The sequence below is a fragment of the Talpa europaea genome (assembly GCF_964194135.1).
Source record: "Talpa europaea genome assembly, chromosome: 16".
NCBI classification, from domain to species: Eukaryota; Metazoa; Chordata; class Mammalia; order Eulipotyphla; family Talpidae; genus Talpa; species Talpa europaea.
Genome location: NC_140084.1, coordinates 33,502,327 through 33,574,415, shown reverse-complemented (window position 1 = coordinate 33,574,415; position 72,089 = coordinate 33,502,327).

Here is a 72,089-nt window from a genome sequence, read left to right as displayed (position 1 = left end):
AACAGAATTATATATATATATAAAATTTGATATATATACAACTGAAGACTATATATATAGTATATACATATAACTGAATACATAAGAATGGACTGAAAAACTAAAGATTACGTAAGAATGGACAATAGAAATGCTAATATGCAAAGTTATTTTAAATCCTAAAACAGCTTTTGAAAAGGTAATGCTAAAAATCTTGAACACTTTCCTAGGCTTGCCTATAGGGAATTCTTAATGGGTAGGACTGGCCCCAATATATAGGATAATCCTTGGATAATATTATATCCTATATGGTTCATCCAGTGCTACTTACTACTTCTAAGATCACAATGATTTCTTGGTGAATGTTCAAGTTCAAGTCATAGAATAAATAAAGAATAATATTCTCAGTACAGCCTAAATGTTTTCTTTAAATTTTATTGGTAAAATACATCATGCATGATAGGGTTTTCAAAAGCACTATATCATTTAGATTCAGCTTTTAAACAGTGTATACTTTGATGTATCATAGAATCTAATAAAAATGCTAAACCAGGCCGTTAAATATTTATGTGCCGTTTGTATATTGTGTTGGAAAGGGACTTTAATTAGTTTCCTGCACAAGAGAGAATCTGCATTTCCATAAGGAAAAGAAATGTTAAGATGGATGTTCTAGCCATCCCTTCCTACAAATGCTTTTGGGCCCAACCTGGAAACTATTCAAGAGTATTACAAAAAATAACAAACAAGATGAAATAGAGCAAAAAATATATACAATAAATACTATCAATAATAACATGTTATGTTCTAATTAAGGCTGATTTGATGAAATGTACATTGCAGATAATAAGAGTATTCCATGCCCTGATGACATTTCTGTTTAACTGAGGGTACACATCAAAAACCTGTTTTATTGCCTTACAATTATTGGGGGGCATTCTTAAGATTTTAGTTAATCCTTTATCTTGCAGTGCTTCAGAAGGGATGTGTGGGGAAATGGAAAGGATTTTAGAGTAAGAGAGGGATGGGTTCTAACATGCCTGGGTTGCATAAAATTGGGTTGTTTCATTTCTATGTCATTTTTTTTTTGTGGGACCCTTGCTGGCAGTCAGGGGCAGCCCCGCAGCCCAGGGCTCAACTGCTGCGCCACCAGGGGAGACCTTATGTCATATTGTTTTTGACTAATCGATTAGCAATACTAATAGTTTTCACATAGTTTTTGTGATAAGGGTAAATAAGAGAAGTTATGATTCAATTTATAATGAGAGTTCTTGGCTCAGAATAGATGTTCACTCAATTGTATTCTTTTCACTCTTGTCTCAAAGTCATTCCCATGTACCTATTTTCATCCCTTTATTTATGCTTTTCAATTAGTACATTTCTCCAAGTCTTCATGTCTGTCATGACTATGATTTTTTCACAATCCTCAAGTACATTTATATCAGAATCAACTTCCAAACTCAATTTTATTCTTTCAACATATATTACAGAATCAACTTTCTAAAGGAAAACTTTCAACTCATGTGGTTGTATTAATTGAACTACATTAATTCCAAATAAAATATTAATAATTTACCTGTTTTTCAATATCCTAATCTGCACAATTCTAAACTTATATTTCACTATTCCCAACATGAAGATTTTGCTCTAGATGGTGGAGATTAACTATGTAAATATGATACACACTAAGAACATAATCTACACAAGTATATGTCATCATTTTGCTTCCAAGTAAAATAACTCATCTCATTCTCTATGAGTCACTTTATCTCTCTCTGATTCAATATGCTCATATATAAAATGTATATACCAAAATTATCCAGCATATTAAGTGATGTCCAGTAAGTAGCTAATGTCATTGTTAGAGCAGTTACTAAATTCTGCATATCTTAGGACACCAAGTTCCCCAGGAATTTTTCTATGACTATGTTATTTCATAGTATTCTCACTCCTTTGATCTCTTTAACATTTGATGCTAATCATAGTACGCTGTTTAATTCACTTGACTTTTGTTTAATCCTTGACCTCAGAGAAAAATAATATATTAGTTAAGGGTATGATCTATGGATTGTAATTGTTTTGGTTCTCCAGGAGAATTATGGGTATAATGAGAATGAATAAAAGTTAGTTTTTTATAGGGACCTCACAATAAAATTGTGTATGTAACAATCATTGTTGTGTTTTTTTTTTTGTTTTTGCAATTAATTTTACAATAGTTTGTTCTATTCTGCTGGCTTTTGTTAACACTAAAATAATATCTTACTTCAGTTTCCTGATATTTTCTAAAGGAATTCTTTTATTTTCCATCTTCTCTACAAAGTATTTATTGAAAGATATTTTCCTTCTTGTTTTGGCTTATTTCCAATCTTACTTTTCTACAAAGCTTTCAATGATTTTATTCATCCATCTTCCACTTATACTGTTCACTGAGCTCAGAAGCCAATAACTTATCACCTATTAATAAAATGTAAATTAATGGTAACAAATAAGAGAAACATAGCTGAAATTATAAAGTTAAGGGGACAGATATCCTACATGGAACTTGGTGTTAAAAATTTCAGTGTTTTAAGTTATTTAAAGTATAATATTAAACCAAAGGTAAAAAGTTAATCAGTAAAAAGCTTGGGCTTCATATCAAATGGTAATATTTCTACAAACTAAGTAAAAAATAAATGGTGAAGAAACTCACACTGAATAAATAGTAGGAAAAAAATAGAATACTAGCTTTGGAGAACTCTCATATGTGAAAAAGAAAAAATGCTAGGAGATATGCTAAGAAATTCTACATTAAAATGAGATGCATATTCCAAGAAAATAATTTTATATTCCCTATGAAATCATCTATCCCTGTCTGAGGGCTTATCCTATTTGGCTTAGTGAAAAGGAAACTAAATTAATTATTTAGGACATGAAGAAGAAAACAACAGTTATGAAAAATTACTGTTGTTGTAAAGTATTTCCAAACTGTAAATCTATGACAATAGTATCATCTGACTATAGTAGATGCTGAGTAAAATTTATTATTTCTTCTAATGCCTAATATTTTTCTACTATATTTGCTTATATTTAGTAAGATTGCAACAAAAGTCAAATGCCATTAAGGTAAATGTGTTCCAACTAGTACTTTTAACCAGTGGCAGTAACTCATTACTGTTATATTTTATAAGGTTTCAAATACTAAATAACTGGAATATAATAGTATGTTTGAATGGAGAGACACAATTTTCCAAGCTCTTTATTTTCTTTATTTCACAATGTAGGTTTAATATTTCCCAGAGTACTTGACTATGGACTACTTATTCAGATTAGATGGCAGGCAATTATCCTTAAGTGTTGACATCACTGTTTTACTTTGTTTAAAAAAAAAAAAAAGTGGAGGGTAGTAGATGAAAGCGTACAAAGAGGAGAATTATTTGCATTCATATGGTCATATCAGATAACATATGATGTGCCAGGAACAAATAACTGCTAATCTGAGGACTAAACATGAAAGGCAGTGGACTATGAAACTATATGAGCAGGATGCAACATATGCACATATATCTTTAGTGAAACATGAATTAGATTGAACATCTTTTGTTTTTCCAGAAAATGTCAATAACAACCACAGAATTGGAGCAAAGTCAACTATATCATGGAGGGAAATTCTAACCTATTTTAAAATTATGATGTTGTTTCTATCCACAACCATGGTTTATACCAGCTTTCTGGGCATTGCCAAATTATTGACTTTTATTGCCTGAAGAAAAGGAGGCATTTTATTAAACGGATCTGAAGATGGACTTTGGAGTCCACCAGAAGATGGACTATAACTCTGATTTGCTGTCAGATTTTGGGGTAAATTACTTAACTTCTCTAAGTCATTTAACTCAGTTTTTTTTAGTAACAGCAATTAAAAAAAAAAAAAACACCATCATAGGACCAAGGAATGACATTTATAAAATATTAAGTCCTCCTTTACTTCTCACAGTATCTTGCTTTATTTAATCTACCACCCATGAAGTATAATGATCATTGATTTCCTTATCTTTCTTTATCTGGGCTCCTCTCTTTTAAGAACTAAATTGCCTTTGTCCCCCTTAGTGCCTAAAGCAATGCCAGGCACACAGTAGATAGTCAATATGTGTCCACAAAGAAATAGAAACAGTATGGTGCTGTTGGTTATCTGAGAAAAATTTCCTCAAATTATCTATGCATATATTTACTTAATTTTCTCTAGTCATATATTTCATTATAATTGTCCCATACAGCTTTCACATACCTAAATCTGAGTCATTTTGCTAAAGATATAAAAGGAACAGGAGGTGCTAAACAAGGAGTAAACATATGGAGGATAGAGTTCTCTATGGGTGCCAACTCTTGTAGTTTGCTGCAACTTCAGACTGAACAGCTCACCTTCCTCAGCAGGTGTGACCTTCTCCACTCTGCTCGATTTCTACCAATTACCATGCCTCATATTTACTTTCAATCAACCTATGTCCTTCTTTAGACTACATAATTATCCCTTCACCACACCATCCAGGCAGTTTTAGCCAATAGAAAAATGAGTAGCAGATCTTACCTTAGAGAAGAGAGATGTTGCTATTATCAATAATATCCCTGGGTCCTGCATGAGTTTTGTGGTTCTGCGGTGATTCTCTATCAAATGTCACAGCTCACATTAGGTGGATCTCTCTACCAGATGCCACTCCAGTTTCCCTTAAATTCCATTCTCTTTATCCCTTTACATAAGTGAGTGGCAAAAACTCCCTACTCATTACCATGGAACCTTACTAGGCCATAATGATTTCCGAAATTTATTCAGAATTTATAGAGAACATTTTCATTGAACTCTCTTCAAATTACCCAGTTTTATTGTGAATCTGTTGTATAACCTTAGACAACTAACTCCCTCTAAACGTTGCTGTCTTCATGTTTATAATACTGTCTTTGGTGTGGTTGATATAAATGGATTTACAAAAAAATAAAAATTATTAGTTGTGGATTTATGCAATATACCCATCACAAGAATGTAATGTGGAACAAATGAGTTAAAGATATATTACTCAGCAATCAAAAAAATTAAACTCATGCAATTTGCAGCAACATGGATGGAGCTGGAAGGGATCATGCTCAGCGAAATAAGCCAGAAAGAGAAAGAAAAATACCAGATGGTCTTACTCACAGCAGGAATTTAGAAAACCTAAATAAGGGACTAGGAAAAAGACTAATTATAATAAAGTAAAAATCAAAATCAACAAGCAACTATAAACCAGAGACACACTACAGGGAGAGGGAGGAGAATGGAGTAGGATCAAACAAGGGTGGTGGGAATTGTATGGGGACTATAACCAAGTTGAAAATGCATACATTGTGTAAAAATGAAAAATGATGTAAAAATATATAAAATAAAATAAAAAAGATATATAAAATTTTAAGACATATAGTAGAAGTTCAATAAAGGTTAAACTGTATTGTTACACTTGCTCTATTACAAATATTACTTTCTCCCTTGGTACTGAGTAGTTTTATTTATCTTGCATCTCATGTATTATAAATTATCTCCTCAAAGTGTATCTACCTGAACAGTTGGCAAGTTCTTTGAAGAAAGGGTTCATGCTTCATTCATGATTCTATTACTACTGTTTATCATAGGATAGAGCATGCAAGACCCACACAAAATTTGTAGAAAATCACATGAGTTCATAATTCACAATTTCTTTGTTAAAAAAGATGAAAATGTAGTTACTACACTTAATACACGATCAAAGATCAGTTCCTTTAATTTATCATCTGTATTTCTACAGAAATAAGATACATCTTTTAAGAACATGACTATGGTTATAGTCAAGCATCTGGAATCTTACTGAGAAATGAAATGATTAGGGTGATTATATCCCTAACAGACTTAAACAACATCTGCTAAAGTGATATTGATCTGTGAAGTAGGTAAAACTTCACACAATATTCCATTATCTATAACAAGATATAATTTAAGTTTAAATATTTATAGCTTTTTTTTCCTAGCTAAATTTGCTTGTAAAATTGTATTTTAAACTGATTACTTTAATAGGCCTTGCCTGTCTCAATTTAATAATATGAGAAATCTTCAAAATTTATTGTGAAGTTTAAATAGAATCAAACCATAAATTATAATGCATTTATCAAGGTGTCTATAGTATACACAGAGAGTTCCTAAGAGCTTAAAATTTTAAGAAAATTCCTTTTTTTTTTTTCCTAAAGTCACTTTTCAGTCATCAGACTATGGTATTTTCGGAATTCCAGCTGCTCTGAGTTTGGCTGATAGGTCATATTGAAACTATATAGGTCACAGCTTCAATAGCTTCATAGCTTATTAGATGGGACAAATGCAACAAATTCAATATTGTTGTGAGGAATCAATTAGTAAACAGAATAATTCAACATAAATTCCTATCATAAGGACGAAACTTAATAAGTATTATTAACCTTATTTATCCCCTTTCCTTGTTTTGAGTTTACTAAAATTTATAAATAAAGAATATGCCTAAGTAAAGGCAAAAATAGAAAAATAAACCAATAAATGAAAACAAAGGAAAAAGACTAGATTATAGACATTTGGGATTATACAAATCAAAATTTATTTGCTTACATCCATAGTATCTTTTGCTTTGCCTTATAAAAAGGATGCCATCCAGCTATCTATGAGGGGTAAAAAGTGAAAAAGTCGAACTCACTATAACTTTCAGATTCTTCATTTACACAATATAAACCTGGAGTTTAGAACTCCACAAAAGTATATGAATCTCTTCAATTTGAGTGCCTTCCATGACCTAAAAATGTATTTATTTATTTATTTATTTAACTAGATTTTAAAAATTTTTCATCAAACACACCCATGGCCATGTTGGATAAGGAACTGACTAGGATTCAAAAACCTTGGTTTTGGTAATTGCTATCAATTTCCTTTATGCCTTAGGACTTTTGCTATATTCCTGTGAATTTAAATTTTCTTATCTTAGGGCCTCCCCTGGTGGCGCAGGTAGTTGAGCGCCAGGCTGTGAAGCTGTCCACAGCTTCTGCAGCACCGTTTCGATCCCTGCCAGCCAGCGAGGGTCTCATATAGCTTGGCAGACCTCTCCTGTCACGACCCTGCTCCCCTCAGCAGTGTATTTCATCACTCTGCCTGTTCTGTTCCCCACTGTCTCTGGTGAATCCTCTCACTCTCCCATGCATCTGGCCTGTACCCCAGTTCTTGCATAAATAAATAAATCTTTAAAAAATAAATTTTCTTATTACGATAAGAGATGCAAAAAGGAAAGTATATGAAAACCAAGACTTCTGATCCTTACCCACTACTTTTATTTTTCTAAAACAAACAATATCATTCTAAAATATAGGATTTTCTCAGTTCAAAGTATATTGCTTATGGTATAAAAAAAAAAAATCAAAGATTTCCCTTAACTTTTTCATCACAATCTGTGATGTTAAAAAACACATGTTTTAAATTCATATGTGAGGTCAATTATACATGTTAAAATCACATTGTCAATAAATAAAAGTCTGTGGGTTATGACCTTTAGCTACCTCAATACTTTCTTTCAAAACTCATTTCAATTTTTGCCTCAGAGACACAGGGTAAGAGAAAGCTTGATTATCTAGAAAAGTTTATAATAGACTCAATAACTCACAGAGGTCATTTCTGAGTAAATGTGGTATTTTTTTCTCTTCTTTTCTCCAGCCACAACCCAAAATATAATGGAATACCCACAATAACAATGTAAAGACATTTATAGTATATGCAGAGACTCAATTTTGAATATTTACTGCAAAACTACAGACCGAGTCTGAAGTAAATTACTTTAACTTGTCAGATGACCAAAGTAAAAGGAGACATCATCTGTTATGTAGTAGAGAAGATTAAAGACGTTTCCTTCCTAGAAATTGAAGCCTAACAGATAAAATGCCGATTAAAATTCCCATGGAGTTATAAAAATGATATATATTTGTTCCACGTAGGCAATAATAGAGCTACTGAACTAATGTGTTCTTAATTATCACATATGGTCGTGAAGAGAATTTTCTATTATTTTGGAATAAAACTCATTTTTTAATTTCTTTTTTTATAGTCTGAGATGCATACAATTGTCTTTTAATGCCATATATGCAACACTAGGCTGAATGCTAACCTGATATGAAGTATTAGTGGAGGAGCTAATCAGAAAGAGTTGTGGGGACCAAGTAGATATCACTTCATATCAATAATAAGTCAAAAGATAGTAAGTCAAAAGTCCAAAGATAACTAAACATTGGGCCTCCCTGGTGGTGCAGGTGGTTGAGCATAGCGCTGTGAGGCAGCTCTGCAGTGCAGGTTCAGTCCCTGCGGCCAGGAGCAATCCACATCGTTAGGCAGACCTCACCTGTCTCTCCCACTGCTTCCCTCAACATTGTATTTTAGTCATTCTGCCTGTTCTGTTCCCCGCTCTGTCTCTGGTGAATCCTCTCAATCTCCCACACATCTGTCCTGTACCCCGGTTCTTGTATAAATAAACAAATCTTAAAAAAAATAACTAAACATTATTGATTTCTATCTCTATATCATAGAGAATTGTATAGAACCCAAAACATTAGGCAAATCTAGGAGTCAGGTTTGGGGGAAGGTAGGACAATTTGACAATGAAGGGAACTTTACTTTGACCCCAATTGGTATGAGTTTCCTAGATCTCCTTATTATTATCAATTTTTAAAGTATGTTTGGTTTCATGAATATGACAAGTGGACTTGGTAATCTAACTGCTGGGGAACACAAATGCATCAAAATATTTCATGCTTAATGATACCTGCAAAGGAAGGAAACAATGACGAAGCTTTAATAGGCCCTGTGCTGAGTCAGTAGTGCCTAACCTAACACTTCTATATTAAATGTGGAAGTCAGCTAGAACAAAGTTTAAAATATCTTTTTCAAAAAGAATAACACAGAATAAAAGTAATGAACTAATGTTGACTCTTTCCTAGCATGGTTCTTCATAATGTTTGTGCAAGAAATTTATGAGACAGACTCTCTTGCCAGTAAAATTTACTGATTGGTATTTTCTTCGACAAAAGAAGTGAACAGAACAACTTTGCAATTGCCTGAAAATAATGCTGGATTTACCACATGGTCAAATATATGAGAGATTTAATCATCCAGAACAGATGGAAGTGATAGAGCCATTTAACCTACTTCCCCTATACAAACAGACCAGTGAAAACTATGCTACTAAAGAGACATCACAGTGACAAATGGCGGAGACTTGAAGACAAGGAAGGAGAGATAAAGTAGAAGTCACCTGGAAGATGAGAACCTGACAGAGAACGGAAAGAATGTGGATAGTGAGATTAACCTTCTACATAGTCAATACCTGTTTGCCCAAAAAGCAACTTCAAAGATAAACTAAAGTTAGAGATTACACAACTACACAACACCCCTCCAGATAGCCATATGTTAAAAGCTTAACCCCTAGCACCTCGGATTATGATCTAATTTAATATATCAGGATGGTCCCTAACTCAGTGTGACTGGTGTCATTATAAATATAGTAAAGATGTACATGGAGACATACACTAAGGGGAAATGCCACCTCAAGATGAAGACAGAGATTGGAGTGGTGCTTCTAGGCTAAAAATTACCAGCAAATGATCAGAAACTAGGAAAAAGTCAGAATCAATCCTCTCTCACAGCCCTGCAAATAAAGAAAACTGGCCAACCCAGAGATCTTGAATTTCTAAAATCCAGAACTGTGAGAAAATCATTTCTTTTGTTCAAGTCACCCAGTGTGTGGTACCTTTTAAGGAAAAACCTAGCAAAATAATACTCCCATCCTGAATAACTGCAAAAGGAAGATACCAATAAAAACCCCTAAAATACCCAAATTCTCATTCTGTTTTAAGGTGGGTAAGTCTAAGTCTAATCCTATTAAAAACTATTTTATTCCTGGATCATATGGAAACTCCATCTTTAGTAGGTTGAGGAATCTACACACAGCTTTCCATAGTGGTTGGTCCAGTTTGCAATTCCACTCCTAGGTATTTACCCAAAGGACACAGAATCATTAATTCAAAAGGGCACCTGCACCCCTATGTTTACAGCAGCACTATTTACAATAGCTAAGCTTTGGAAACAACCCAAATGCCCAAAAATAGCTGACTGGGTCAAGAAGATGTGGTACATATACACCATGGAATATTACTCAGCAATCAAAAAAGATAAACTCATGTCATTTGCAGCAACGGGACCAGGAAAAAGACTAATTGCAATAAAGTAAAAATGAAAATCAACAAGCAGCTATAAACCAGAGACACACTATGGTGGGAGCGGGGAGAGGGATTAGGGTCAAAATAAGGGGGGTGGGAATTGTATGGGGAGTATAACCAAGATGAAAATGCATACATTGTGCAAAAATGAAAAATGATGTAAAATATATAAAATTAAATTAAATTAAAAAATAAAAATAGGGCCTTCCTTGTGGTGCAGTGGTTGAGCGCTGGGCTACAAAGCTGCCCACAGCCTCTGCAGCACTGGTTAGATCCCTAGCCACCGACTAGGGTCCCACATGGCATGCAGACCTCCCCTGCTGTGCCTGCTGCTCCCCTCAGCAGTGTACTTCATCAGCCTGCCTGTTCTGCTCTCCACTCTGGATCTGGTGAATTCTCTCACCCTCCCACACTTCTGACTGTATCCATGCTTGTATAAATAAAATAAATAAATAAAATAAAAAATAAAAATATATAAAAACTACTTTATTCCACTGCATTCTGAGGATACTGATATATAATCCACACTGAACTCTATGGCTCCTGATTTTAAGTATCATAATTGTCTTAGAGTTGGTTCTTTATTTTGATCTCCGTGAATACATGTTAGTTTCTTGAAAATAATACTTTTCCCTTCTAGCAACTAAGAAAGAGTCAATTATGCAAATGCACTTCATTAAACACACACACACACACAAAGTAGTTTGATGTGGTAATATGGTAAATTTCAGAGTCAAGCAGTTCTAAATATAAAATCTGGCTCTATTACTATTTTATTCATTGATTTTTTTAATTGAGATAGCAATGGTTTACAACACTGTATATTATTCAGAGGAATAGGATCATACCTTTTCATATGTAAGTGACCACCACACACACCATCAAGAAACCAAAATCTTCCACTATGGTCCACTGTATCCCAACCCAGTTTGATCCTCTGACTGTCACATTTAACACACACCTTTAGAACACTAGATGATTATAATGATTGTCTATAATAGGTAAAAAATTTACTATAGTGTGAGCATACAGAAGAGAATCAAGAAATAATAATTATTGGTAAATGGCAAAGTGAAGGAGAAAAATTATATATGGAATGTGTACACAAAGACAAGTATTAATCCTGAATTTTCTGACCAAGAAAAGAAGCTTCACTACCTTGAACTTTGATTTCCGTATTTGGATCAGTAGGATGATAAAGGATATCTTGGTATTAAATTAACTAGACCTTTGTCTAGTAAGGTAAATGAACTCAGCAAGTCATATTAAATCATCAAATATTAGCTATCTCTTCTTTAACACAAAGGATTAAAAATTGCAGTTTACACACACACACACACACACACACACACACACACACGGACAAGCTGCATACTATTCCCTTTCACTAGATGGTGTTTTCACAAGCATTCTTGGCTCATTGCTTTCCTGAATTGTGCCCTTTATGGGAGTCCTAGTTTCTTATTTCTAAACATAGATTTTTAGACACATATGCCATAAAATTAAATTCCAGATCCAGAATTAGGTAAACAAATGTCACTTGAATCAGTGTTCTTTTTCAATGATACAATTCTGATTCTAGATAGATCTTACAATATGGCAAGTTCAATTTTAACTCCAATTGGTGAAACTGATAAAAAGATCCATTCTAGTATTTTACTGTCTTTCTCTTATATACTAGGTAGACTATCTTCTGCAATGAGCAAGTTTTTAAGGTAACGAATTGTGTACAATCTGTTGTAAGAATCCAGGACATTTGTGTCATAAAGTAAACCAGAATCAGGTATTTCAAGCCCATGAGGAACCCCTCTCCAATGGCTCTTATTACTTCCTGCATGTCTGTTTTATTCTTTTTTGTCCAGAGTGACATTCCTTGTTTCTTTTGTTTGATATTCCACAAGTCAAAACCATACAGAGTCAGTCCTTAGTTAACATGTTAAATATCCAGCCACTAGAAGAGAGAAAGTAAACTCAACAGTTCCAAATGCCAAATTACTGGCACTGACTGTGCCAGCTTGGATTATGTTCCCAAGTCTAGTCCAAATCACCAAGGACTTGAGAATGAAATTCTGTTTTATAAAAAACTTTCAGTGTTTCACTGACTGAATTATATGAATGGAAGATAGCAGTGGTAAAGATTTCCCAAAATTAAAAGGGTATCAAATATTTCTAGTCCCTTTCTAAGTCAGAGATCCTATTATTAACCTTAAAAGAACTGGAAAAAATTCTGTACCAATTCCACATCAGGACTTAAAGGACACATTGTCTAACTTTCTGGTCATTCTTTTTTTTTTTTTTTAAAGACTTATTTATTTATACAAGCACTGGGTACAGTCAGAAGCGCAGGTGGATGAAAGAATTCACCAGAGCCAGAGCGGGCAGACTGACGAAATACACTGCTGAGGGGAGCAGTGGGTGTGGCAGGAGAGGTCTGCGGGCCATGTGGGACCCTCACTGGCAGCCGGGAATCGAACCACGGGTGCTGCAGAGGCTGTGGGCAGCTTTGCAGCCTAACACTCAACTGCTGTGCCACCGGGGAGGCCCCTTTCTGGTCATTCTTGAACTCTCTGGTTTATGCAGATCTCTAGAGCTAAGATTGTTTCCTGCTTGATTTCTGGGTGACCAAAGGACACTTGAATTGACTACAGGAATGCATTTCCCTCCTAAAATCAGCTTCTCAGTTTGATGTTTGAAAGTTTTTGTTAAAACTTTTGGAATAGCAAGAAATTCTTGAAATCCCCTGATCAACTTATATAAATGTATTAATTTTCCTCTCAGTATTATCTTTCTCTAATATTTTATGTCTTTTCTACTAACCACAGTAAGTCTCATACTATAGTCGGACTTTATAAAGACAGTAGAAAATATTTCACATTTTGACAGCACTCTTCTCCAAGCTGCCTTCAGAAACACTTTTGTCTTCTGTGACACAATCTGTTGACATGCAAGAGTAGATGATTGTCTTCTCTCCTGGAATAGCAACATGCTGAAATGCCCTTCTCATTTGATGAACCTTATGGCAGAGACCGAACTAAACACTAACTGACCCGCATGACCATTAACCTGTCGACTCAACTCCCATGACAGAAGGAAAGACACAGGACATCACTGGGGAGTAAATACTTCATATAGTTTGGACTAAAAGTAGTTACGTCTGTGATGATTTACATTTATATTTAACATAAATAAAATAAAAATATGCATGTCTACATAATTAACTAGCAGACTACACTGTACAGTTTCAAAGTCCTTAAAATGACTGCTAGGAAAGTCCTACTGATAACAGGAAGTTTAGATTCACAGTGAGAATATAAATACTTCTTACACAAATGCGGGAAAGTATAAATGATATAGCCACTTGAGGAAACTCCTCTTTTTTGTTATCAACTATTTGGTCATCATAAGACAAGGCAGAAGAAAGGCTGAGAGGACATTAATCTTTCATACTGTATCAACTTGGAATTATGGAAAGGATATACATATGCTATGGTTCCTTATGACAAAAAGTATTTTGTAAAAAAATGTATTGAAAAATATAGGTTTCTGAATGGATAATGATCTCTAGAAAATACCAGCCTTAGTGATATTTACCCAATCTAGGGGAAATGTGCAAATTAAAGTGCTAGTCCAAGAAGTACATGATAATTTAATTATATAATAAATGCTATCTAGCAGTAGAAATTTAGCATTCAAATGATATAGTTTATTCTTCTATCCCAGTAAGCAGGGCAGATAAACCAAGAAGTGAAGCCTGCATTTTGAAATTACAGAGTTAAGACATGACTTAATGAAAACTAAAACTTAAGTATTATGCCTCTTATTAGAATAATCAAATTTTCACCACTCACCCTGAAAAAAAATCATTCAAAATGCCTAGTACACTTCCTACCACTGAAGTGGTACTCAATAAATATTTGTGGAATAGATTTATGAATCACTGAATATTTATTTCCATCAACAGAAAAGTCAAGGTTTAAAGAGGTTGAAGGCAGAGTCTCAGTAATCAGTTTATAATTCAGTGGGAAAAATAGAAACCAATATATTTACAGCTCTTAGTTTAAGTCAGTTATTCCAGACACAGTGTCATTTTTGACAAAGTGTTCCCTACAAAGTACTTTAGTCTTGCCACTTGAATGAACATCCACTGTCTGCCTCTGTTGTCACAATCACAAGGATTCAGTTTGCTATTGTGGTTTGCCCATTATGTTGCTGAAAGCATCAAAATAGTTTAATTCTGCTATTGCACACACCACCATTTCATTCCCTTATCTAGAGAAAGTATGTTTTCTTAGAAAATGTCTATTTATATCCATTGTGTGTAGTCAAGGAGAGACAAGAGAAGACAATATGCTAAAAGCACATGGCAACTAAAAATAGCACAATTAAGCAACAAAAAAAAACAAACACAACAAAGGAATTGATGACCATATGGTTGGTCATTCTTTCAGTTTTGATTGTCCTATTCAGTCAGTCCGATCTTAGTTACTGTTCAGAATCCCCAGTAGCTGCTTTACTTACTTTCTAAGATTTTTCAGTAATCAATGAACAAGATAAGCTGGATTTAATTGAAACTGGAACCTTCCTGCACCAATAGTTAAGAAACTCAGAGCTCAATGGGCCATAATGAATTACATGAAGGAAATAAGGGCTGTCGAGAGAAGAAAACTTTATTTTCAGCATACTGGGAAAAGATAATCTATATTCCTGATTAAAGATCCAGAGTTTCATTTCTGGGACAAAATGAAATATCATTTCCTTATAGATGACATTTGAAACTCCCCAGATAATTAATAGCATGCACTAAATGGGAGGAAAAAAGGATAGGAAGAGAAAGAGATTGAGAGAGTGAAAGAGAATTATTTATGCAAGGTTAAAAGAGAGAGTTAGGGGCCTCCCCGGTGGCACAGCGATTGAGCGCTGGGTTGCGAAGCTGCCCACAGCCTCTGCAGTGCCGGTTCGATCCCCAGCTGCTCCCCGGCCACCGGAGGAGGGTCCCACATGGCGCACAGACCTCTCCTGCCGCCTGCTGCTCCCCTCAGCAGTGCACTTCGGTCCTTCTGCCTGCTCTGCTCCCTGCTCTGGCTCTCGCGAATTCTCTCACCCTCCCACGCTTCTGACTGTACCCAGGGCTTGAATAAATAAATAAATAAATCTTTAAAAAAAAGAGAGAGAGAGAGAGTCAAAAATATTTTCCAAATCACCTATTTTCATTTTTCGTGGTATATTATGTCTTCTGTTATATTATTTTTGTACATACAGATCTATAGATACAGACGTAGAGACATAAATATATAAAGATATATTTAAAAATTACAACCATAATATAGCAAACATTGAAAAGCTGATTTAGGTCATTAACCAAGGGGTACCAAGAACATATCATAATATAAAAAATAAAGAGTTGGTGAAAGAAATTTTGCATGTATGCCTAAATTAAAATTCATAATCAACAGCTTCAGAGGTTTATTTTAAGCAAGCATTGCCTCAATATAAACTGGGTAATGTGAGATGGTGAGCAGCACGTATCCTAGGTAAATGAAGATAAAGAAGTTTTGGTGCCAGTCTATTAAGGGTGGCAGTTATTGTCATGTTCACTAAACATGCATGCCCTCATGTCCCATTACTCCCTCCTCAGGAGCTGTTAGAGGGATGTTAACCCTTTGCACTCCGCTGTCCCCTCTCAGGGGACATCGGAATTCTAGCATATCACTCGGATGTCCCCTCTCAGGGTACATTGCAATTTATTAGTCATTATGGGGAATTGAGTTATTTCAATGCAACTTTTTGAGACATGCATGTTTCCCTGAAGTTTTATCTTGAAATGGCACAAGAAATTAAATCAAAATATCGTAAAATTACTAAGATATATACAAGAAATGTCAGCGGGTTTTGTGTCGGAAGAGAACGTGAGATGCGTGCTCATGACGGTCCGAGCACTGCGCGACGCCACTTGAAAAGAGCGATAAGGGGAGTTTGTAGAAGAAAGGTCAGTTTTTGAACATAGCGCGCACTGTATAGTGAGATATATAATTACAAATAAACAAGTCTACATCTGGAGGAAAAGATTTTCAAAGCTGAGCTCATTTTGGTTTGAAGCTTCGAGCAGTGCACATAGATCTAACGAGGAGAAAATCGGAAAAGTGATTCTTTTCTTAGTGAATAAATTGTTTGGTGAAAGCTATTTTGGTAAATATCATCTTGTCAGTTAGTGATAACAATTAGAAATTTTCAACCCATGCATTTATTCATATTTTTTATTAGAACAATGGCAAAGCGTCCAACCACGAATGAGTCTCATGACACAAGTAGTAGTGAAGATGAGCTCCAGACAGACCTCTATACAGACATGTCAAACATGCACTAATCAGCCTGCAGTGCATATTGGGGAGTGTTACAAAACTTATCATACTGTACAAAATTATAAACAATAAAATATTGTTTTTTTTTGCAAATACACATTCCTCGATGTCATCCAATTCATATAAGTCCAATATCATTATAATGCATTACTTGGTTCCAAAATTATACTAAATAACACAAGGGTCTGTAAATGCACATTTCCGCTGCAAAGTAGTGTCAAGTACCTGGTAGCCAATGTCCAGAATGGTTCGGAGTGCAAAGGGTTAATCAAAGATAACTGTAGACATCTGAATTCTATATACAAAGGATGAATGCAGTAAAAACAGGCCATTGCACTGATTAAAGCAAGACATGTTTTCATTACCATTCCAGACAGACCGTTCTGAGAAGAGTGGGCAGATCAATTCAACTGAAAATGTCAATACTGAAAGAATAGGTAGTTAGGATGCATGCCAATAGTCTCAAATAGAAGAAGGACTCTGATGCAATTTCTATGATTATGAAAGGTGGACAAAGTGAATAGGTTATGGCTCTTTATTGTGCACAAGGGCCAGTACTGTCATAAAGAAGATGGGTTTTAGGATGAATTTCAGACTTCCAGTTTGTAAAACTAGTAGATGTTGACATATGAGAGGGGACCAACATCTTACCAAAATAAAGTTAACAAATGGAAAAGCCAAAAATTTAAGAAAAAGAGTCTTTTTTTAAATTTATTTACAAAAAGGAAGGGGAGAAGACTGTGATTTTATTTCCATGAATTACAAAATATCTGTAAGTCTTAAATTTATGATATCCAGTAGGTAGTAGAACTGTAGGGCACGCTCTCCTACCACTGAATCTGGGAGGTCAATGCTAGATCATAAATTTATAATTATAAGAGTCCCATTAAAGACAAGTTACAATATTGGCTTTGAGAAAAAGGGAAGTTCTAATTCCAAATAGTGGTGGCAGCAGGAGTTTTCACTAACCAGTCATCTTTAAGGGACCAAGTTTGGATTACATGCTAGAAAAAGGCAGATAGTGATGGGTACCACGAGTCCTACTGTGGTGTTGCTGAGTACAATAAATTTTCTAATTTTGTTCATACTGTACAAAACATATGTATCTCCTCAAAATAAGCAATTTAAATACTTTGGAGTTATTTCTAGTGAACTATTGTCAAATTATCTTTGCATCTGTAACTAAGGAAGCAAGTAGAATGATTTCCTCATTTTTTTTTTCTTTTCAGAGACACTGTTCTCAAAATTTGGGGAGTTTTTAAAGAAAGAAAGAAAATTATGGGAAAAAATCTGTATTTAAATTTTAGGTGACATCTACTTTCAACAACTTTAATGATATTTTCGATCATTTACTCATAAAACTCTGATTTTGAGCTGTTATTTGGGCAAATCAGAAATACCATTAAGATTTAAACCATGGAAAGCACACTAAATTACTTACACCAAAATTGATGCAGCTGCTCAATTATTTTTGAATTCAATATTACATGTAAACTAAGTCTACTCAAATCTAATATGGATTTGAAGCAAAGTAAATTTTCATCACTAAATTAGGATTCTGCTTTTCCATTTTGGAACTAAAGATTGGATGAAGAACAGAAAATTATCTACAGATACTTATTCCTTACAAACTTCTGTTAAAAGAATGAACAATAAGACTTTCTTTAATACCTGAACTAAATCCTATGTATAAATGTCAAGCCAATTACTGCTGCTGGAGGATTTCTGTCAACACAACTGTTTAGTAGGAAGCAGTGTGACGATTTACACTATACACTGGGGGGAACAAGGAGTAATTTAAGACACAGCATTGTTTTATTATCTCAGAAGCCCACAACTTTGAACTACTTGGATTGAAGCAATAAAAGGAGATGAAGGATGATTAATACCATCAGCTAGGGCTTGAAAAAGCTGGATAATAAGAAATCATTTTTGCAAGGAAAAAATTCAATTGATTACCTTTTAATCAGAAAGAAATAACTATGGTATTTCATACATGTTGATTAATATTTTTCCTCTTTATCGGAAATTCAAAGTTACTACATACATATGTTTATCAATAATGTGTAATGATGTACAATACTGATATCATGCCTACCAAATAGGATACGTACAAAGGAGCCATCAGCACATTACAGAATTATGAAATAAACACACACACACACCCTCCTGGAATACAAGGGGGAAATCACACTAGTGTTCAAAAGGGTTGGATTTGAATTACAAATCTGCTATAGAACATGAATAATACCTTAACTTTCTAGAGTTAGTTTACTTATTTTATAAAGGAACGTGATAGCCCCTCTCATAAGCTGTTGATGTGGTGCTATAATAAAGTAATATTTTAAGTACTCACTAGAATGCCCAGTACACAGCAGCAATAAAGAATGATTACTTTTACGGCCACTATTTTGTTATCCTGATCATTGTTATCCAAGAAAAACATTCATGAATGTTGATACCTCTTTATTGAATACTACACACGAGAACTTAAAAGATATGACAGTATGGATCCCAACTGGTTAAATCCAGGGAAAGGCATATATTTAATATCTCAGCTTACATACTGATGTAACATAGACTTATACTGTAAGGAGGGCACAGCGGGGGCAGTGATAAGTAGGATTATTAAGCAAATTATTGAATGTTTTCATCTGGCACTGGACAAGATCAATGAAACAAGTGAACACTGTGTCTACCCTCATATAGTTCTACCCAAATGAAAAATAAGGGTTAGAATAGGCAGCCTCATAGAAAGCTATGCAAATGACTGACATGTTGAAGATACCATTTCAGATGTCAGACAGAGATTTTTATGGTGAGTTGGAGAAGAAGAAATGAGTTTGCAGAAGCATGACACACACTTCTATATCACTGTGCGTATGCCACTTGGCTCACATGGACCAAAGGAGAAATTCTGGTTAATAATTCATCTGATCCTTACGAATCTTAGAGTGAATTCCCACTAACTAAAATGTGAAACAGACCAGTCCTAAAATACTGAGTATGTAGAGGAAAAAATGGGGGGAAGCTACAGAGGATATATATTTCTGACTCCATGCTGACACTTTCTCAGATATGGATTATTTTTAACAGAGTAAGAGGAGGTGGCATATCACTGCTTTGAGTGAACTGATTTCTAAAGTACTTGAAACATTTCATGTGCTACACTTGTGCCATATCTTCATCTATGTGCCTCATCCATCTTGGCACATCCAATTAGAGATGAAAATTTACTACAGTACAATGGTAATGAGGAAGATGTAAGTGGACAGGTGGTTATACATTGCATTTGATGATGTCAATGTGATTGCGGGAATGGCAGAGAAAGAAAAGGTCACAGAAGGAGAATACGTTAGAAATTCTTTATTATCTCATAATTATATTCCATTCTATTCTATCTGGTGGTGCTTTTATCAAGGGACAAATTTTAGATGACTTTTAAATTTATCCAGCAATACATCAGACTCCACATCCTCAAGGAATCACTCTAGATGTAAGATTGTGAGACATTTGAAATATACTGAGTCAATGAAAAGAAGTCCTGTTTAGTTAAATGCCTAAGACTAGTATTCTAGTAGTATCTAGGCAAATACTAGTGGGGATGAAAAAAGGGATATCCAAGCTCCATCTATTGGTAACATGGCTGAGAAAAGCATAACCTCATTTAAATATTTCAAGAGAAAAAGTAAGCTAAAAATAAGTTTCTAAGACAAAATATGAAAAAAATAGAGAAAAAAATTAAATATTGTAAAACATAAACAAACAATTTGACTTTTATTTTATTTTAAGATTTATTTTTATTTATTTATACAAGCACTGGGTACAGTCAGAAGCGCGGGAGGGTGAGAGAATTCACCAGAGCCAGAGCAGGGAGCAGAGCAGGGAGCAGAGCAGGCAGAAGGACAGAAGTACACTGCTGAGGGGAGCAGTGGGCGGTAGGAGAGGTCTGCGCGCCATGCGGAACCCTCCTCCAGTGGCCGAGGAGCAGCCGGGGATCGAGCCGGCGCTGCAGAGGCTGCGGGCAGCTTCGCAACCCAGCGCTCAACCGCTGCGCCACTGGGGAGGCCGTAATTTAACTTTTAAATGTCTACTATATGCTCTGAAAACTTTCATAAACGCTTTATTAATATGATTATTTCGTGCATGTGCTCCACTAAAAGTTAAAGAAGGATATAAATATGGAATGAGATAAATATGTCTCATTAGTATGGGCAAATAATCTGAAGATAGTAAAATTCTGCTAGTAACATATGTTTATTAGCATCACAGGTGAAAAAGAGAAAAATGCCAGGACACACATTTGTATATGGAAATAGTACTCTAATATGAGCATAATAACTCACTCCTATACAACATACACAATCATTATATATGTGCATGCACAGATGAATTAAAATGGCAATATGGGGTTTTCAAAATTCACTATTATTTCTTCTGATTAGTTGGATCCTAGAGATTATTGTTTCCTTTTTCATGCCATTTTTCATTTGCTTAATTCCTCTCAATCAGCATGTACTACTTTCATAATTTAAAAAAAAATTAAAATTTATAGGTAGCGTCATGAGAAAATGACAGCCACAAGAAAACTTTAAATCTGTAAAAGACTTTGAAATGAAGCCTAATGCTCAGAAAGAAGTGTCTAATTATAGAATTATATCCTCACAATGTGCTTCTTTAAGGTAAGGGTGAACTCATTTATCTTTTTAGTCCCATCAAACAAGCTTGACAAATACATGATGATTAAAATACATAGGTAACCAGCTATGAATGTTCAAGAAAAGCTCATGTCTATATCCGTTGCTTAATTGGACATAGAAATTTGTAACACAGTCTATCAAAATTTACATTAAAAATACCTTCTTTTACAAAAAGGAAATTGATACCACTACAGATTCATTTACTTGCTCAAATGTTCACAGTAATGTAGTGGGAAAGATGGGATAGATTATTCCAACTTCAAATCCAATGGTCTACCATTTTCCTTAAAATACTTAATAAGCATTTTCTGAGAATTGGCTGTATACAAAATTATATTATATATTATATTATATTATATTATATTATATTATATCATATTATATTATATTATATATTATGTTTATTATACTAATTGTATCATGTTATATCATATTATATCATATTACATACAGATGGACAAGAAAGTGCTCCAGACTTGAGAACTTCCCACTATGCAAATTCATATATCGAAGCTGGCCAGAGACTTAGTGCTTTAGAAACAATACAAGAAGGGAACTGGAATTAAAGTTGGGAAGTGTGTGCCTGGGCATGTGTGTGAGTAGGTGGGGTGAGTAGGAAAAATAAAGTTGGGAAGAGAGCAAAACCAAGTATTTCCCAAGCTCTTTCAAAGGTTCTCCTATAGGTAAATCTGCTAAAGTTCTTGGATTAGCATCAGCATCATCAATGAGATTCTTACAAGCATAAGGGTAGCTGTTGCATTTTTTTTTGGGGGGGGGGTAATGTCCTACCTAGTTTCTAAAAGTGTAAGCCATTCTTGATGTATGTGAAGTAAACCATTCACTTTTATTCATATAGCTCCACTGATGAGAGATAACAAAATAGGATTCCATTCAAGAAGCACCCGATTTGAGAAAAGCAAATGGCTAAGAGTATCTGAGTTGAACTGACCTCAAATTTCATGTAGTCATGTGAAAATTCACCTCTGCCAAAGATAAACACCTAAGAAAAACACAAACCATGCCAATTCCAAAATGATTTTCTCAAAGGACATGTGAAAACAAGAGGATTCTAAAAATTATTCAAAGTATTCTTTGCTGGAGAGAACTGATTTAATTACCTGTAACCTGTCCTCTGGGGACAATAAAAATTTGACAGCACTCTGCACATACTTATTTGTGGGAAAGGAAATGATACTTTTCTCTAAAAATCCAAACACAAACAATGCAAACTTTTATAGTCCCTCAATTCATTTTCACATAGTATGAACAAAAGTAGATTGATTACTTTGTTCTTACTTGTTTGTTTAATAAATCTCTCTCTTTTTTTTTTTTCAACTCACCAATGCTACCAGGAATCCAAATGATTCAATGGCAAGAAATATTTCATAGCTAAGAATAAGAAGAAGCCATAAAAAATTGAGCTTAATTGTCTTCACAAATCTAATCTGACTGTTCTCATAATGCTTTCTTCCCTGGGTGCCTCTGCTTCAGACCTTTTGTGTCAAACGCAGAACAATTACATAGAAGTAAGATGCAGGTTATGTTCTGGAAATTATATTTTCACATTCTTGCAGGAGTTTCAGGAAGGGAAAAAAACTATATATTGATAGTGATTTCAACAATAACCAGGTATTATCACCTGAGATTAATTCATCTGAAGGCGGATGATTTTCTCTTGGGGTTTGATCACTAAAAATCTTTGCCACAATCATGAACAGGGTGGGGGGAGGGATATAGAGAAAGGAAGCCATCTCTTTTCTATTTGACTAACAGAAATGGCACAAGTGAATGTTTTGATTTGATTGAACGAAGCACCTGACAGTACCTGTGTGAAAGAAAACTGGAAAGATTTTCTCCATGGACTTAGAAACTAGCATTTACAAAAAGTATATTTTTCAGAATACTCAGTGTTTGAAATGCTAAATTGAAACTAAAAAGATTCTATGACCAGGGCTATCTACAGCCTCTGCAGCATGAGTTTAATGATCGCTAAAGAGCTACCCACATGGCACAGCAGACCTCTCCTGTCTTGCCTGCTGCTCCCCTCAGCAGTATATTTCAGTCAATCTGCCTGTTCTGCTCCCCACTCTGTCTCTGGTGAATCCTCTCATCCCCCACACCTGTGGCCTGTACCCTAGTTCTTGTATGCATAAATAAATCTTTAAAGAAAAATATTCTATGATCAACTATTTTGAGAAAATATGCATTTAAATAAAATAAAAATCTCACTTTGTTTTTCTTTTTTTTTTAGTCAAATGGCATTATCAATTTCCAAAAAAGAGTAAAATGAGCAATTTTCTAAATAATTGGTTTCATAACCATCTTTTTTTTTTTTTTTGCAAATCATTTTATGGAGAAGTTTTCTTCATTGTTGATTCTGAATATTTATGTTAGAGTCCTGATGTCTCCCACACCTTGTGATTCACTCTTGATTTATATATAATATGGATTTCGGGGTGAGAAAGATATAAGGCAAGTGATTTGGAATGTTGGCTTCTCAGGATTTTTGCAGTATTAAGGCATCTGTCTAACAGAAAAAAAGGTAGTTTTTGTACATTTCCATTGTATCAGGCATTGTGGGAAGCACCCCTCAAAATGAAATCAGAGTTCACTATATCTATACAATTGAGAAAAATGGATATCAGGTAGTTAATTTGTGCAGCTTATTGGGAATTAAACCTAATTTTGATGTGTCTGCCCTTCCCATTACAGATACTACATTTTAGATTGTTAATGAAAGTGAATGAGTAAGTCTTATTATATAAAATGTGGCTATTTTATTGTCCACAATAGTTGTATTTGTCTGAGTAACCATTTTTGTATTGCTGTTTTATGCATCAACAAGCATAATGGGGTTATACTCTGGATACAAAATGTCAAATTTCTGTACATTTAAATAGAAAGGAATATTCTAAATTAGCAGTTCTCCACAATCCAGAATTTTTGGATGACAAATAAGGCAAGTTTTAAGTCAAAAAAATAATAAAACTTCAAAAAAAAAGTAAAACTAGTTTCTGAATCCCAAAGGTCCAGGTCCAAAGTAAGTACTTAACACATATAAGCTTTCCAATTGTAAGAATATCAGTTTTTTTTTTTTATTTATCCAGTAAACTTATACTTGTGTTTTGATTGTCATCTTATTCTACTGCCCCCTTTCTCCCCAGTCCTTTCTTTTTTATCTGATCAAACAAAAGAAATAGAAACTGAAAGTCACTGGAGAAAAGTAAAATGCTTTTGAATAGACCCAAGAGGAGCCCTGGTTTAGGGATAAACTACTCCTTTTCAGTTCACGTCATACTGACAGCTCTCATTCGGTGTCTTGCAGCGAGACAGATAATATCACAGCATGCCAGGTAGACAAAGAACGTGAAGGGGCCAAAACAGCCCTCAGAAAGAAGTTGAGTTATTGATTTTTGCTTTTTTAAATCACATTTCACTGAAAATGGAGAACTTGGGTTCCTAAGAGACAGATACTTTTAACTTTATACCTCCTTGATTTCTAAAAACTGAGAAGGAGGTAGGGAATGTGGTGTTTCAAAAAATCTCTATGAGATAGGCACACACATATCCTAGGAATGGCAATGGGACTAGCACTATCTTTTTCTGATTCCAAAGCTAATATATGACTTTGAGCCACTGAGTAGACAATCTCTAGAAGTTGTAAAGGGTTCCCTTGAGGTTTTCAAATGATCACAGTCCTGTTGACATGTGTTTTATATGTCATTTCCATGTATAATAATATTATGTTTCATGTTAAGCACCTAAATTTGTGGTAATTTAGTAAGTTTACAATAGGAAGCTAATATGTGGAGTTCTTTATCACAATTATTAAAGTCGTTTTAGCATGAAAATTATCTCTGTGTACTCAGTAGTTGAGATATCTCAGAGATGCCTAAAGATTGACTAGAAGTATGATATTAAATAGATTTACATAAACTCATTTTTTATTTGAAAAGTTAAAAAATCAAAGCTGATGAAATTGGTGATTTCCAAACTAGCAATAACTTAGAGAGAAAACTTTAAATACTCAGAATAACGATAAACTTCCTGAATAATTTAATTCCTATTATTTGGGGCTTTCAAGTAATTTGCAGAAAAAAAGTAATTTTTTTTCTAAAATACAATCTTGAAAGCCTTTACTAATTCCTTTTGATTTTATCTGTTTGCTATTTATCTGGCTTAAACCAACAATGAACTTGTTGTCTAATCATTCACATATTTCTTAGAAAATTATCCTTACTTATATGAACTCATTTTATAAGCATTGCTTTCCATGTTTTCATATGCATTTCAGACCTTCCAAAAAAAAATAACTGCAGAATGTATTCAATATATTCTAGGTATAGCTGTCATGGCATGGCTTCTGAACAAGTATTTTCTGAGGTGCCCTACTCAAAACACAAAAAGATGTAAATTCTGGAACTCCTCAGAAGCAGGAATAAGCTTTATCCCTATTGTTATCCCCAGCATCTATCAAAATGCCCACTCCAGAGAGAAGCTAAGTGTATGCTGGCTTGATTGATTCCCTTGATGGCTCTTTGTATATATGGATGTTTGATTACCTACTGGTTGGTAAAACAGCTGGTTATAATCCACACACCTTAGTGTTCTTGTTCTAGTCTGCACTTTAAGTAAGGTTTACTAACTTTGTTAACCTCTGCTTGCTTCAACTGACTTCCAGTCACCCCAGGATAGAACACGTGCCATATTTATCTTTGCCTTTCAATGTTATGGCAAAATCCATGACAAAAAAATAGATCCACAGAACATTCAGAAAGAGCAGTATAGGGCCTCCCCTGGTGGCGCAGGTGGTTGAATGCCACATTGTGAAGCTGTTCCCAGCCTCTGCAGTGCCAGTTTGATACCAGCTGGCAGGCGAGGGTCCCACATGGCGAGCGGACCTCTCCTGTCTCACCCGCTGCTCCCCTCAGCAGTGTATTTTCTCAGTCTGCCTGTTCTGTTCCCCGCTCTGTCTCTGGTGAATCCTCTCACCCTCCTGCGCATCTGGCCTGTACCCCGGTTCTTATATAAAATTAAAAAAAAAAATCTTAAAAAAAAAAGAGCAGTGTACTTAGAGAAGTGAATGTATGAATGGACATAGATGTGTATATCATCATTATTCTCCTCAAAGTACAGTTACTCTTCATGGACACCAAACAGACTAAAGATTTCTTATAAAGCAAAGATTAAGTAAAATTTAATTTTGGGGATTCATTTCAGCATTGTTTAAAAATGAATTATGCTGACCTTCTTTGAGCTATAGGAAAGCATGAACGAATGAACACTGATTTCTCCAAATCAGCATAGTATTTTTGACAAGTATCTAAAATAACATTATTTTACTGGATTAATGAAGACTGGGGTTATGATTATCATTGAGAAAATAAGTCTTAAAAGTAATCCAAACTCCAACTTTCCATAGCATAAAGAATATACCAGGAAAAAAAAATCATGCTTTCCCTAATGATCTTTTTCATTGACTCTAAAACATTTAAATAAACTCTAGCACCTCAATACAAGATAGATTTATTAACCTAACTTGTTATGTTTTAGGGAAGAGATAATGAAATCTATGTATACACACACACACATAGTATATACATACACACAGGCATGCAGTCACTGAAGACCAAGAGGCCTTCTATCTACATATACACCATATAATATGTATTAGTATGATATATACATTGGTTATATAGCACCAACATATGTTTTTAGCAATATATTATAACAATGTACCAACAGAATCTACAATTGAATTATATTCCCACTTTGCATTTCATCCTATATAAATGGGAGATTGCTCCAAATAAGGCATTATTATTTTGGAGGGAAAGTTTACAATATGAAATAAATATTTTTTTACATTTGATTTTGTTTTCTTTGAGAATTGTTCATTAGCAGAACTTCCTTCCATAAGTAATTCTACAGAAAGTCCAGGTAAGTGTGTTTATTTAATCTTGTAAAAATATTTTTTTCCTATAAACATAGGGGTGCAGGTGCCCTTTGGAATTACTGTTTCTGTGTCATTTGGGTATACGGAAGCAACCCAAATGCCCAAAAATAAATGATTGGATCAAGAAGATGTGGTACATATACACAATGGAATATTACTCAGCAATCAAAAAGATAAACACATGCAGTTTGCAGCAACATGGATGGAGCTAGAAGGGATCATGCTCAGCGAAATAAGTCAGAAAGAAAAAGAAAAATACCATAGTGGGAATTTAGAAAACCTAAATAAGAGACCAGGAAAAAGACTAATCAATACAAAGTAAAAATCAAAATCAACAAGCAACTATAAACCAGAGACACACTACGGGGTGTTGGGGGGAAGGGAGAGGCAGGGAAAGGAAGGACTAGAGTCAGAATAAGGGGGGGTGCAATTGTATGGGGGATATAACCAAAATGAAAATGCAGGGCCTCCCAGGTGGCGCAGGTTGAGCACTGGGTTGCGAAGCTGCCCGCAGCCTCTGCAGCACTGGTTCGATCCCCGGCTGCTCCCCGGCCAAAGAAGGAGGGTCCCACATGGCACGCAGATCTCTCCTGCCGCCCGCTGCTCCCCTCAGCAGTGTGCTTCGGTCCTTCTGCCTGCTTTGCACCCAGCTCTGGCTCTGGTGAATTCTTTCACCCACGTGCACTTCTGACTGTACCCAGTGCTTGTATAAATAAATAAAATAAATCTTAAAAAAAATGCATACATTGTGCAAAGATTAAAAAAAAAGATGTAAGAATTATATAAAATAAAATATTAAAATAAAAATATATTTTTCCTATATTCTTTTCTTATTCTTATCAGCTAAAGCTTTTCTTTCTGCAATGAACATTTTTATTTTCATCTTCTAATTACATTTTTTAAAATGTGATTATTTTTGTTACATGAGTCAAAAATATAAGGGGCACCTGATAGCCAGCTCACTGACTGGCACCTGTGCCAACTCCTCGGCCAGTGACACACATGCAGGAAGTGAGCTGGGTAAACATACATGATTATGAAAGGAAGGTATGTGCTGTGTAGCATGTAAGAGGAATCAAAGTAATACAAAAATGTATAATATGTAAGTTCAGCACGAACAAAAGTATCTGGAGTTATGAAACAAACAGAAAAATAAATTTATGCCAGTATCTTCATGCTTTCTCAGCATTCAAATGTGTTGTTATTTCTCTACTCAGAACCTTCCAAAGTGTCTCATTTCATTCAGTGGCTCAAAATACAGTCAATCCTTACAATTTACAGATTCTGAATTTCTGAATGTACTTATTTATTAACATTTACTTGTAACCTCCAAATCAATATTTGTGCTCTCACTCATTCACAGTCATTCACATGGGCAGCAGCCAAAAATTTGAGTAGAGGCTGAGTAAGATGGCACATTTCTTATTTCATCTCTCATGCTGTAAACAAGTGTCTTTTCATTGACCTGTTTAATGCCACATTTCAGCATTTCTGTGCTTTTTGTCTGTGTTTCACTGCTTAAAATGGCCCCTAAGCACAGTACTGAAAAACTGACTAGTGTTCCTAAGAAGGCTGTGAGATGCCTTACAGAGAAAACACATGTTAGTTTCTTCAAGGTATGAGTTACAGTGCTATTGGCCATGAATTTAAAGTTCATGAATCAACAATATGTTACATCCAGGAATGGGAAATTTGCCAGTATGCATGTGAGGCCACTCCAGAAAGTGCTAAAGTTACATCTAGAGAGTATACTGAAGCTATGAAAAAACAGACAAATGTTAAAACTTGTAGATTCATAAGCTGTCTGGTAAATAATGTGTAGTGGATGGCACTGTTGTGACGTTGAAAGCCAGAAATATTTAAAACCACCGAGGATCAAAAAAGCGTTGAGTCCCACTCAGCTAGTGCCAGCTGACTACTCATTTCAAAAGACAATATGGTGTACAAAAATATTTAGCAGGTGAGGCCAGTTCTTCAGATCTAGAAGGTGGGGAAGAACTTATCTTTTTTTTTTTTTTAATTTGATAACTATTACACAGGAAAAGGGTTTTGCAGAACATGTTTTCAATGTTCTACATTGAGTATCTGATAATACTGGTTGGTTTGCAAGAATGTTGGCAAATGAACTTCTACAGTGCAAATGGTATTTTGGTTCACAAAAACACTGTAACCTAGTCTTAAAGGAAATTTACTCCGTAAGAGAAATAGTTCTATATTCTCTAATTTAGTGCTTATAACTTTACTGAACATAACAATTATGAATAATCAGAATCAACATTATTTCCCATACTCCAGTCCTGTCAAAATCTGTCCCTTTTTATCTCTCAACACATGCCAAACATTCTTCCCTCATTGATCTCTTCCTACTTTCTCTGGTCTCCAACCAAATCCCTCAACACATCAGATATATTAATCAGACTGACACAAAATTAACCATCACAACAGATAAATTACCAGCTTTCATTTCCCTGATTAGGAAGCTCATTACATCTATATGTTTATAGCTCTCGGTTTCTAATACAATACTGACTATTTAATATTGTTCGTTGTTCATTGTCTTACTCATAACCAAAGATTCGGTGTTAACCTGAGTGTTTAAATTGAGAAAATTTTGGTGGAACAGAAAAAAATGATGATTTAAGTACAGACTTGACCCCTGTTTGTGCCAACAAGTAATAATATGGACTAATTACTCAATCTCTAGGATTCTCTTAAGAATGAGAATACAATTATTTTCTTACACAGCTGTGATGAGTGATAATAATGAGAGCTGAATTTTCAGAGCTGGTGTATTTCAGGAATTTGAAATCATGCTCCTACTCATTTTAACCTGCAATCCATTTATTTCATCACCTGTACTTTCCTCTGCCATTTCCTAGACTTACTTCCTCCTGTTAATTTCATTTCAGTCTAGGTAATGTGCAACTTCTCATGTACAAAAAGGAAAATAAAAAATAATTCAATATCAGTTACATCATTCAAGGCCTCAATGAAGTTGATTTTATTTTACTTATATTTCTGATGAATTTTTGGTTCTACATTATAGGTGAACATTCAAACTTACTAAACTAATGGTACACAGTACTGGCTCCACTTCCATCATCATCATCATCATCACCACCACCAACAACAACACAAGCATGAATGACAGATCTAGGAATAGATACCAGATCAATAATAGTCCATTGCTCTTACATCAATTTTCTTTAATATTTTCTTCAATGGGAAGTAGAGGCCTGATCATGAAATACCTTTACACAGGACACAGCAGAAGTAACCTGACAAGGAAAAAAGGAAAAAAAAAAAATTCCCATGGATGTGCACAGGTTTTTTGATTGACTGTTGGGAAAGGGACTTGCTAACAGAATGACAGAATATTATTCCAGACAAGTGCTGTGGAAATTGGACTACATTAAACTAAAATGATCCTGTGGAGTGAAAGAAACTTATTAAAACAAAAGGACACCCTTTTGAATGGAAGAAAATGTTTGTGAATCATACATCTCAAAGGAGGCTGATTGATATCTAAGATCTACGAAGAACACAAATATTTCAAAAAGAAGAAAATGCAATTAAAAATAATTTGCCGATAATCTAAATAGACATTGTTCCAAAGAAAATATAAATGGGAAACAGTCACATTAAAAACTGTTCAACATCACCTAATTATTATCAGGGTAATCCAAATCAAAACCATAGATACCAACACACACTTGTGAGGCCAATTCATATCAAATGGCCAAAAATAATAAGTGTTAGTGAGAATATGGAGAAAAAGAAACACTCCCTCACTATTGGTTGGAATGTAGATTGGTCTAGTCCCTGTGGAAAACAGTATGGAGGTTCTCAAAATATTAAAAATCAATTACAACATGATCCAACAAATTTACTCCTAGGTAACTATGCAAAGAATTTTAAAAAAAATGGTTTAAAGAGATGTATGCACTCCTACGATCATCACAGCATTACTTACAATAGCCAATAATGAAAACCACATGAGTCCAACAAAGATGAATGAGTAAAGAAAATGTGGTACATGTACACAATGGAATACCACTCAAGTACTTACAAAAATTATATCGTGTCATTTACAAAAATATGGAGTAGATTATATTAAATAAGCCAAAAGGAGAAAGATACATACTGGATGACTTCACTCATAAGTAGAGCATAAATAAAGTAAACAAATACACAAAACCAACCCAAATTAAATTCTTAAAATCTGAGTAAAGAACTAAGGCCACAGAGGAAAAGGGGGGAGGGCCAACAAAAGGGGGAGGGAGCTGAACAGGTTATAGTGGGGCATACTTTGCTGGTGGGCTCGGACTGCCAACATATATGTGAAGAGGTATGAACCTATACCCCTAAAATACTGAGGTACTGTAAAACAACATTCATTAAAAAAAGTGCTAAGAAGTTGTAAGAAAAGATGGTGTGCTTGAGGAGTATTATTCAATGACAACAGAACACGTTGAAAGTAGAGTGGAGCATGTAGTAGCATTTCAGGTAAACAGATAATCAGAAGCTCAGACAATGTGGAAAGTCATCGCTCCCCAATATTGGCAGAACTACCTACAGGATTAGGAAAAACAGATTTCTACTCCTCAGTCTTTAAATTTATGATTCTGTACAAGTAGGGTGGGGTCAAATATACACATATAAATACATACATGAATTATATATGACATATAAACACACACATACACACATACATACACACTTTTTTTAAGTACCCATGTCATCATTATTATCAGGTCTATACTGCCTTTGTGCATGATCAAGAATAAAGAATTTTGTCAGAAGAAGTGGTGATCTTGCACTGCTGTGCAAGGTTAATATTTCAGGGATGTCAAACAGTTCAGGAAATAGATTATAAGAGTGTTATGTTCTTAAAAGCAAGCTCTGGGGTCCAAAGGCCAAGAATTTAATAATGACTATCTTGGGGTGATGATTATGTATGTACAAAGTATTCTGGATATGGTACAGTACCACATATCTACTGAACACCCCAAAGTAAATACATTACTGGAGTTTTCACGTGGAGCAAGAGAAACAGAATATACCCAAGGGATATTTGGGTGGCAAATCAGTAGGAGTATAGTATCAATGTTAGGTAGTAGCTAAGCTTAGGAAACTCAGTCATTAAATAATGGATCTCACTGTGTACATTATCCATTAGAAATGTTTGTGCAAGTGTTAAGTCTCAGCACTATCACCACTTCAGCCTGAGTTTGATCCCCGGACAGGGAGCCAACCCACATATGGCACAGCAGACCTCTCCGATCTCAGCTGCTCCCCTCCGCAGTGTATTTCAGTCAATTTGCCCCTTCTGCTCCTCGCTCTGTCTGGTGAATCCTCTCACCCTCCCCTCAACCTCTGGCCTACACTCCAATTCTTCAACACCAAAAAAAAAAAAATAGAGCACGAGAGAAAAAAATATTTAGAGAAAAGAATTGTATAGCAGACAGATGTGTGTACTAGAAAAATGTGGGAAAGCTATACTTTTGGAGATTCAGGGTGATCTGTAGATGATTATATCCTTAACTTACCAGTTCTATCTTTCATAGAACTGCCCATACACATCTATCCATGCACATCACCTTGCATGGTCTTGAATACTCTCCTAAATCTAACATAGCTACCAATTTTGCATGTATCTTTATTTGTGTTACTTGGGTATTGACAGTCTCCCTCAAGTTACGGCAAGTTTCCATAAGGGCTGGTGCTATTTCTACTGTGTTTGCTATTATACTGATGGCATGCAGATTGTGCTTGAAACTTGTTATTTGTTGGAGGAATAAATGAATGATTAGATTGAAGGATTTTAAACAAAATGACAATATGTAACTAGATAATCTCCTGTTTTATAATTATAATGATAAGAGGAACAATAAAAAATATCTCAATATTTTTTCACCACCAATATTTCAGTAATATTAGAAATGTTAATACTTTTCATTTTAAAAATGTAAGAATTCAAATTACCACTTCATAATCATTCTATTTTATAAAAAAGTAATGTATAAATCATAACACTAATTATAAAATAAGTGGATTAGACAAATACAGTTTGTATCATTATAACATACTACAAACTTACTTACAGTGCTATTAAAAGTCAATTTCATAACAATACAAAGAAAAGCCTGAGAACAAGTTAAGGGATAAATTTAAAAGGTAACATATGAGGGCCTCCCTGATGGCTCAAGGGATTAAGACATAACCTATGAAGCTATCCACAGCCACTGCAGCATGAGTTTGACACCTGCCAAGGAGCTACCCACATGGCACAGCAGACCTCTCCTGACTCACCTGCTGCTCCCCTCAGCAGTGTATTTCAGTCAATCTGCCTGTTCTGTTCCCCACTCTGTCTATGGTGAATCCTCTCACCCCCCACACTTCTGGCCTGTACCCCAGCTCTTGTATGCATAAATAAATAAATCTTGAAAAAAAATAAAAGGTAACGTATGAAATGGGGCAAAGATAATACTAAATGTACTTCTCATATCCCTAATTGTGCAAGTCATAAAGCAGATGCAAAAGGAAATTTGTAGTAATATGTTAGTAAGTTCATATTCAGTTCTCTCACATTGAATGATGCAGCCCAGTTTTATAGCTCTAGAAGTACTTTATTCTATGGAACACTGAACTAATGACTGAATAAAGAATTTTCTGCTAGCTTTAACTTAGCTCCAAAAAAATCATATCAAATGCAATAAAATTATATTGCAACTTGTATTATTGATATTTGTGTTACTTCCTCTCTTTGATACACTTATCTTTTTATGTTCTAAGGTTGCATTTGAAGAACTGCATTAGGTAACCCTCTCTGCAAACTGCATATCATAGAATAAATAAGTGAGAGAAAAGAAATTCACATGTGTTATAATGCAATGCTATTTCAATAAATAAATATTACTGTCTTGAATAGTTTGGGCTGATTTCTCAGAGTGAGCAGGTACTTTAACTAGTACAACTTCATTTTCTAGGGATATAAAATTAGACCTGAGAAACTGAGGTGTCATCTCCAAAATCATGTTTAGTCAGGGGTAACACTAAGATTGGAACAAGGAATCTGATGAACTCAAATGATCAGATGAACTTATTCCATTTTACTTCAATGGCAGGACCTAGCCAATGGAGGATCAATTAGTCTGATACTTTTCCTATGTTTACTGGTCATTTCTATAAAGGAGACAAAATTAAGCAATTAGTGTCACATGTTGACACTCACCATTCATTTCCTTATCAAGAGACCAGTAAATTTCAGATTTCAGGGTATTAAAAAAAATAAATTCCATCAGGAGAGTATCCTGACACCTCCATTATTATAAGCAATATAGACAATAAATTTCCCCATTGTTTATAGATGGTATAATCAGCATTTATTCTTCAGTCATTCATACAATATTTATTTAAAATATACTGTGTCAAGAATTTAGTAATTAAAGTATAAATAAAAAAAACATTTTTAGCAAAATAGACTAACTCAAGTTAGAAATTAAGCAGTTACATTGTAACTATTTTACATTTTAAATATTAATTTTCAATTTTATTTTTTTCTGTACTAATGTAATTTAGAAAGATAAGATACATTTGCTACAGACAAGAAAAATATTCTGGTATAGATCTGCCCTCATGCCATCAACAACTAGATCATTAAACAATATTGAATACAAATAGATACTATACACATAATAAAAAGAATGCAAGCCTAAACAAAAGAACAAAATTGAGGTGTTATGATTGCTTCAGTTTGTGGACTAGAAACAATTTTCAGGTCACAGAGAGACGGAAGATGCAAACAGAGTCAGGTGAACAAACCGAGTAAAGAATGAAGAGATTAGAATTTAGGAAGCCTGAGACAACTAGAATTTTCGGTGACCATAAAAGAAAAAAAGGAATTACATAGAAAGAGAGCTCCTACATGCATAAGAAGATTCTAAGTAAGGTCAGAAGCACTAGAAAACACATCCACATGATTCACACAAGTTTACAATAATTGATCCTAACAAATGGCGTGAAAAGACCTCCTAGAAAATGACACCTTTGATAGACTCCTCAGAAAAGTATTGTTTTAGTACTGGGGCTAAAGAAATTCCAGAATCAAGGATCTCTGGAATTGCCAAAACAAAGCCTAGAACAAGACTTAAAAGTCTGAAACTGACCAAAAGTTAATGAACTGTGTCTAAGGACAAAAGTGTTATGACTGAGCAGTGCTTTGATTAAAATTTACAGCTAATTTGTCTATATTTAAAAAATGATCTCAAATCAATAGCCTAAGCTTCCAACTTAAGACACACATACAAACAAACAAACAAATACACAAACAAAACTAAACCTAAGCAAGCAGAAGAAAGGAAATAATAAACATGGAGGTAGCTATTAATGGGGGAATAGAAAACTAATAAAGAAATCAGGGCAATTGAAAGTTTTATCAAGAAAGACAGCTGAAAGGGAAAAGCACAGATGATGATGAACATCATTTATCATTAGAGAATTTTATATTGCCACTATAATGAGATATGACTGTATACCCACTACAAAGGATAAAATTTAAATGATCGTGTAGCTGAATTTCTTTTGAAAATCTGACAATATTACATGTTTTGTTTTTTTTTTAATATTTATTTATTTATTTTATACAAGGAGCAGGGTATAGGCCAGATGTGCGGAAGGGTGAGAGGATTCACCAGAGACAGAGCAGGGAACAAAACAGGCAGACTGATGAAACACACTATTGAGGGGAGCAGTGGGCACCACAGGAGAGGTCTGATGCTCCATGTGGGACCCTCACCAGCTGGCCAGGATCGAACCAGCACTGCAGAGGCTGCAGACAGCTTCACAGCATGGCGCTCAACCACCTGCGCCACCAGGGGAGGCCTTGACAATATTACATGTTGACAAGAATGGAGAACAACCCAAACAATGCATATATGCCTGGTATAAGTCAAAGTAATGCAGGTATTTTGAGATAACATTTTGGCAGTTTTTATACAGTTAAAAGTATAATTTCCACAGGACTCAGCAATCCCATTCCTAGGTCACTGCTCAATAAATACAAACATATTATACATAGGCATACCATTTTGTGTAATTGATATATGTAAATGAATGCTCACAGTAGCTTTATTCATAATTGACCATCATCACACAAGAAAAGTGCATGTCCATCAATTTGGTGCATATAAGAGTTATGGTATATATTTATATAATGAATTAATAACAATGACAACAAAGATAAACTACCAGTACACACACAACACTGATGGATTTTTAATGTGGTAGTCTCAACAAGATTAGTAAGACCAAAAGGACTATATACTGCAACACTCCATTTTTATGGAATTGTAGAAATGATAGAAAGCAGTTCAGTGTTTCCCAGGTCGGAGTTATGGGTTTGAGAATTAATAAAAAGGACTATTGTGGGTACTGGAAATTTTTTTTTTAATTTATTTATTTATACAAGCACTGGGGTACAGTCAGAAGCGCAGGAGGGTGAGAGAATTCACCAGAGCCAGAGCGGAGAACAGAACAGGCAGACTGATGAAGTACAGTGATGAGGGGAGCAGCGGGAGGCAGGAGAGGTCTGCGCGCCATGTGAGATCCTCGGCTGGCGGCCGGGGATCAAACCAGCACTGCAGAGGCTGCGGGCAGCCTCGCAAACCAGCGCTCAACCGCTGCGCCACCAGGGAGGTCCCGGGTACTGGAAATTCTTAATGTTAAGACTGAGGTGGTGGTTACAGAAATTAATTTGTTAAAACATATTCAACTCTAGGGCCTCCCTGGTGGCACAGGTGGTTGTTGAGCACAGTGCTGTGAAGCTGTCCACAGCCTCTGCAGTGTGGGTTCTATCCTGGCTAGCTGGAAAGATACCCACGTGGTGCAGCAGACCTTTCCTGTCTCTCCTGTTGCTCCCCTCAGCAGTGTATTTCAGTCATTCTGCCTGTTCTGTTCCCTCCTCTGTCTCTAGTGAATCCTCTCAACCTCCCACACATCTGGCCTGTACCCCAGTTCTTGTATGCATGAATAAATTTTAAAATAAAACAAAACATATTCAATTCTATATATACATTTGGAGAACTTTACTGTAAATACATTATATCTCAGTAACACTAATTAAAATATAGGAGAGATAAAATGTCTATTTTAATATGGCTATATTCTCTGAAACTGTTTTCTTTTCCTTTGACTGTATTTTTCCTGAATGCATAAGACAGCAAGTTTTCCTCTTTTCTCACCAATGTCTAAATTCTATGAATAGATTGCTTGCTAAATTTCAGAACAGATTTTAACATTTCATATTCTGCAACAGTTTACTGGCTGGAATATTTCTTACAACTATTTTCTACAACAAGTTAAGCTTTATTTTTCATAGTTCATTTAAAAAATCATATCATTTAAAAACAACTATGTAGTGATTTACACATAAGTAGAAAGTTATTTAACACCAGGTATACTGTCATAATTTACCTGTTAAGTGGCCCATCATTTTGGTTAAACAAAACAGTGTTAAGAGTTTCAGCCAATATACAACTTCCCAGCAAACAAATAATTAATGACAGTAGGATGTCAATAATGTATTCATATATTTATTTTAAATATCATACCACTCAAAATGAGTGGACCACAGTACTTTTCCCTTTAAAGAGTATAAAGCTGAACAACACAAAGAGAGGGGAGGTCATCTTTGAGATAGTAATTAAATAAGTGCTGGAATTGTTATATGAATATATTTGAAAGAATCACACAAGAAAAAGTTAATAGTGAACATAAATTATTTTGTGGAAAAATCAAAATTCAAATATGAATTCCAATTCTATCCTAACTTCTGGCTACATATATCTATTTTTGAAAATTAAATACTCTGTTGCCAAAAACATTTTGTTATTCTTAAATAACAAAATTTGTAAAATCATTTGACAATACTAATGTCCAAATAAATCTTACTTGTTCCACTTATAAAGGTATTATAAATCACATCATAGTGAATCTATTCACAATAGCTAAGATATGGAAACAAACTAAATGCCCCAAAACATATAAATGGATCAAGTAGATGTGGTCTGTATACACAATGGAGTACCATCAGTGGTCAAGAAAGATAAACTTATGCCTTTTGCAGCAACATGGATGGAATTGGAAGGACTTATGCTACGCAAAGTAAGTCAGAAGGAAAAAGAAAAATATCAGATGGTTTAATGTATAAGTGAAATAAAGGAAAACCAACAAAAGGTCAGAAAAAAGACAAAACTGCAAGGCGACCACAGATCTTTGGCACACCGCAGGGGACTGGGAGAGAAAGGGATCAATATGGGAAGGGAAGAGCACAGGGACTTTGGTGATGCTTTACGGGTACTGTGGTGATGGGAGAAGAATGGCGATTCAACCTGAGGGGAGAAATCAGAGATTGTACAAAAATGAACAATGATGTATGAAAATAAAAATTAATTAAAATAAAAATTATAGTGAGAAATCCTAGATACAAGTTGCAATTGATGCTGATTCACTTTCAGAGTCTACTTTCATAAAACATAGGAAGATGATAATCGGATGCTAGTTATGCATTTTTACAACATAAAGATGGGAATCTAAATTGACTTGAGGGTAGTTCTTTTTTTTTAAGGATTTATTTATTTTTATACAAGAGCTGGGGAATAGGCCAAGGGTGTGGGAGGGTGAGAGGATTCACCAGAGATAGAGGAGAACAGGCTGAAGGACCAAAAGCACTGCTGAGGGGATCAGTGGCCGAGACAGGTGAGGTCTGCCATGCCATGTGGGTATCTCCCTGGCCAGCCGGGGATCGAACCTGCATTGCAGAGGCTGTGGACAGCTTCACAGTGTTGCAGTCACTGCGCCACCAGGGAGGCCCTTGAGGGTAGCTCTTTACAGGGCCAACTTATTCATGAAATACAGCACAGTGCAAGGGTCCATGTTACCATTAGAGATCCATGAGTATATTTTAAATTATTTCAAAATCAAAGTTAAAAAGAAAGAATAAATCTAGTTGAATTATAGTTGCCTTTGTACAACAGCCACACAACGTAATTTTATTTATCACCTGATTCAATCCCCATAGTTACTATTTTGAGCAAAGTTCATAGATCAGTGAACATCTGTACACATACTGATTGGGTGCTATATGATAATACTAAATAACCTTTAGTGGCAGGCTGAAAGGATGCCCACATTTACATGCACATCAGTCACTGAACCATAAGTAGATACGGGCAGGGGTAGATATAGTGGCAAAAACCATACTTGTTAGTTGCATGATGTCCTAATTTTACATGACAAAAGTTGACCTTGAAGTAGACTACATGTTTTTACAACAAAATGAAAATAAATGAGCATTACTGAACTACTCATCTTTGTAGTAGAAAATACTCCTACTATTGTTCATTACGATTATTTACCCCACTATGGTTTGTTTTGCTCTATTCTCTCTGTCAGATAAATGTATCATACGGTGAGCTCTACGCTTAGACACTCTTACAGGGCTTCCCACTGTGCAGTTCTCAGCTCCTCACCCCACACTGAAACCAAGTCTGAGGAAAGCTGAGATATTATTTCTTCAGTATTATGCATAATAAGAATTACAGTTTGTTTGTCAATGATTAATTACCACTTTCCCAAGAGACAAAATGCTGAGTGTTTTCATATGCTAATATATGCCAAGCTGCCAGTGCTAACTCAGCTCTCAAATCCTAAAACACACCTTAAGTGAAAGAATATCGCTGTTTATTGCCAAAGTTGTCATTTGCCTGGAAATAAAATAAATATCTAAGAAGCATTTCAATGATAGACCTGCTTTTCAGCTGACAGATCATTTCTTGTTATCAAAAGGCAAATATATGTCAATGTGTGCATTACTTAAGACTCATGAGATAATTACTTCAATTTGCCTGACAATCCGATAATGTCATTTGCACAATTGTGAATGGTGTCAACACTGAATGAATGTTCTTGAAGGATATTAAAGGTGTGAAGCACAGTTGGGGAAAAAAAAAAAAAAACACTTCCTATTGAAGTGACTTTTGCCAGATGAATCTTAGATAGTTACTTGCCTATTCAAAAACTGGTATCACTGGGAAGCAGAGCTTGTGCGGAAGCACAGTCCCTTAAAAGAAGGGGAAATCTGTGGAAGAGATGGAATGTTCCACACAGGCTGAGTCCTAGTAAATAAAGAAGCAGATCTGTTATTCTGATTTACATTGCCCCTTCCTAGGCCTTAGGATAGGTATTTCACAAGACCTTCACCTTATGAAGAGCAATAAAAGCACAGAGACTAATAAGTCTCTCATTCCAAAACCCAGAGAGAGGGGGTATTCACAGTGTCACAAAAATGAACCAGTCACAACCCAACTAACTCACACCAACATATGAATTCCTCAAGGCCCTTCCCCTCCCTGACAAAATATCAACTATAAAAAGATCTGAATACATACAGGAGCCAGCAAAGAACTAAATGAATAAATGAAATCAATCAAAACCATAATAATAACCTGGAGGAAAAGTAAAATAGTTGAAATCTCTAGGTAATTATTAAAGATAATAAAAATAATAATAAAATAAAGAAAACTCAAGGAGCAAAATGGGTAGACAAAATATATACATATATATATATATATATATATATATATAACACTGAAATGGGAGACTTCAAGAAAGTATGACATCACAAGGTAAGAATATCTTCAGAATTCAAACAAAAAAATGATGGGAGATTATAGCTCCCTATCCAATAGAGATATAAGAACCGCTAATAAAAACAAAGGAAAAAAAAAACTCAAGGAGATAGGAGAAAACTCAGAAAGTCAAGTCAAAGTAACAACTTAGAAACGCACATCAAAGAAATACAGAAGACCTCAGAGAAAGGTAATCAAAGTGATTACAACAAAACCAAGAAAGACAAGTTAATGAGTTCAGAAATAAAATCAGTGAACAGAGGTAGAAACTGAAGTTTTAAATAAGAAAATAATAGAAATCAGGTGGTACATTTCTATTTATTTCTATTTTATATCATTGTTCTTTTTTTTTATAAATTACTTTTTAAAAAATATATTTATTTATTTATACAAGCACTGGGTACAGTCAGAAGAGTGGGAGGGTGACAGAATTCACCTGAGCCACAGCAGAGAACAGAACAGGCAGACTGACAAAGTACACTGCTGAGGGGAGCAGCGGGTGGCAGGAGAGGTCTGTGCGCCATGTGGGACCCTCGCCTGCAGCCGGGGATCGAACCGGTGCTGCGGAGGCTGTGGGCAGTTTTGCAACCCAGCACTCAACTGCTGCCCCACCGGGGAGGCCCTCACTATTCATTTTTAAACAATATTTCTTTCTCGCCCTCCTCCTACTACTAAGGTGCAGTCCCCATAGAATTTCCTTCACGAATTTGCCCGTGCACCATCTCAGGTGATACATTTCAATAAATGAGATGAAGAAATCTCAAAAAATGTCAGAGAAATAGAATCGATCAAATGGAGTATCAATTCATTGACCTCAAAGACAGTGATGTACTCAGGCCACAAGTGGAAGAGGAGAAATAAATGAGATGTTTAAGAAAAAAGGTGTTAAAAATTGGCAACTGAAAAATTAACACCATTAAGAATGCCAACATAAGAATAAGGGGTATCTTAGAATAGGAAGCAAGAAAGAAGGGAACAAAAAGCTTTCTCAAAGAAATAATGGAGGAAAAATCACAGCATCATACTCAATGGTGAAAAACTGAAAGCTTTTCCTTTAAGATTGGGTATGAGACAAACCCCCCACTTTCACCACTACCTTTAATGAAGTATTGGAAGTTCTATCTAGAACAGCTAAGCAAGAGAAAAATATGAAAGGAACCATATTGGAAGAAAGTAAAACTATCACTATTTGCAGATGACATCCTAATAAAATAGAAAATCTAAAGATGCCACTAAAAAACTAATAGAAATGTGTTGCATTACTATATGCAAATAACAAACTGGAGCGAAAGAAATCAGGAAAACGATTCTGATTATAGTAGCATCAAAAAATGTTAAATATCCATCTTACTCAAAGTAAACTACAGGTTCGATGCAATTACTATCAAACTATCAGTGAAATTCTTCAAAATACAACACATTGCCACAATTTATATGGAATTATAAATCAACATATGTAACAAAGCAATCATGACAAGAAAGAGGAAATTATCAGACTTCCTGACTTAAAATTATACTAAAAGACTCCAGTAATCAAGGCAGTATGGTATTGAAATAAATATTGATACATATATCAATGGAATTGAGAGCCCAGAAATAAATCCACATTTCTAGGGACAATCTATGATAAACGGGCCGACAATATTTATTTTTTAAAGATTTATTTATTTCTACAAGAACCGGGGTACAGGCCACATTCGCAGGAGGGTGAGAGGTGAGAGGATTCACCAGAGACAGAGCGGGCAACAGAACAGGCAGACTGACGAAATACACTGCTGAGGGGAGCAGCGGGCATGACAGGAGAGGTCTGCCATGCCATGTGCGACCCTCGCCGGCTGGCCAGGATCAAATCGGCACTGCAGAGGCTGCGGACAGCTTCACAACGTGGCGCTTAACCACCTGCACCAGCAGGGGAGGCCCAGGACCGACAGTATTAAAACAAGAAAGTCTTCAAAAAGTGGTGCTGGGAAAACTGTATAGTCATATGCAGAAGAAAGCAACTACACCAATTTTTCACATTATCCAGAAAAATGAATTCCAAATAGATTAAAGACTTGGATGAAAGACCTGAAACCATAAAGTACAAAGAAGAAGACACATGGGCCTCCCCAGTGGCGCAGCAGTTGAGCGCTGGGTTGCGAAGCTGCCCGCAGCCTCTGCAGTGCCAGTTCGATCCCTGGCTGCTCCCTGGCCACTGAAGGAGGGTCCCACATGGCGCGCAGACCTCTCCTGCCACCCGCTGCTCCCCTCAGCAGTGTACTTTGGTCCTTCTGCCTGCTCTGTTCCCCGCTCTGGCTCTGGTGAATTCTCTCACCCTCCCGCACCTCTGACTGTACCCAGTGCTTGTATAAATAAATAAAAATAAATCTTAAAAAAAAGCAATGTATCAATAAAAATTAATTAAAAAATAAAACAAAAATAAAAAGATACTATACTGAATGGGAGTAAATATTTGCACATCATACATAGGACAAGGGACCATTATTCAAGACCTATAACGAACTCATAAAACTCGACACAATGAAAACCACATAATAATAATAATTACAACAACAACAACAACAATAGGCAGAAGAGCTAAATAGATACTTCTCCAAAGAAGACATACAGATGGGCAACAGGAACATAAAAAAAAAAGTTCAACATCACTTATCATCAGGGAAATAAAAATCAAAACCAGTAAGAGACACCACCTCACTCCTTAAACAATGGTCCATATCAAAAAAACAAACAAAAATCCCCAAAAGCAGAAATAAAAAATGTTGGTGAGGATGTGAAGAAAAAAGGAATCCTGATACACAGTTGATATAAAATAGACTGGCCCAATCCATATAGAAAATAGTATGGAGGTCTCTCACACACATACATGCATACATACATCATAGAATCCAGCAGAACCACTCCTATAACTCTAACCAAAGAATGCAAACACTCTAATTCAAAGGGATATATGCACTCCTGTGTTCATTGCAGCACTATTTACAACAGCCATGTTATTGAAACCACCTCAGTGTCCAACCACAGAGCAGTGGATTCAATGTGGTATATACAGATGATGGAATACTATTTAGTTTAAAAAAAAAGATGAACTCTTGTCATTTTTGACAACATGAGTAAAGCTGGAGGAGATTATGCTAAGTGAAACAAGACAGAAGGAGAAAGACGAGTGACAGATGACATCTCTCATATGTGGAATTTAGAGAGACAAAACAAAGGAACTGACAAAACTAAACAGCAGCAAACGTGAGAAATATGACCTCAGTATTGAGGCTACTTGTGGGGAGGAAGGTGAGGGTAAGACTATACGGAGGAGCAGTGCAGTGGCTTATGGTCAAAGATTATGGGTATACTCTGGTGAGAGGTGTCCTGTGGTACATGCATGGGAAAGACAAATCACACACAATGTTGTAAACCAATGTTACCTGAATAAAAAAATGATAAGTCTGTGTTTGCGACTTAAATTTGGTACTACATTTTATAACCAAAAGATAATGAGAAGAGATCCAAAACTCAATGTGATATAAGTTTTTTTTATTTTTAATCACTGCTTTTAATTCAAAGTTATTAGTACTAACTGATATTTTCATAACTTTCAAGTCGTGGAGAGGCATATTCATGTAACAAGCTATGTGAAGGCTGTGGAAGAATCATATATTTTAGAATCAGATTCTTCTCACCTTGAACCCCAGGTCTAGTGATAAATTTCATGATATTGTATGTGTTCTGCTTTGCTTTTTATTTTTCAAATTATAATTTTCTTAAACTTTCCTAATTATCGTTTTCGCAATTGCTTGAATGGGTATTGCTTGAATATCATCTATATTGCTAGGGAATTTTATGGCAAATTATTATACTAATAAATGAAAAACAAGTATTACTGTGACTGGCTCAGTTAAACATTTAGAGTGTATTATTATTAATACTACCACACAAGTATTTAAAAAAGTTCTTGGGCCTCCCCGTTGGCGCAGCGGTTGAGCACTGGGTTGCGAAGCTGCCTGCAGCCTCTGCAGCGCCGGTTCAATACCCAGCCGCCGGAGGAGGGTCCCGCATGTTGCACAGACCTCTCCTGCCGCCCGCTGCTCCCCTCAGCAGTGCACTTCGGTCCTTCTGCCTGCTCTGCTCCCTGCTCTGGCTCTGGTGAATTATCTCACCTCCCGTTTTTCTGACTGTACCCAGTGCTTATATAAATAAATAAATCTTTAAAAATTAAAAAAAATAAAGTTCTTAACTTTTCTAAGCCCTAATAACTTCATCCATTAAATGGATCCAATAAAATATCAGAAGCAATGTTAGTATACTTGATGTGTTGTGAACATAGATACCTTGGAGTGATGTATAGCACAAAGATGGTTTAGGGGAAAAGATGTTCTTCATTTTATATGTATATATGTATTATCTACACATATACATAGATATAAACACAATTATATATACATATATATATATTTTATGAAGGCATTGACAGGCTTCAAAATTAACTGCAGTATATTTCTATTTTACTATTCACCTGAGCTGGTGCTCGCAACAGTTTCTGCCTAGAGTAATTGTTCAGATCAGTGGTCTATGGCCAAGGACAGAATAAATGAGACTTTTAATTAATACAGAGTGGAAACCAGAGAGATATAATAGTTGGGGCATCTGCTAAACTATAAATCTCTGAACAGAAATGACCCTTTATTTGACTGCAATTCAATATTTGGAAATTATGGATGCAACATGAAGTTTATCTCAAATAAAACATTCTTATTTAACTTAGAATGTAAGACTACAGTGCATTAATGCATATACAATTGAATTTTATTGTTGGTGAATAAAAAAGAGGCCTAACATATTTTATTGAATTCATGCATTCCTCATGCAGATGTCTATTAAAATGATAGTAGATGGCTCATTTTTTTAATTAAAAAACCTATGTAGTAAAAGAATGAAAAAGACGGCATTTGCACATGAGAAGAGTCAACATGCATTCAGAAGATTTATAGCAGTGAAATGATTATTAATTTTAACAGGGGGTTAGAAAAGCAGAAAGAAAAAAAAGTATAGTGTTATAAGAAGGGGCGGGAGTGGATTCATTCAGATTTATCCCATGAAGTCTTGAGAACTAGAGGTAAGGATATGCAATAGTCAAAGGATGAATGTAACATTGCTACCTCCACTAACCTCCCCATGTCAGTCTTTATGTGGTGATATTAGACACAGAAAACTGGGAGAGGAATCACTGTAAATAGAAGCACCTAAGTGCTTTTCTATTCAGTGGATTGTGAAGTTCATCTTACCAAGAATCTTCCCCTGCTATGTCACTTTCAAGATTCAGGCAGTCATATCTATGGTGCCCCTTTTGATTTTCTGGAGGACTCTGTCTTTGAGATTATTGAAGTTTTTTTTTTTTAAAGATTTATTTATTTATGCATAAAAGAGCCTGGGTTCAAGCCAGAGATGCAGGGGGTGAGAGGATTCACCAGACACAGAGTGGAGAGCAGAACAGGCACATGTACTGAAATACACTGGTGAGGGGAACAGTGGGTAAGACAGGAGAGGTCTGCTGTGCCATGTGGGTAGCTCCCTGGCCAGCTATGGACTGAACTCATGCAAACGCTGTGGACTGCTTCATAGTGTGTTGCTTAACCCCTTGCACCACTAGGGAGGCCCAATTATTGAATAGTTGTGAGGAAAAATATTTCAGTCTTCTCCTTCCACTCTCAAGTATGCAAAGGAAGAGACGCATATGATAATTTTGGAAGAGTCAGGAAAGCTGCAGAAAAGATTGGTCCAAACAGTGGGATTCCCTTGAGTTTAAGCAGAGATTGATATGTTTTATATATTTTGAAGAGCATTATGGTTGTTTAGTCACAAATAAATGTGAAGATGTGACTGTTGAAAGGAAATGTTGGGAAACTACTGCATCACTCATATTAATAGGATACTAAGATAGACTCAACTATCCCTTGCAGGATAATGAAATTATACTGTTCCCAGAACTGCTTCATCATGAAGTATCAAAATGCAATGCCACAACAACGGTCTTCAGCTTCAGTTTCTAATGTTGCCAAAAGCAAAGAAGACCGGGCCACAGAAGGTAATTCCCGGTGACAAGTCCCACTGAGTACATGCCACTACTTTTTATACTGTTTTGCATTATTATGGTAATTTATATTATGCATTTTGCAATAGAAGATATTAGAAGGAATCCAAATGGTTAAATATAGTTTATAAGCAGCACAATTATACAGTCTGAGAAAAACACATTCTGAATACAGAGAACTTTGTTTTTTACTTTCTCATCCAAGCCAATTATTATTATTAATTAGAGAAAAGTAATCCTATCTATGTAAGTAATCCTATTTATGCAAAATCATCATTTAAGATGCTGTGATATAAAAGAAGCTTTAGGGTCCCAGGTGCATACCTATTATTTCAGATTTGCTAGCTAAAGCTCTGGATGCTATATTTTAATATCACACACTTTCCCTAAGTGGTTCACTAAACTGGCAGATAGGGAACCTTTCTAACAAGGCTGCCAGCACCTTCCATACTTTTGCAAAGTTCCAACACAGTTACTACCAATCAATGACATATTAAAAAGTAAAACAATATTTTAAACAAAAAGTACTTTCTTCATATTTTTGAATTCCATTTTATTCAGATTTAATTTAGATAATGACCTGCAATATAGGTGAACGTGTCCTCATCCAAATGGTAATTCAAGCCCTTCAGAACAAATGTAGTTTCAATTGAAATCTATCTGATACTTAAGAAAAATTCAGAAACTTATTTCAAGTTAATGTTTTATTAAAAAGGACACTCATTAAAGAGGAACCAATGTAGCACTCTTGAAGTAAACAGAATCTAGGTCATAACACTCTAGAAATAAAATTATTTATTTTGTGTTTGATATACTGTGCCTTTTTTCTTTTTGTCTAAGTAGTAAGGATTTGAATAGATATTCAGCTGTTGAAGTAGATAAACCACTACTTTAATGCAAGGCATTAAACACTACAAAGAAATTGATAATTCCTGGTCCAGCCATCAAGGGGAAGACAGTACAGCATGATCAAAAGACTGTTTCCACCTCAACATTCTCTGATTCTAAAAGTCTAATACTGTTGCATGTCCAGGGAAAAATCACATGCTCTATTTTAGTAATTCCCCTACATAATATGAAAATGGAAGAGAACAAATGTTCTTTTAGTGCATTCTATAAACAAACACTATACTTAAAGCTTTATGTGGCAGGTATCACTTAACCTCTGAGAAAATTCAACAAGATAGCAGTATTCTAACAATGTTTCATATGAGGAAATTGAGTTCTAGAGTGGTTAAATTATTTGGCCAAGGTCATGCAGGACACAGAAAAATTAAATTTGGTTTAATTGCATGGTTTATGCTTTTCTCTTCCATGTCAAATTATCTTATGATTTTTTCCCCTTTCCCATACTATTAAATAAAAACCTTCATATTACATTCTAATGTACCTTAGAGGCACAGGCAGGACAAAGTCTCATGTGTTTATGAGCCTTGGTTATGGGCCTTGATACATATCCCCGTATAGCTACAGGTTGGACAGAGGAAAGAACAAAAACTTTTGTAAAGGGAAATCCTAATTCACGTTACAGAACGAAGAATCATAGAACACTGGATGCTAGGGTTCATCTATACATGGGGAATGAATACTTCCTCTCCCTTCTGGTAATTCTAATCAGTAAATATTTTCAGGGTAATGTGTTGATAAAGAATTTAGAATTGTTGAAATTTAGCAGAAAAGGATATCAAGATAAATTCTAAAGGAGTAGGTAGGAGGGGAGGTGCTTACTCAGGTAATTTCCAGCTCTTTACCTATGGTTAAAAAAAAAAAAAAAGATAAGCCCCAAATAGAGTCTTATGTGCTAATAAACCAAAACTTAAGAATCTGGGGCCTCCCAGAAGCGGAATCTTAAATCAGTCCACCAGGAGACCTGAATAATCCTAGTTAGGAAACCTGCCTGATGGCTTACACCAATCTCTAAAGAAAAACAACCTTGCATGGGAACTGTACCCCCATGATAAAGAATACATTGTATAAAAATGAAGAGAAAAAAGGAAAAGTAACTTTGTGATAACCACTATTTTTGTTGTTGTTGTTTACTATAACCTCTTCATTCCTACAAGCCCTTCACTTTGTATAGCGCTCAGTGTTCCTTTCTATCTGCTAAGCTGGATGCTGCTCAAGTAATGAATCATAGAGCAAACCAAATAAGATCTTTACAATTTACTCAATTTACTCAGCTGAATTTATTTTTTAATACCAGTGCTGTAACTTTGGTCAAGTAAATTTTTCTTTTCATTCGTCATTTTAACATCATTAAAATGGTGCTAATATCTACCTTAGGGTTTTGAAAAACATTGTATCAGTTATGTAAGTAATATAAATTGCCTCTCCCAGTGGCCAGTTACTTTGTTACATTATTATCTAGGCACAAGTCTAGGCAAGACTTGAATGAGCTACAGATTTACTACCTTCACTGATGAAGAACCTCTTTCTGGAGTACCACTCTCCCCACCTCTATTTTTACAAAATACTACTTACAGACTTAGAGGCCAACCATCTGTCTCTACCATATACTCTGTGTGCTTGGGCAATTTATTTTAACCTCTATAAGTCTCAATTCCTCACCTAGCCAAATGTGGTTCCTAGTTAAATAGCATATTTTTTTTCACATCTTGCTTTTAATGTTTATTTTTAAAACTTTTACTGAAGTAACACTGGCTTAAAATATAAATTTCAGGTAGACAAGATTATAATTTGATGTCTGTATGTAACAAATTATTATCCCCAGCAAGTCTAGTATTCATAGAGCTGACCCACATTGCCTGACTTATCCACCCCAAAATGTCCTTATCCTCTAGGAAGCACCATTTTGCTTTCATAATCTATGAGTCTATTTTTGTTTTGTTTTGTTTCTTTATCTTCCACATAACTGAACTCATAGGTACTTATCTTTCTCTATCTGAGTTATTTTACTTAACACCAAACCCTCCAAGCCCTTGCAGGTTGTCACAGAGAGCAAGGTTACTAACTGAGTAGTCTTCTATTGTGTATATATCACATCATTTTTTTTCTTTGCTGGTGCTATTATTTTATTTTATTTTATTTTATTTTATTTTAAAGATGTATGTGTTTATTTATACAAGAACCGAGGTACAGGCCAGATGTGCGGGAGGGTGAGAGGATTCACCAGAGACAGAGTGGGGAACAGAACAGGCAGACCCACAAAATACACTGCTGAGGGGAGCAGCGGGCAGGCACGACAGGAGATGTCTGCCCCGCCATGTGGGATTCTCCCCGGCCGGCCGGGATCAAACCAGCACTGCAGATGCTGCAGACATCTTCACAGTGCTTAGCTCAACCACCTGCACCACCAGAGGAGGCCCTATCTCATCATTTTTTAAACTAATTTTGCTGAGATAATGTTGATTTACATTATATATATTTTAGAGGTAAGGTTTACAACATGTCACTTCCAAAGTCTCAATAATCTTCCACCATAGTCACTAGACCCGTTTATCTATGTGCTCCACCTACCACTGGTAGCCTCAGTTCTGCTCTCAGATTTCAAGGGTTTGTTTTGTTTGTTTTGGTCTGTTCCTTTGCTTACTTAATATAGGAGTGAATTTACCCAATATCTGTCTTTCTCCTTCTGACTTATTTTCCTTAGTACAATCCCCTCCAGTTCCATCCTTGATGTTACAAAGAGCAAGACTACATCTTTCTTACAGCTGGGTAGCATTCCCTTTGTGTAAGGACCATTTCATCTTTCTCCACTCGTCTGTCCTTGGACACTTAAAGCTATTACCAAAGACTTGTCTTCAGGATAGTAGTGAAGATTGAAGCAGCTGAGGAATTTTCTATTTAAAATGCGTCAAATGTCTAATATAAAAGCTGCTAACTAATAATTTTACCATAATGATTGAGTATAATAGTTTCTACATGCTATTATCTCCAGGCACTAATCTTCAAAGAACAATACACAAAATCACTTCTTTTAGAACTCACAGACTCTTTTCTTCCCACAAAATAAAACCAGTATTATCTTGCAGATAGTTATTTCTCAGTGGATCTTACCTTACACATAATGTCCTAAAGGCCAGACTACTTTTATTGATTTTTTTAAATGTAAGAATACTCAAGTTATTCTATATGAACAAATGAATTAAATGGAAACATCATTTGACTCCTTCCAAATATCCAAATATTTTTAAGTCTCAAATGTCACCTTTCCAGACGTGACTTCCCAAAATGCATCCTTTAAACTCTATCTCCTTATTTTTCCCACAGAATCAATCATTGCCCCCCATAATATTAAATATTTATTTTCTTGCTTCTTGTTTAGCTATGCTGAACTATAAGCTCCATAAGGATCAGGAATCCATGTGCTTTATTCACATTCTCAAATCTCCAACAATTATGGTAGTATCAGCCATACAGCCAAATTTTTTTACTGTTTACATTGAAATAATATATAGGCTTACATGAAGTGGAAAAGAACACTACAAACATGTTCTATTTGTGTGTAACTGAGTTTCCCAACACTAATATTTACATGATCATAGTATTTTATCAAAACAGGACATTTATGATATCGACACTAAACAAATATATTGTGATCTTACTCAAGTTTCAACAGTTTGTGAATGAAATAAATTTTTACATGCCTCTGTATAGTTCTATGATATGTAATAGCACTTAAGAGATTTTTATAACCATCATAATCAAGACACTGAACTGTTCTCTCATCTTAAAGCACCTCCACACTATTACTCTACAGACACACCTTATCTCCTCTTCCTCATTCCTATTAATGTCTGATCTGTTCCTTATTTGTATTTGTCAGGATTCTCCAGTGAAATAGAACCAATAAGATTATGTAGGTATACATGCATATGTACGTATACACACTGCAGAACTCATTTGACCATGGAGGCTAAGTCCCGTGATGTGATATACCGTTTGCAAGCTGGAGAAACAGAAAGTTGGTAATGTAATTCCAGGACAAGTGCAAAGGACTTAGTACCAGAATATCATATGGTATCATCCCCAGTGCAAGGCAAGGAGTTCAGTGTACCAGCTCAAGCACACAGGCAGAAAACAGGAAAATAGCTCCTTCTTTCACCTTCATGTTCTTCCATTCAGGACTCCAACAGACTGGATGATTCCCAAACACACACATTCTAGGTAAAGTACTCTATTGAGTCCACTAATTTAAGTACTGATTTCATCTAGAAACACTCTTACAGACACACCCAGAAATAATGTTTATTAATTTGGGGATTCCATGGTCCTGCCAAGTTGACACATAAAATTAACCATCACATCATCTCTATATTTTTGTCATTTTGAGAATGTTATATGAGTTTAATCACATTCTATGATTGGTTACTGGTTATTATCAGTATCATATCCTTGAATTTTATCCACAAAATCATGTGTAGTACTTTTCCATAATTTCACATGCCATTAAATAAATCTCACTTTCTATGACCTAAGCTAAATCTTTTAAAAACATGTAAAAGAATATTGCATTGTTATCACTTTATTTTAACAAATTAACCTGACACTTATCTTGACAAGGATACTGAATATCTTCAGCAACTGGTGGAAATTCCTCAAAGGAAATTTTGATTGACTTTGAGCTCAGCTGCCAGCCAAGTAAGGGTCGGCATCTTATGCCTGTGATATTTCAGTGTTTGGTTTTTCAGTACTTTCCAGAGTTGACGTATATCAGTGTCAAACACATTGGAATTTCTTCTCTATTTATATTCTGCCTTTCTTTGCCCTATGTGTTTCTGGAATAGATTACTTTCTAAGTGGACTCATAAGGAAAGAAAATGAACTATTTCATTTTCTCTCTTTGGAAAAGCTTCTCAAAAACATTCTTGTTAAAAACACAATGAAAAGGATAATTCCTAGAAGTACTGGTTGAAGAGATATGAAGTGCTGCCCTAGAATATAAATTTTAAGGCACTCTCCCAAAATACCCTGGCATTCTATGAGAAATACTGGAATTATTTAAGGAAAGCAAATCAACAAACAACATCATCAAACTCACTGCTGGATAGAATAGACAAAACTATATAAAGTCTACATAAGCTAAAGACTTATAAACTTCAATAAATGAGTTATTTGGAGGGTTTAAAAACAATTGTTTCCAATTTCAAAACCCAAACTCTCTCATTTCCCCCTCCACCATCAGCACTATGAATGTCTCTTATGCCATTTTAATCTGCTGGAATGTGACTAGGAGGAATAATGGTAACTACTACTTCCTGTCTTTACCATAGGACAACTTATGACCAAGTGCTCACAAGAACTCTTCACAACTCTTTGAGGCAGGCAGTATTTTCCCTAGTTAAACTAAAATAAGATTTAGAGCTATTACATGATTGCCTAAGAGTACAAAACTAGGTAGAAACAAAGCTGGGATTGCAACTGGAACTATCTGGGCATAAGTTTTATTTCCTACTTCCTCACCAACTACCACTTACGCACAGTTAAATATGACTCAGATTTTTCAGGGTAAAAGAAGGAAAAAGAAGGAAAAAAACTATCTGATCATTAAAAACAAAACAAAAAACTATATGAAATTATTAGCAAAAGACAAGTTGTTTTTTTTTAAGTCTTAAACTGGGAAACAAATAATTTGACCTCGTATCTATGTTATTTTTTACAAAATCATTCATAACACTTGTTAAAAGCAGTAAGGAAGGCAGCACTCCCTCTGCCCACCTGTGACTATGCAGATGCATCTTTTCACCAACTTTCCTCTGCAGGGCAGCAGCTACCTGCCTGCCTGTGACCTGTACCTGCTGGGGCTTCTCCTCACTGACCTCCCTCAGTGGAGGCAGCTCTTCTCAAGGTGCCCGCCTGCAGCCATGCGGGCCTCTCTCAGCAAACATGTCCCTTTGGGGGCAGCTCATCCTGCCTGCTAGTGTCTATGCAAGGGTCTTTTACTCTGCTGTCCCTTTCCCTAGTAAACCTGCAATTTAAATATTAAAAAAAAAAAAGCAGTAAGGAAGACTTAATTCAAGGCAGGGGCTACTGTTACCGTGGATTCATAGTAAAGAAGAGTGATTAATTAAATTCCACAGACAGTAACAAAAAAACAAAAAAAAAGGACTTACCAGCAAGGGGAAAGATGAGCAGGTTGACACAGGGAACCTTAAGAGGTAGGGTAGTTCTTTTCTCAACTAATTTAACAAGATTTTTGCTGAAAGCAGCCAGGGTAATAAAGTAGTTAGAGAGGCCTCCCCGGTGGCGCAGCGGTTGAGCGCTGGGTTGCGAAGCTGCCCGCAGCCTCTGCAGCACTGGTTCGATCCCCAGCTGCAGGGCGAGGGTCCCACAAGGCACGCAGACCTCTCCTGCCACTCGCTGCTCCCCTCAGCAGTGTACTTCGTCAGTCTGCCTGCTCTGCTCTCCCCCCTGGCTCTGGTGAATTCTCTCACCCTCCCGAGCTTCTGACTGTACCCAGTGCTTGTATAAATAAATAAATGAATCTTTAAAAAAAATAAAGTAGGTAGACCAAGGGTATAAGATTTCTGCTAAACTGACTCAGTAGGATTATAGTTAAACTGGTAAAACAGGGTTAAGGGCAGAGTCCAAAGTCAGGATCTAGTTGAAAAGAGGACTCAATTTCACCATTTGAAAAATGGAGTTGATTTTGCTAATTACTAAGCCTTTCCAGATGGTACTCATTTGTGGATATCTACTCATTCAAGATGTAGTGAGTTTTGAGTTAATCCCTAGAAAGATGGTATGTTGGAGAAGGATTGTGTGAGACATTTATTTTTCAGTGAGATGTGCATAGGGAATTCACATATGGGCAAGGATTCAGTATTGTGGCATCGAGAAGAAAATTGGGGCAGCTTGAGGGGGGAAAAAGGAAAGGAAGAAATACACACACACACACACACACACACAGAATGTCACATGCCTAATTCATCAGTTCAGAGTTAGAGATCAACTTCTTCATCTATTTACACACAGAATCCACATAGTCTGGCTAAGAATCACACAAGATATTGAAATGAATTGGTAAAAGAACCTCTCCATCTCGTCACACTACTTTTCCTACACAATTATTCACCTTGTTTTCAAAATAGATCTACAGAGGTTAAAATACAAAAATAAAATAAAAATATAACCCAGAAGGAAGAAAGAAGGTAATAATCATAGTAGGACTTAAAAACTGAAAAAATAGAGAATTCAAAGCCCTTTGGATTAAATGAATAACATTATCACATATTTTTTTCTTTATAGATAACAAAGATATAATTTGTTTCACAAAATATATTCAATGCCTTACATTAATTTCAGTATGTAAACTTAATTCCTGAGCATATAATCAGATTCTATCTTTTGAGTCTCAAAAAATATATATAACGAAAAGCAAGACCGCATAAAGTTTATATACACAACCCTGAAATAAATCAGTCAATATTCATATGCACCCCTTAAAATTGTGTGGACTTGGACATATTGTGAGAACTAAGTATTTCACATCTGCAGCAATATACAGATTCCCCATTTGTAAAATGGGGGAAATTAATATGAGTATTTAATAATTGTGTAGGAGGGATGTAGAAAGGCAGAATGAATTATCTCATGGAAGGTGACCTATTTCAGTGCCTGTATCTTGGTTTTGCTGGTTAATCTGGTTAGACTGCTGGAATTATGGAATTGTGAACATTTTTCTTTCTTTCCCTTTCTGTACTACAAGAAAGATGTCTTGGGAGACTAAATTGCTTGACAGGACACAATTTCTCTCTAGTGGGCTATTTCAAAGTATAAACTTCAGAGGGTGAAAGGTTCCCCACATTCTGCAGTTAACTCTTTCTAAAGTGAAGTTCATATGCCCCTCCCTAGTTGCCCTGTCTTATTCCAATACTAGTTCTAAACATGAAAAAGAAAAAAAATAACATTCATATAACTCATAAGAACTGGTGTCTTCATCTAAAGATTATTTGGAGATTAATTGTATATAAAAATATAACAGAGATACAAATGAGAATATAAGAACTCAGAACAGCTTTGATATACTCTATATAACTACAACAAATATTATAGCTTATTGAACATTTAAGCCACAGCAAATTATGCCCACCTACCTAAGATAATCTCAAGTACATACGAATAGTTGTATTATATATTATTTCGTCACCACTTTAAAATTCATCATGCAAAATCTCCTTTGCCATCTCATTACATTTTAATTAAGCCTGTTTATTTGTGAAGGAAAAATCCATACAAGTTTGTTCAAACAGGAAATGTTTACTGAAGGATCACAAGTATGAAATCACATATTGTAGCATCTTTCTCTCTACTGCCTTACATATAGACACACACACGTTTCAGTGAGCACTATTGTAGAAGTTCAAAGGTGCCCTGGTATGTGGAGTGGGATGGCATGTAATAGAATTCTTCCTTTTTCAGCTGATAATTTTGTGGTAGTTACTTACCTATCAGGAAACAAATTCTGACAAGAGAGTAATTACTTGTAGTTTTTTAATCCTGTTGCAACTACTCAATTATCATTGCTGTACAAAATCAGCCATATACAATAAATCAATATGTATGGCAACATGTAATAGAATTTTATTTACTAATAAGGTAGTTAATTTAACTCAGAGGCTACAGTTTTCAGATTCCAAATCTAGAAAATCAGAGGCGTTGCATATTTCAAGCTTGTACCTTAACCCCCCCAAAATGGGAAGCCAGTGGGTGGCCTTAGAATAAATAGTTGGATATACAATTTGAAGATCACTCTACTTAAGATTTTGGTTAATGGATAATGAACAAGGGACTGAAGTACTGCAGAGTGAAAACTAGACTAATTTTTTGGTTATTGCATTTGATAGCTCCTACTAGATGGACAGATAGAAGGGTGACATAGATGGAAATAAATCAATCTGTGAATATCTGGGGTGGAAGTGTATATATATGTGTCTGCACAAGCACAAGTACACATGCATAATAGAGACTGGGAAAGAAAGGTGCCATGGTGTACTTGTGACCTTTCAAACATTCCCTATTTGAACAAACTTTTATACATAAATATTCCATTAGGATAGAATTTACACATTTTTTGTTATCTTTGCCCTGTGTGAATAACATATTCTACAATATCTGTAACATAACTCTAAAGAAAGTGACTGAGCTTTATCTATGAGAATAACATTGGAATGATTATTATTTGCTGTACATAGTAGATTTATATGAATGATAGAGAAGTGAATAGTTCTACTGACCGGGTGAATTAATGTCTTCTTCCTAACAACTTGCAAAACATTATGAGGTGATGAGAATGATATCATTGAAGCATTCTGAAACTGTATGCAATTGATCACTGCTAGACAAGAGCTTTCTTTTTGCCTTGCCTCTTCTAGGGCAGTACTGTTTATAATACCATTTTTGAATTTTTTTTCCTAGAATGCTCTTTTGCACTGAATGATCTCTTATGTAACAAAGCTACCAGCTCAGTGGCAGACACATAGTATTAAGTAAATGCTATTACTCAATCTAACTGAATTGAAATAAAAATATTTTTATATTAACTTTCAGTTTAAGAGACTAAAACAAAATCTAGAATTAGGGTGTGTACCAAGTTATGTAAAGTCCAACATTATTTTTTTTAAGGAAATTCAAGATTATAGGAGAAAAAACTGGGGGAGACATTTTTCCATGCATCTCTCATGGTCCCACATGTGTGCAACAATTCAGCGCTTTCTTCTCCTATTTTCTTTTTTTTTTTTTTTTTAGTACCTTCTTCTTGATACACTGATTGGAACTCTCAGTTGTCAATGCTAAAAGAAAAGTGGAGGGCCTCCCCTGGTGGCGCAGCGGTTGAGCGCTGAGCTGTGAAGCTGCCCGCAGCCTCTGCAGTGCTGGTTCGATCCCTGGCCTCCAGCGAGGGCCCCACATGGCTCAACAGACCTCTCCTGTCACGTCCGCTGCTCCCCTCAGCAGTGTGTTTAGCCAGTCTGCCTGTTTTGTTCCCCACTCTGGCTCTGGCGAATTCTCTCACCCTCCCGTGCTTCTGACTGTACCGAGTGCTTGTATAAATAACTAAATCTTTAAAAAAAAGTTAAAAAAAAAGTGGAGGTGAGATGAACACTGTAGATGAGAGATAAATATCTACTCATCTTTTCCTTTTTTTATATTTATTTTTATTTATGTATGCATACAGGAACTGGGGTGCAGACCAGAGTTGGGGGTGAGAGGATTCACCAGAGTGGGGAGCAGAACTGGCAGATTGACTGAAACACAATGCTGAAGGGAGCAGCAGGCAAGATACAAGAGGTCTGCTATGCCATGTGGGTAGTTCCCTGGCTGGGTATCGAACTAGTGCTGCAGTGGCTGTGGATAGCTTCATAGTGCTTAGACTTAACTCCTTGTGCCACCAGGGAGACCCCGAATATCTACTTATGTTTCAATTCCTGGTGCCTACACAGTGTCTTGACAAAAGGAAAGTTAAGTGTGCACTTGTTCTTGCACATGCATGTGCACACACACACACTGGATATCAAGAATAAGGAGACAGTGAAAGAAGTTAAGCTTAAATGAGGAAGTGAAGGAGACTCCTGAAGTTAATTCATAAAGCAACTGTGGATTTCCTCATCAAAGGTCATCAGTGAAAAAACAACTGTAGAACAATTATTATAAGGCTCTAATTATAAGGAAAAGGAAGGAGAGAGCAAGCAAATGGGCTGAGGCAGGGAGAGCAAATCACATGAAAACAGAATAGGGGCTAAAGAAGAATGAAGAAAATGAAGATGGGAAAGAGCAACAAAGAAGAGAAAAAGATGAAAAAGAAAAGTCAAAATTATTTAGTCTAGCCTCACTTTCTTCCTTTCTGATTGATAAATCAAGTGAAGCTACTTTTTGAACCTTACAGAAGGAGCGAGTGGAGAAAATGGTTGTTTTTTAAACACTTGACTTAACCACGCCTGCCCTTTAACTGGCAGCCTCTGAATATTCCCTTGACAGCACCTGGAGAGGGTGCCTGTACAACACCAAAAGGGTGGTGGGAAAATATGACATGTGACACCAGGGCAAGATCTGCTCCTAGACAAATGAAATCTGTCATCCATCTCCTCAAAGGCTGCCACCTTTCATATCCCTGCTTGGCTGAGCTAGCTTTATACAGAGACTTATTGTATTATTCAACCGGTTTGATTTTCCTTTTTATGACAACCCTCCCCTGGAGACCATCCATCGCTTTACAATCTTGGAGAATGACTAACTGAATGATACTTCAATGTAATTTATAACTCTCTACTGTAAATACAAATATGAGTCGTTTCTTAGCTCTGGAAAGAATGTTAATGGCGAGTCTTCGGCCACTATTATTTTGGGTGAAATTAGTACCAACACTTTAGGCATTTAGATGGGAAACTGAATGAAGATGAAAGTAGAAAAACAAACCAAACAAACACGCAGAATGAAAAAAAGTGAAAAGAAAAAGTCTTTTTGTGGTCATTAGTTAATTTTGTATTCACAAACATCACAGGCAGCTTGGAGGAATGTGTAAATAATCTGATTTGGAGTTATTGATAAAGTTGTAGAAAACAGCATCATATTTAAGAAAGCTTTAAAAGCACCTGATACACCAAAAAGCCCAAAACTGTTAAGATTTTGATTCTCCTCGAACACAGTTATAAGTTCCTACTGAAAGGGAACCTTTAATCAAATGAAATCTTTCTTGTTTCCTCCTAAAAGAGTCACAGGTCTGGTGCAGTAAATAACACAAAGTAAATGTAAACAACAAGTTTTGCCTCTCTAAAGCCTATCTAGAGGAGATTGCCTAAAGGAGGTTACATTTTAACAAGGCTAGAGAGCCTCTGGGCTGATTGATCTCCCAGGGAGGGCATCCTCAAATACCTGTATTTTGTCACAAACTTTTGTGCTTGCTGACCAATGTTACTGATGTAAGATGGTTATGTATAAAAGAAACCTTTTGTGCCTAGACTGGTGCTCAGACCTTATGGGGCTACCAGGTGTAGAGGCAGGAATGGACACTGCACAGGTTTTCTGACCCAGCAGACCGGGTAAAGGAGGAGTCAGAGTCCACAGTGGTTTTTGCAGGTCTTTTATTTACCAGGCATATGGCAGGCAGGGGTGCTGGGGGGCCAGGAGCCTTCACTCTATCTGGGCTCTCCGGCCTTCTCTCTGCTTCTCTGCTCTTCCATTCTTTCTGCTGGCATCCCTGTGACGCCGCCCTTAAAAAGCCCAGTCTTAGCCCAGGTGAATCCCATCTACCTATGCCCACACCCTATTCCAGGTGCCCGCCATCAGGCATGCATCCAGGACCGCAACGATCCATCATCTATCCTGCTGGCGGGAGAGCAAATAAGCCTGACATTTTTCCTTACCCTACAGTCCAACCCCTCAGGGTTTTCTGCCATATAGTCTTTATCAGTCTCTATATACAAGTCATAAACACATGTCTCTTGGCAATATGAACACTGCAGCCATGGCCCACGAAAGTAAATAAAATACATCACAATATGACAAAATGCAACAGAACACAAATAAGTCCAGGCAGGGCCCCAACCTAGTGGCAAAAGACAATTATTGGCACCAGCAGATGAGCCACCAAATCTGCTGCCAAAGGCACTGATCATACAAGGGAGGGGAACCACTCACGGCATCTACTGTAACACACTAGGAATCATCAGGCTTCCTGGTCTTCTCTGGCTGTAGTCTCAGCCACAAGCTACACATCGCATCCACCCCCAGGATGCACTCACTCTGGGATTGGCGATTCTATACTATTGGGGGTAATCGCCAACCCTCAGGGTTTCTGTCTGTGGTCACTCCAACACACAGCTTTCATAGCCACCAATGCAACACGCAGACCCCTGCACTCAGGCCAACCCACTGCACAAGCACATGGGTCGGGGATCCAAACTCTACATGTGGCCTCTCTCGGGTCCCCTCTTCGGCTTGGGCTCCACCCTAAGCCACATTCCCCACCTGTCCCCCAAGGACGGGTTCCTCACCCTCATTCGAGAATGAGCAGGGCATCACCCACAGGTGATTTTACGAGACTCATTAGCCTTCCTCAGCTTACTTAGTGCTTAACAACTGCTCAGGGCTTTGCAAACTCAGCATCAGCACCAGCTTTTGCCTTCTCAGTTGGCTTTTCTCCTCCGCCTAGCTGCTGGGCATACACAGGCTGCTTTTGGCCATCAAGGCCCACTGGCCACCCCAGATTCCCATCTCCTGGGGTGTACAAACAATAGCATCCTCCCCCACGGTCCCAAAATCTTAACTTGCCAAAGTTCCTCCACCTTCTGGCAGGATTGTCAGTCCAAGTTCATCAGTCCATCAGTCCAAGTCCATTAGGTCTCTCCCTGGCATCAGCACTGGTGAGCTCTGAATCATGGACCTCTCTTCCCCGATGATTCTTGCTGCCTCGGGGGTCATTGGCTGGTCCTCTCAGGCGTCTCCTCCATGCGAGGTCTTGTCCCGCAGCTCCCAGACCTTGTCCATCTCCTGTGCTGCCATGGTGCCTCCAGCGTTGTCACAGGCACACATAGTCTGTTACTCCTTAGTCCCTCCAGGTCTTCGGAGGGCTCCATAACCATCTTCATGGATCATCTTGCCGACTTTCACCAATTGTAGCGGCAGGAATGACACGGAGCAGGTTTTCTGATCCAGCAGATCAGGTAAAGGAGGAGTCAGAGTCCTCAGTGGTTTTTGCAGGTCTTATATTTAGATTTACCAGGCATATGGTAGGCAGGGGTGCTGGGGGGCCAGGAGGCTGGCAGTCCTCCCAGGCCCCAGCAAGTCTTCACTCTATCTGGGTTCTCTGGCCTTCTCTCTGCTTCTCTGCTATTCCGTTCATTCTGCTGCTTCTCGGCTTCTGCTGGCGTCCCCGTGACGCCGCCCTTAAAAGCACAGTCTTAGCCCAGGTGAATCTCATCTACCTATGCCCACACCTTATTCCAGGTGCCAGCCATCAGGCATGCATTCAGGACCGCGAGGATCCATCATCTATCCTGATGGCGGGAGTGCAGAAAAGCCTGACATTTTTCCTTACCCTACACCAGGTCTGGGACCTCATGCACGAGTAATAAAGCCTTCCTGACCTCACCATTCCTGAAGTATCCTTTGTTCTTCCCCTGCCTGGGTAAAAGGCTAGAATTCGTTTCTGCAACAGCGCCAGTTCCAAATGATGACCAGAAGCTGGTAACACCACCTTCTATTTTACATGAAAGTAAAAACACTCCAGAAACAGTCAAAACTACCTTGAAAAGGAATAAACACAAGGTCTTACAGTACCTGATTTTAAGATGTTCTCAAAAACCACAGCAACGCTGAGCTATGAGGGTCCTTAGTGCGCCACCGCTGGGCACCAGCCCGTTTCCCCGGCCACCTGAGTACCTTGGTTCTGGGGCTCCGTGAAGGCTGCACAGCAGGTCTGTGTCCCAAGAAGACCCTTCCGACCCAGCTTGCAGCTCAGGCTCAGGTGCCCCTCCCCTCTTAGTCCCACCCACAAAGTTTAAAGTGGGGGAGGGATGACAGGGAAAACAAATATATTAAGCAAGTAAAACCTTATTTTATTGGAATATGGTTGAGCACAATATTAAGTGTGGACCGTCTGGGTCAGAAGAGAGACTTAACTTTTTTAAGAAACTGCAAAGCTTTCTACAAAATGATTCTATCAGGAGAATCCCTAATGCTTACCCCCACCCATCAACCCCGACTGTCTGCCTAGTTCATTATAGCCTGTCTGGCAGGTGTGAGGTGCTCACATACGTGGTTTTCCTGCTGACTAATGAGGCTGATAAACCTTTCATCAGCTCCTTAGCCATTTCACTAATCAGTCCTGGGAAATGCCTTTAAGCATTATGCCTCCTTGTCTATTAGGCCGTCCATCCTTTCCTTATGGATACGTAAGAGTCTTTATATGTAATCTGAATATAAGATGTTGTAGTGCCAGCAAGGCACAGTGTAGGCAGGTTCTCTATGAATAGGAGCAGATGAGTAAAGGAGAGTGCTGGAGCCCTCAGTGGCTTTTTAGGGTGTTTAATGATCTTTCAACACCATTTATAGTGGGGTAACCAGGTGCAGGGCAAGCAGGGAGGCTTGGGGGCCAGGATGCTGGGAAGCCTTCCAGCCCCTGGCGAAATTTTACTTTTTCTGAGCTCTGCCATTTGTTTTCTCGTGGTCTGCTGGTCTCTCCTGCACTCTGCCTCATTTTCCTCTGCCCTTCGCCCCCCAACCACTGCCAAACTTATATGCTCAGTCTCTGGGCTCAGAGGTGCCCATTTATTCACGCCCACAACATATTCCAGGTGCCTGCCATCAGGCATGCTTACAAGACCACAGGTATCCATAAATCAGAGACATTCTGCAGAGGAGGAGGAGAGAGAGGGATCAAAACAGGGGAGGGAAGAGCACAAGGGACTATGGTGATGGTGCACAGGTGAACTGGTGGTACGATTTTTACAGGGACTACACCTGAGAGGAAAAGCAAACTTTGTACAAAAAGGAAGAATTATGTAAAATATATATAAAAGAAAAAAAAAGAAATGAGGAAATTGAAAAATGGCAAAAAGGCCACAGGTGTCGATCATAGATGCTAATGATGGAGGGTAAAAAAAACTTAAAAGTTCCATTTATCCTACAGCTGTAAGGTAGCAATGTATTCCCTAACCTAACTGGTTTTGGTCTGTGTACCATTCCACCAACAATAAATTTTGTTTTGTAAACAAAGTTGGTAAAAAGGTTTTTTCACATTATTGAAAATCCATTTTGGCTAAACAATTTCTAAGCAATTAATAAATGGATCAAAAATTTATACTAATCGCATCTAATATTAATCCAATTAATCCTAAATACTGAAAGCCCTCTGACCACAAGATGTTGTTATATAATGTGTGTGTATCAAAATAATACCATATTGTATAAATATTTTATAAATGCATTTTATTAAAATGCATAATATGGTGAAAAATAAAATACTTTCAAGGATTATCAAGATAAACTTGTCGAAAAAGGAAGGAAATGAGTTAAAGTAGAAAAATTATGACAATTAAATTCCTGTTAAAGAAAAACTTACTACTTGCAAATTTATTAAATGATTGATGGTGGTTATCACCTTGCTCTAAGATCCCCATTTCATTGATTATATTTATAAGAATGGTCTAAGGGTCTTTGTTTTAAAATTTTAACATTTAAAATGTGCCAGAAATTATAACACTTGCGAGTATCTATAATTTTTATATTAAATTTATTGATGTATTTTTAATTGTGGTAATATTTGCATATGCTCATCTAGTATTGCCATCAGAGTACACCCACCACAAAATCATCCATAGTCCATCACCCCAGTCATTGTGCTTCTTTTCCTCTCTTCTCCCTCCCCACTCTTGATGCTTCAATTCTTTTGTCACTTTCCAAGGTATGTTTTTTAAGCTTGTCTTTATCTGACCCTTTATATTCCACTTATTACTGACATCATCCATTATCTTTCTCCTTCTGACTTATTTCACTTAACATTATCCCTTTGAAGCTCCATCTATGTTGCCACAAATGGCAAGAGTTTATCATTTTTGATCACTGAGTAAGATCCCATGTGTGTATAATTTAAATATTCATTTGGAAATGAAGGGAAAAGTTTGAACAGCACTGTCCAAGAAGCAAGAAGCAAGCCATCTAGAAATTGTCAGATGTGAGTGGACACATTTCCAGCCATTGGCTGCAGTCCTTGCAGGGTTCCTCCTTAAGGTTTAGAATTCATACAACATGATGTGCATGATATGGCCTCATTGCTTCTGCAGCCTCACTTTCTGGGTGATATTTCTCACACTCAAGAAGATTGCTCCATAAAGTTTGGTATGTCTCTGAAAGGACCCTACATGTTTCCCAGAGAGCTTGTTATTTTTGCCTTCCCTCCAAATGGGCACAGACAAGTCCATACTTCTCAAAACTCAGCTCAACATGATCCCATTCTCTGGGAATACCCAGAGATGATCACATAAAGATCTGCAACTTTGTCAGGATTTTGAACCCTTATAGAATCCAATGTTTGTTTTCACTTATGTCAAAGTGAAGGAGGGAAGAACAGAAAACCTAAAGGAGGCCTCACAAGACTAAAACCTCACTCACAGAAGAAAGTGGAGCTAGAGGGGATTAACCATTAACCTTGCTATAGAAATCAAGACCCTTAGGTGACAGTGCCTCATCCCAAGGTAAAAGGCCCAAGCAGGTATCAGACTCTGTAGGGAGTGTCACTAGCACAGACCCTCAGGTAAAGATATAGAGATTGGGCCCATCCTGGAATCTCTGGTCCCTTTCAGATTCTCATTGTTATGCAAAATCAGCAGCAAATGGGCCTCTCCACAAAGGAGTGAGCCCCTCCCAAAGAGAAAAGACTATGAGTGCAGTCTGCACTGGCTGGGGCAGCAGTACATCTGCCCACCTGTAACTATACAGGTGCTTCTTTTCACCAACTCTCCTCTGCAGGGCAGCAGCCTCCTGCCTGCCCATGACCTGTACCACACAGGGACTTCTCCTCACTGATCTCCCTCAGTGGAGGCAGCTCTCCTCAAGGCCGCCCACCTCCAATCATGCAGGCCTCTCTCAGCAAACCTGTCCCTTTCCAGGCGGCTCTTCCTGCCCACTTGTGTTTATGCAATTGTCTTTTACTTTTCTGTCCCTTTCTCTAATAAATCTACCTTTTAAATATAACTAACATCTCTGTCTCATGCAGAAACTCACCTGGCAAACACGCCACGTGCCGCCAAAACGGGAGGTCTGATGACACCTTTCCCAGAGTGAGCCCAAGGACCCCACACTCCAAATCCACAGACTCCAAAAATGACATCAAAAGTCCACTTCAAATCAGGCATTTTTAGGGCCTCCCTGGTGGTGCAGCGGTTGAGTGCTGGGTTGCGAAGCTGCCCACAGCCTTAGCAGTGCCAGTTCGATCCCCAGCCACCGGGCAGGGTCCCACATGGTGCGCAGACCTCTCCTGCTGCCCGCTGCTCCCCTCAGCAGTGTACTTGGTCAGTCTGCCTGTTCTGTTCTCCACTCTGGCTCTGGTGAATTCTCTCACCCTCCTGTGCTTCTGACTGCTTGTGTAAATAAATAAATAAATATTTTAAAAAAATCAGGCATCTTTATTTTCTGTTTTGCTTTTAAACTCTGAACTTTTAAATACCTGTAGTATACACATAGATGATTATAGAATAAGTGAATTTAAGAGTAAATAAACATTAAATCTACTTTTCTTTTTCAAGAGAGGTAAGTTTATTCATTTGGAATAACTGAGGAAGAAACTGAATTATCCCAAAATTATTCACTTTATAATTAATACCTGAAAGGTAAATCTGCATTGTTTTTAAGATATTGAAGTTAGTTTAAAATTTACTACATAGAGCCTCCCTGGTGGCACAAGAAGGTAAGCACCGCACTATGAAGCAATCTACAGCCTCTGCAGCACGAGTTCGATCCCCGGCTAGCCAGGGAGCAACCCACTTGGAGCAGCAGCCCTCTCCTGTCTGGCCTGCTGCTTCCCTCAGCAGTGTACTTCGGTCAATCTGCCTATTCTGTTCCCCACTCTGTCTCTGGTGAATCCTCTCACCCTCCGCATCTCTGGCCTGTACCCCAGCTCTTGTATGCATAAATAAATAAATCTTTAAAAAACAATAAAATTCCTACATAAATAGAATAATACCTGAGACATGTTGTTCATTCTGTAACTATTACTCTTTTATTTTCACAGTAAATATATCTTCCTAAAGTCAGTTTTAGTCTCCGTTGTGGTAACTCCTGCAAACCTGCTTACTATTAATGTTTTGTAAGTGTCTCTTCTGATTATCAAAGATTACAACGTCATGCATGGTATCTTCAACATACAGTTGGAAAAATCTAAACGGAATGATTACATTCATGATGATGAAGAATATTAAGATAGAAAGCAGTGAACCACAGCAATCCTAAACAAACAACTGGGTAACTGCCCTCTATTGCTAGGTGTGTGGTCTGACCGACTGAAGAAATGGCTGATTGCTTAGCAAAAAGGCTTGGATGCCTGACCGCCAATCTGAAGAGAAAGGCTCATCAACTTGCATAATCACTCCCTGTCTCAAGGTTTATTGGCTGGTTGAGTAGCTGCCTGGCAGACTGGCTAGTTACCTTACTAACTGACTGGTTGACTAGCTACACAGATGACTAGCTGACTAGCTAAGTGTTTGATTAAAGGGACGACCAGTAACATGGCTGCCTAATGCACTGGCTCAGAGGTTGGCTGGCTGATAGCCTGACTGACAGTTTGCCTGAATAAATTAATAACCAATGTGCACAAATGCACACATTCGGGAGGTGTTTTCAGCTGCATACTCATACTCACTCAAGCTGTAAGATTATGCAGAAATTCTGACCATGCTTGCATTGTCTGGGACAGCATGAAATTCATAGCTCCACTTCAGAAGACTCAGAAGACACACCTGAGCAACTCAAATTTCTGAAGTTTAATATTCTACACCAATAAATCATAAGGGGACAATTAGAACTCTGTCTGTGGATAGCCCGAAGGCTACAGTAAAAATAAAAAAATAATCCCTAGGGTGTTTGCTGCAGTCTGAAGAAGCTCAGTCTTAGATGAAGGTGCAGATGAACATTAGTTAGCTGTCTCCCCAAAGTCATTAGTTTATTTCTTCTGTCCCATGTTAGCAAGATGAGTAATTAATTTTTCTGTGATGATATAGATTCAAATAATAAGACCCCATTGTTTATTTCAGGTAGTGAAACTTGTGGGAAAAAAGTGATTAAAGAAAACCCAAATGGCATTCATTTTTCCATTAGGGAACCACTTTTCCACATTCCATATTTCTGATAAGATTATCACAGAGCTTTGTCCATGTACCCCAGTGATTCTGGTCTCATCTTTCCAAAGCATTAGAAGATGACTTTAACAAGATAGATTATTCTATGTTCTCACTGAGGAATCCCCCAGCTGCAAGAACCAGTTTGACATCAGATTCCTGAGGCTCTCTTCCTTGCTATTTGAGCTTTCCCAGTAGAAAATAAAGCCAACAAAAAGAAGAATTAGAGAAGAGTAAGAGAGGAAAAAAGGAAAAGAGAGGAGAGCAAGAGAGGTAAGAGGACAAAGGATACAAGGAAAAGAGAACTCCAATGGTTCAATTTGAAATCTTCTATCTATATCTACTCAAATTTGTCATTGGTCTTCCCAGTAGTGACATGCAATATATTTCCTCATATTCCTGATTTGAGTTTTATCACTTGCAATCAAAAGAATTCTAAAGAAATAGAACAAGGCCTCCCTGGAGGCACACGGGGTTAAGATGCAACCTATGAAGCTGTCCGCAGCCACTGAAGCACGAGTTTGATCCCTGGCCAGGGAGCTACCCACATGGCACAGCAGACTCTCCCGCTACTCCCCTCAGCAGTGTATTTCAGTCAGTCTGCCTTTTCTGCTCCCCATTCTGTCTCTTGTTAGACCCACCCCTCACCTCTGGCCTGTACCCTAGTTCTTGTATGCATAAATAAATATTTTTAAAAAAGAATATAGAACACTAGTTTTATTATACCAATGCTGATGCATTGACTTGTTATTTAAAAAAAAATTAATTCAACACATCTATATATAACATACAAATTATTTTAATGGGAAGCTATATAAAGAATGATACACTTTGCTATTACTAAAATATAAAAATTCATAAAACTGCAAAAAATAAGTGTCACTATGACAAAAATAAATATCAGTAACAGAATCTATAAAAATAGAGGTGAGATACTCAAGAGTCTTAACAAATTTGCATAGGTAATGAAAAAGTTTGTGATAAAAATATTTCCAAATAAACACTATTTCTCTTCATTTTTAACTATGCCAATCAATCCATTGTATTCATTTCTTCCCTGAATAAATTAAGTGTAGTGATTAATCAACATAACAAAAATCACTGATTTTGCATGCATATATATATATCCTTACTAAAAATGTCCTCTTGCTTGTCCTTTATCTGCAACCTGTCATGTCTGTGTCTCATGAAAGAGACATATTTCATCCAAAAAATTCTACTCCCTGAGAGTTTCCCTCAAAATATTTATCGCCATATGTATCCCAGGTCATTGTGTGTTCCCTCTTCCGTGTTTCTAAGTCACTCAATCATTCATCTGTTTAATACTTGTAACAATTAATTATAATAATTTCTGTAAATCCATGCAGGAGTCTGTTAAGAGTTGTTTCACAGGTCCTCCTGTGTCATCTTTATGAGCCCCATTGTTTTTCAAAGCTAGATGTTTTAAAGGCTCATCATTGTAGAGGCATGTCTTATGTGGGATACAAACCTTTGCTTCTCAGGAGAAATTCTGGGTTTCTGATTTCTCTCCAAATTGTGAATTGCCTCCCGACTCCATATACAATGGGTGGGGGATTGTTACAGGAAGATTCTCTCTCTCTCTTCTTTTTTTTTCCTTGAAAGACTCTATCCAGTTTGTGCCTTTTTCTTCTACTCCAGAGAATGTCTGTGTCTTTATCTCTGAGGGAAGCTCTTCCACATAACTGGTACCCCAGCTTTTGTGAATCCTGCCCAGGGTTACACTTTTAACAACTTGGTTCTGGTGTCCAGGGAAGACTGCAGCCCCAGGTCTCATGGGACTGTAGCCACTGGACAGGCAGTTTTTGGTAGGCTATTATTCCCAGAGTATTATGCACATAACAGCTGAAAGACAGCCTCAACCTTTCTCTGAAAGACACTGTAAGAAAATAAAACTTGAGATTGATCTCTGTCATGGCATAGAGACAAACATGTCAACAAAACATCAGCAAATTGAATTCAAAATGTGTAAATGTAACTTTACACACCAAAATCAAGTGGGATTTATCCCAGCTACCGTTTTAAGTCAATCAGGGTATTCCACCACATGAACAAAGAAATAAAAATTTTGTGAACATATAAATGGACACAGAGGAACATGTGACAAAACCCAGAAAACACTTAAGATTGAAAAAAAAAGAACTCTGGCAAAATTAAAATATAGAACATTTCCTCCACTTGATAATGAACATCTAAAAATAACCTACAGATAATAGTGTACTTCATGTTGAGAAACTGGATGTTATCCACCAAACATCACAAAGAAATAAAACATATCTTTTCTTACTACTCCTATTCAGCAACTTACTAGAAGTCCTAACTAGTGTAATAAGATAAACAAAAAGAATCAAAATGTTTCCAAATTAGAATGATAAAGAATAAAATGTCTCTATTTGCAGGTGATATGCTGGTCAAAGAGATATATGAGTCAACTAAAGAGCCTCCAATAACTAAATTTAGAAAAACATGAGCAGCAAAATAAACACTAGAGTATAAATGATAATATAAGCATCATGAAGCCATTCTTAGATAAAACTCTGAATATAGAGGGATAATAGACATGCTTCCTGTGCAGAAAACATCCAAATACTATAAATGGATATTCTGTTCATAAGAGGTAGAAAGTAACTTTCCATTCCTTAAATGTAGGTCTTCAGAATATAATACAGAAAGGGAGAGCAAAAGACAGTAATTTTATAATGAAACAACTTAGTATTTCCTTAAGCCAAGTGATTGATGTTAATCTAAGAACAGTAAGTCATTTTAATTGTATTTACCGTTTATAGGAGGTAATAAAATTGACATTTTCTCATGTCTGTGGTTTCCTTCCCTCAAATCCTTACACCAGCCCAATCAGGAGAAAATTATCATACAAAGGTTGTATCTGAAACCCATTCTACAAAATACCTATCTGATAATACTCATGGCTTTCAAAATTAAGAAAAGCATAAGAAACTGTTAAAACCAAGAAGAGCTGAACGATCTATGACTGCTACACATCTTGTGATACCTTAGATGAGATTTTGGATATAGAAAGAACATTAGGGAAAATTCCAAAAATCTAAATAAAGTAAGCTGATAACAATGATCAGTAGTGATTCATTATTTGTGATCAATGTAGCATAATAAAGTAAAAGTTTAAAAACAGGAGAAAATGAGTGTGGGTTATACTTCAGTGCTATCTTCCCAATAATTTTATAAATCTAAAACTGTTACATTTCCTTCCTGTTTGGAAGCATTTTGAAGCAAATGTTTTAGGAACTGGAAAGCGTTTGGCAAGGCTGGAGAAGAAAGCCTAAACCATTGAATATGATGATGTAGGAAATGCCCAGTTAGTTGAGTCTTATAAGCTATTTAATTAGACTTTACTCATTGAGGAATGAAAAATCTTCGATGACTTAGAAAAAGGTAAGAAATGTGATCACTTCTTTCTGATCACTTCTACTCTTTCTTTTGAAAGAGTAATTTTAGTTATAAGACCAGAAGCAGGTAAAACCAGGGTGTAATATATAGTTCAGGTTAATTATGATTGAGTCCAAGATAACTGTAATGGCAGTAGGAATACAAAAGAATGTATGTAGAAGGAAAATTATATGTGATGTTGCTGAAATTTATGTGTGATGTTGTTGAAATAAAAAATTTTGAAAAATTAAGGACAATGATATCCTCCCTAAGAAATATGATTCACACCTAGACTTTTAGAATCCAAGGTTGTGGTTCTGTTGATCTTACTGCTGCTGTATGAATATATTCAATCTATATTATATTTTATAACCATTCTAACATAAGATATAGCTGTATGGTGGAGTAGGTGGTGGGGAGTAGGAAGCTGTATTTATTTCTAGGTTCCCAAAGAAATCCTCTCTTTATTACATATGACCAGAGAAGATTTGAGAGTTAACTAGCTTATACAGAGAATTTCCCCTAAATGAATTCAATTACCATTTGTGGAATGTATTCTAACAGCTAGACAAGACATTTAAAACAGGCTCTAATTTAATGTTCCTAGCAATTTTACACAATACATATTAGAATCTCCATTTTTTGATAAAGAAACCATATACACAGAGTAAATTCCAAAGGAGGTGCAGTAATTAACTGTGATAGAATTTTGACTTAGGACTAGGTTTGCCTAATATTGAATCATATCCTTTGACAAAATATCACATTGCCTCCCAGTAATAAAAACATTCACTGTTATTTTAAGAACAGAAAATTCAAAGGAAAGGAAATGACCCATATAAAAAATACCTTTCCTTTGAATTTTTCA